Raw genomic sequence first — 64,484 nt, 5'->3', positions numbered from 1 at the left:
GAGGGCAAGTAAGGCTGGGTGGTTGTGTCTTCAATGCAGAATTTTATCTCACAGAGAAGTGGGCCCATTAAGTGACTCAGTTCTCGATGAGAGTTTTCCTTAGTCATAAAAAAATTTGTTTAAGAATTTATAACAAAAAATACATTGCTTAAGAGCTTGAAGCAATAAGGTTTTAACTCTAAACCTATTGTGTGCAAGCCAATTACTTCAATAATCGGTTCTACACTATATTACATAATGTAAAATATGTTTTTTTTTATATTACTACTTAATAAACCCATACGAGCTTATTTTACAAGTTCAAACGAGTTCTTTAGCATGAGTCATGTCATGAGCAGCTTGCCTTATTTTCATCCCTTAGCTAGCTAAAATTATGGAAACCAAAACAAGGTTAACTCTCTCTCTCTCTCTCTCTCTCTCTCTCTCTCTCTCTATATATATATATATATATATATATATATATATATATATATATATATATTTGTTACATAGAAATACCTGGGCCTGGATCGCAAGTAGATCTTAGATCGACCTTTTAGAGGGTAAAACTCAGTGGCTAGGACCCTCCGTCCAGGCTCTATTCTGGGCTTTGGCTTATGCAAGGGGTAGTGCCTGTGGGAATCGAAACCACTTTCCGTATGACAGTCAGGACCCGCTCCAACTATGCGTTACCCTTTGGGGCTCTAGCTCCCATTAACTTCAGAAAAAATTTCAAAGCCAAACAACATTATACCAAACTTCCTATACATATATATATATATATATATATATATATATATATATATATATATATATATATATATATATGGCAAGAACCGATAGCCTTAAATTTATTATAAATGAAGGATAATGTGATCCATTTGACAAAATATTTTTAACTTATGTAAAAAAAAAAGTACCACCGTGGGGTTGCCCACGTGGCCAGAGGGATTGTTATGAGAGTGCTGAAAGGAAGTAACCGGATCAAATCCTACTGATGCACGGGTATCTGTAGTTTTTAAAGGTGGGTCAGTTAAGGCAGGGTGGGTCGTTGAGGGTTCTTTGTCATAAAAAAAAAAAAACTCAGGCAAAAAGGATGTTTTTTTTTTTGGATTTATAATCTTAAGAACTATACCTGGCACAAAGACCTGATCACGCTGTCTTGCTCTATCATACTGGTGTCAATGAAAAACCTGAATGCAAAGAAAAACATAGAAAATGATTAAGGAAACATATCTTCTCTAAGCTTTTTCAACTAAAGAGGGAAGATGGGTCTTGCTCGCCAATTGCTGAAGGAGCCTACGCTCATTGAAGGGCTGCAATCCGACTAAGGAGCGAATCTCACCCTATTCCAGCCACCATTGCCAACCATCACCATTGTCGATTCTCAATGGCTTCTTCAGGTACACCACCTTCTCTGTTTTGTTGTGCGCAGGTCCCTGGTTTCCCAACATTGGGTTATAGGCCCACGCCATGCCTCCGCTGCGTGGGCATTGATGTTTTTTGGGCGACTGTCGCCATGGGGTGACAGTGTTTTCTGGCAGAGCAGAGTTGCCGTAGGGCGACGTTGCTGGCAGTCAACATCATGTCATCGTGGGGCGACATGGTGTCACCGGTAGATGGTGACTGTCGTCGTGGGGTGACAGAGTAAAAAAATAAATAAAACTGATCGGGTTTTTACTTGTGACCGTCGAGCTAATGGAATTTTCGTCATCACCGGAGGCAGTCGTGGACTATCGCCGAAAGAGGGGTTGTTTTCATTGGATCGTCGATATTCCGTTCGGTGACATGCAACATAAGGGTTTTGAAACCCCTTTTCGGCTTTCCTCTCTACCGTCGAGCGATGGGGGTTGCCTTGAAGGTGTCATCGGAAAAATCACGGCCTTCGATGGCCGATTCATCGGTGTCCAGGGCCATCTGGCGACGTACGACATTTGGGGCACTCCGTCATTTCATTTCAGTCGTGGGGCTATGTCGGGCGGTAGGCTTTGCCAGTGGAGTTTTGCCGGCGGGGCTTCGATGTGGGTTTTCTCACCGTCGTCTGCAGAACGTCGTGGGTGCGTCATCGAGAAGAGGCGGCTTTCGTCGGCTGCTTCACCATCGTCGTGGTCCGTCCGACGTCACGTGGCATCCAGGGTGGCAAAACCTCCTTTCGTCGGGCTAGGTGGGTGAATACGTCGCTGGAGGTCGTCGGAGCTGGTAACTTTTTCTCTGTCGTGAGCCGGCAGGCGACATGGGTCACCGACAGGCGACATCGGTCGTCGGCAAGCCAAGAGGGTAAACCCTCTTTCGATTTTACAGTTTTTGCAAACAGAAACCCTCAAGTTTTATGTTTTTTTGTTTTTAATGCAGAAACTGGATCGGGTTCGGGTATAGGTCTGATTCGAAAAGACCGGTCCAACCCGGATCTAGTTCATACTGGGTTGGATCCGGATCAAGTTAATACCGGGTCAGACCCAGATTCGATTTGAATCGGGTCAGACCCAGATTCAGTTAATGTTGGGTCAGACCCGGATCCTCTTCATACCGGGTCGGACTCAGATCCTGTTCATACCGGGTCAGACTCGGATCAGGTTAATACTGGGTCTAACCTAGATCCGGTTAGAATTAGGTCAGACCCAGATCCAGTTCATACCGGGTCAGACCCAGATTCAATTAGGGTCTAGGCACTATTTGGCCTAAACTGGATCAGAGACTGATTCGACCCTTTCTAGGATCAGTTTGGAGTCGTTTTGACCGATTTCTTTTAGTTTCTCATCGGTTTCGAGATGCTAAGACACTGTTTTCATAAATATAAGAAGATAAAGAGATTTTGGCATATAGTTATAGGATTTTTATAAACTTTTGTTCATACTTGACATCAGTTCATAAGGTTCAGACCCTTAGATGACCGGTTTGGGGCTATTTCAGACCGGTTTCTGCTTGAGAACCCAGGGTTTTACCCATTTAAGCTTGGCTTTTGTTATTGTTCATGCATTTTATTTGTAATTATACATGCATAAATGAATGTATAACATTGGCATCAAGGATAGCTAGATGACTTAGTGAATTTATGTCACCAAAGTGACTAAATACACGTGTGTTGTCAAAAAAAAATTATACTATCATATGAATTTAGCCAATATTACTGTTGTATTTAGATTTATGAAATGATAAATGACTCAAAAGTAGTTTTATCGTGTTTGGAATTTAGGTAGGGTAAAATGAGGCAAATGTGTTGAGATATATTGCACATGTGTATCCAAAGATACCATGTGTTGATGGTCTAGCTTCACATGAGCCTCAATTTTACCAATTATGGTCGGTAGGCGTAGTGATTACGCGTGTCAGAGCTCTTATCAAAGTAGGACTCCGATGACCACCTACACTCACCCAGAAATAAGCATATTCAGGGCCTTTTATTTATTGTTTTTTTCATTAGGTTTGTCTCATATATGTTTTTCTTTTGATGTGTGTCTTTATCATGCAGTTTTTAGTTCTGTGATTTTAGATGACTCAAGTTCTATACCTTTTCTTGATGAATCTAACTTTAGTGATTGAAAAGAAATTGTTCTATTTACATTAGGGTATATGGATTTAGATCTGACCCTAAAGATATATAAACCTGTTGTCATGACTGATCAAAGTACTGCTGATCAAAAGATTGCTTTTAAGAAGTAACAACACTCAAATAGGCTTAACATGTTGTTTTTGCAATCTAAAGTGGCTATGAATCTTCACAGTGTTATCCCACAATACAGGACAATGATGGAATTTCTGAGTGCTATTGAAGCACAATTTGTGAGTTCAAATAAGGCCAGAGCCAGTACCTTAATGTCAAAGCTTATAACTATGAAATATTCTGGAGGGGGTAATATTCGCCAGCACATTTTGCTAATGAGGAACATAGCGCCTCAGCTGAATGACATGAAGCTGACCATTTCTAACACTTTCCTAATGCATTTGATTCTGGCATCCTTACCTTTTAAGTATGAACCTTTTAAAATCTCTACATAATGATGAATGGACATTCAATGAACTTATGTCCAAGTGTGTTGAAGAGGAAAAGTGATTGAAAGGAGAAAAGGTGCAAAGTGCACGTATGGCTTCTCATGGCTCCAAGGTAGGACCAATGAAGAATGAATTAAAAAAAATGCTAGGAAGAAGTCAGTAGAAGATAAGATATCTCAAAGCAAACAATTTGACTCTGCTCCCATAAAATGCTTTTTTTGCAAGAAGAAGGGACACAAGAAGACAGATTGCATAAAGTAAAAAAAATGGTTATAAAAGAAAGGTAATTTGTCATTTATTTCTCATGAATGTAATTTATTACAAATTCCTGAAAATAGTTGATGGATTGACTCTAGTGCTATTGTTTATATTTTCAACTGTCTGCAGTCGTTCCTGAACAGAAGGAAACCAACAATGCATGAGAAGAGCATTTATTCGAGGAACAAGATGTGTTCGCATGTGAAGGGTGTTGGGACTTGCAGGATCACTTTAGATACAGGCATAAATTTAGATCTTCATGATGTCTTTTATGTTCCATTATATAGTAGAAACTTAATTTCAATTTCAAGATTCGATAAATTTGGATATTGCTTTAAATTTGAAAATTCTAAGTTATTAATATACATAAATTCTATTAAATTGGTTCTGCATCAGTTTATGATGGTTTGTATAAATTGAACGTGAAGATCCAAACTCAGGAGTCTTTGACTTCTGAATACGCATTGGTTGAAAATAAACGTAGCATGATTAATGATAAATCCTACATGCTTTGGCATCGAAGGTTGGGTCATATCTCTGAAAAGAGAATAAAGAAACTCGTAAATGAAGGGATCTTGAAATCTTTAGATTTTACTGATAATGACCCGTGTGTTGATTGCATAAAGGCTAAGCATGCAAACACATATAAAGATGATGCCAAACATAGTAGTGAGATATTGGAGATAGTCCATACGGATGTATGTAGACCGTTTACCCCTATTACACAAATAAGAAATATTTTGTTACCTTTATTGATGACTATTCACGGTATATGTATCTCTACTTGATTTTCAAAAAATCTGATATTTTCCAGATGTTTAAGGAAATTAAGAAAGTAGTAAAGAAACAAATCGATAAAGTTATTAAGATAGTCAGGTCTGATAGAGGTGGCGAATATTATGGTAGGTTTACTGAGATGGGGCAAAGGAAAGAATCATTAGCGCGACTTCTCAAAGAGGAAGGCATTGTGTCTCAATATACCATGCCCGGTAGTGCCTACCAGAATGGTGTAGCTGAAAGGAGAAATCGTACGCTTAAATAAATGACCAAGACCATGTTGAATTATTCAACACTTCCCATGAAGTTGTGGGGTGAAGCCTTAAAGACTGTTGTGCATATTTTGAATAAGGTTCATATGAAATCTGTGCCTAAAACTCCATATGAGTTATGGGCATGTAGAAAATCATAACTATCTTATATGCACATATGAGGATGTCCTGCAGAGGCTAAGTTGTATAACCCCCACATTAAAGTCTTTGATCCAAGAACAACCAGTGGATATTTTATTGGTTATCCAGAGACATCAAAAGGATACAGGTTTTACTGCCCATCTTATTCACCACAGAATATTAAAATGGATAAGGCAAAATTCCTTGAAGATGGTTCAATAGGATTAAGTGCACTTCAAAACTTTGGTTTTGATGAAATACATGATCCAATTTCATTACCTGTTAAGGAAAACACCGAGAGATATCACATCATTATCCCTAATGATGATGTGGTTGATCACCCGGTTGTTGATGCACAAATCCAAAGTGAACCATTATGGACAATGCAGAAGAATATGAACAGAACGAACATGTTTAATCTGAGCCTGAAGAACGACATGTTTGGAGATCCACAAGAGTTAGAAAATCTGCCATACATCCTGATTATGTGGTGTACCTTCAAGGAGCCTGATGATTTCATAGATATAGATGATGACCCATTGACTTTCATGAAAGCTGTTGAAAGCAAACAATCTTCACACTGGATAAAAGCCATGAAAAAAGAGTTAAACTCTATGGCTAAGAATTAAGTATGGAATCTTGTCGAGTTACCTAAGGGAGTAAAACTCGTAAGTTGTAAATGAGTCTTTAAGACCAAAAAAGACTTCAAAGGTAACATAGAGAGACATAAGGCAAGATTGGTTGTAAAGGGTTCACCCAGATGGAGGGCATTGACTATAATGAGACTTTTTCTTATGTCTTAAATAAGGAGTCAATAAGGATATTTTTGGCCCTCGTAGCTCATTATGACTTAGAGCTACATCAGATGGATGTGAAAACAACGTTCCTCAACGGGGATCTGAATGAAGATGTATACATAAAACAACCTCTTGGTTTTTCTGAAGATGATTGTTTGGTTTGCAAGCTTAACAAATCAATATATAGACTTAAACAGGCCTCCCGACAGTGGTATATTAAATTTTCCCAAGTCATTGTAACTTTTGGTTTTACAGAAAACATTATTGATTAATGTATATAGCTAAATGAAAGTGCGAGTAAGTTCATTATATTGATGTTGTATGTGGATGGCATTTTGCTGGCAACCAACGATATAAAGTTACTTTAAGAGACAAAACAATTTCTTGCATCACATTTTGATATGAAAGATATGAGTGATGCTGCTTATGTACTTGACATTGAGATCCATCGAGACAACCAAAGGTTTTCTAGGCCTCTCTTAAAGATCTTATATAAATAAGGTATTAAAGCGATATGAGATAGAGAATTGTTCTTCTGGTACATCACCTATATCAAAAGGTGACAAATTGAGCCTAAAGTATTGTCTACAGAACGAAGTTAACAAAGCACATATGAGTGTTTATCCATATGCATCAGTTGTTGGTAGCTTGCAATCCGCGCAGACTTGTTCACGTTTAGATATTTCCTTCAAAGTAGGGATGCTTGGTAGATTCTACTCTAATCCAGGCATATCCCATTGGAAGGCTGCTAAGAAAGTCTTGCAGTATTTGCAAGAGACAAAAGACTATATGTTGACGTATCATAAAATTGATCACCTCGAGGTCATTGGCTACTCATATGCGGACTTAGGAGAATGCCTTGATAGTAGAAACTCAACTACTGGTTATGTCTTCTTATTTGCTGAGGGAACGATCTCTTGGAAGAGTGGGAAGTAGACGACCACTGTTGCTCACACCATGGTTTGCAGAATTTATAGCATTGTACGCAACTACTTCGCAGACCATATGGTTGAAGAACTTTATATCACAGTTAAAGGTGAGAAACCACTAAAGGTATACTGTGATAATGGAGTTACAGTGTCCTTTTCGAATAACAATAAAAGTACTACGTCATGTAAGCATATGAAATTAAAGTACTTTGTTGTTAAAGAAAAAACAGAGAATCATCTAATGCATATTGTTAATATTGGTACCAAAAAGATGATTGTTGATCCTCTTACTAAAGGGCTAGCACCGGGATTATATTTCAAACATGTATTGAGCATGAGCTTGTTAAACTGTTTATTTTGACATATACATATGAATAAAGTGATAACATACAATTTATTGATTCTCATTATAGTTATTGTTAATCTCATAAAGATTAGAGATTTAACTAAGGATCTATGAAATAGATTTTTTTAAAAGCCAATCTATTCATCAAGAAATTCCCATAAAGTTTACTGGTTTATTGTCGAAACAAGTGGGAGAATGTTGGGATAATCCACACATATTGTGACCGTTACCCACAATATGGTAACTTTCCCCTTTTGTGTTCCTTTCGATAAACATACAAAAGATTAGTGAGGGAACAATTATGCTAACTGACCCCCTTACTATAGGCTATATAAATGGGTGTCAATGAGAAACCCAGATGCAGGCAGAGAAAAATATAGAGAAGGGTTAAGGAAACATACCTTCTCTGATCTTTTTCAACTAAAGAGGGAAGATGGATCCTACTCACCGATTGCTGAAGGTGCCTGAGCTTATTGGAGGGCTGCAGTCTGGCTAAGGAGTGAATCTCACCCTATTCCAGCCACCAACGCCAACCATCACCATTGTCGGTTCTCAATGGCTTCTTCAGGTACACCAGCTTCTCTATTTTGTTGTGTGCAGGTCTCTGGTTTCCCAACATTATGGCCTTGAGTTTTGCTTATTTTATCCGACCGTATCTGCCATTTTCTGCAAGGCGTTGAGTTTTTTTTTCTCATGTTTTTGTCGGCAAATATTAGGATGAAATTACTAAAAAATACAACAAATATTTTAAAACGATCATAGTGTAAACTGATTGGTAAACATGATTCTGCTATTGCCAAAAAAGTAAGAGACTTGGGCTTTGCAACAAATGCATTCCCGTAGGCCATATCAAGTTTGTTTTCCTTTTTGAATGATGATTTACCCTCAATGAGAACCGGGTCACCAAAACTCTCTCTCTCTCTCTCTCTCTCTCTCTCTCTCTCTCTATATATATATATATATATATATATATATATATATATATATATATATATATATATATATATATTGCGCACACATGCATGCATGAAATTGCACTTTCTCTCTTCAAGTTCATACTTTCCCTTTTCTATGCTCCTATATAATGTTAGGCCCTATTTGGAAACTAATAGCTGGTATAGGAAGTGCCATTTGAGGAAGTGGGAACTGGAGAATTTGGCAGCTACCACTTGCTGTGGATTTCATTCTTTAGTGTAAATATAAAGATGACAGGACCTCACTTCTCATTCTAAATGCATAAACACCAGTCCCAGCTAGTAGTTTCCAAACTACCGACACAAGGTACTTTGACCAAGTTTTTGCCAAATTCATTAATTTTTGTCTCGGCTCCTAGTTTTCAATCAGGGCCTTAAAGAAGATGTGGTTGGCATTTCTGTTATTTTATGCTTTTACAGGGACACTTTTGCCTTTTTTATTTTAGCATTGTGCTGTGTTATTGTAACAACCTGAACTGGAGCCTCACAAGCCCGAGTTCGTGGGCATTAATTCCCAGAAAAAAGTTACCAAAATAACTTTGAAACCAAGCCAAATTTCTTTTTTATTTAACAAGGTCCACATTACTATCAGGTCAACCTTAATACTAACCATCAATATCCAACAAAACAAAAGATTCAAATTATACATTCTGAATAAAAATAAAAAGTAAAACAAAGTACTTCACGATACTTCAAATCACTAGTTTCAGTCGAGTCTGAGTCCACAAGTCACGTCTTCTTTACTGCAGCGTTTCTCGATCCAACATTTGTAACCAAGCGGGGGTGAGTCTAAAACTCAGTAAAATTTTATTTACAAATATAAGACGCGTTCGTTACAACTGTAGTGAGCTCTAAACTCCTAGTCTGAGTTTAATTTTTTAACTAGCACACATGTTGTTTACACATTTTATCCCATTTTTATCATTTTTCTTACTTTTTCTGAATCATTCCTCACTTTTAGAGTAAACATTTCTCAATGTCATCCTCTAAGCTAATCTACTATTCTGAAATTAGCTTTCTAAGGCATAACAACCCATGTAGACAACTATAGAGTTTAAGATGTTGGTCAGATAAATGAACCACCACAAACAACATAATGCAAATCAGTCAAGACAATGAACTTTCAATCGCTGCAGCTTTGTTCACTGGTTGCAAGTTGGAGAGTCCAATATGTCCATCGGTAATTAGTCAAAGAGCTTGGTGGGCTATAGTTGCCTTAAGGTATCCCAGGAACTATACCAACCTTCAAGATTTGTGATTCCTACTACTTTCTACATGTGCCTAATAGGTTATGTCTTAACCCCTCATAATTACCTAGAAATTCCTCAAGATCCCAAGTACTAGTGAGATGCACACACCTCTAACAAAGCTCTAGACCATGTCCTTCCTGATAGAGTTTCTAACTCTCTCTTTGTTGTTACCATAGGTGAATTATTCTCTTTTTGTCTTTCCCGATGTTAGTGTATTATACAATTTTAAATATATATTCACTAACTAGTTTTCACATGGACACAATAAAAATTATAGGAATACCAATTTATCACAGAGACACATCATGATAATTCATGTCACGACATGATGAACCCTCCCAAGGTAAAAGCATGTCATTCTCAAACCAAACCCATGTTCTTAGAAATTTGAAACTCTACCTCATAACCTCAATGCCCAATATTTTTTTTAAAATTTTTCGTAACATATTACATGTATCCAACCACTATCCACATTTTCACAACAAACACATTCATGATACAAGTCATATCATCTGCTAACATTATAACATGGTCAAGTATTAAGATAAACATGTAATGTGTACCATAATCTATATGCATCTTATCAACAATATAGATTCTTAAGCATGCAATTCAATCGATCTATACATATACATGAAATAATCAACATACTTTTAAAGCATATAAAATCACATAACAAGATGCAATTATGAACAAACTTGTATCTTATTTATCTAAAGAGTTATTTGCAAATGTTTCTTTACCTCGAATGCAAGAATAGATACCTCACCCAGCAGTCGAATCTCTCATAGTCGTCAGATCTATCCATTACCCAAAGACTCATTTACCAAACTGACATTTTTTTTAATTTGTAAAATTATCAAACTACCTTTCTCATAGATGGTCTACTAAAATCTGTTTTATGTGTTGTGTGTTTGGCTATGAAAATAGGACAAACAGATCCCTCTATACGTCTCAATTCTAATACACTAAACCCCACTCAATTCTGAGTTTGGAGTGAAGAGTTATGCCCATTTTACCGAAGTAGGTAGAACAAGGGTAAACTAGTCATTTTATATCTCAAGCATGTTTGGATCTAGATAACAAGATTCGTGAGAGATTCATCCAACCCTCATGATTTTATTCTCAATTCTGGATCAGACTCAACCCAGATCTGTATCCTAAAGATCAAACCCAAAATAGGTATATATATAATTTATTTGCTATCCTTCACCAACTAAACTAGGTTGACTTACTGGTTAGGGGTAGTTTCTTTCTTATGAGAGGTTAAGGGTTCAAATCCTAACTCCATCATCTCATATATACACATTTTATTTTTTTCTTTTACCATTCACATATTCCTAGAACCATTGAACCTAACCCAGACTCACATATTCCTAAAACCACTCAACCTAACCGAGACATAGCCAGGTTTCAATTCAATCAAAACTAAACCAAAATGGCTTCAGTCCATGTTCTTCTCTCAAATGTAGGCAAACTGGATCCAGATCCAACTTGGTCTGTTTGTGACTAAACTTGACCTAAAATAGAGATCCAGTCTATGTTTCATATACTAGATCTAGATCCGGTATGACTGATCCGAATTCGGTTCATTCTGGGTTTGGTACCAAATGGAGTCAAACCTGATCTAGTTTGGGTTTGGTCTAATTGAATCCAAACCTAACCTAATTCGTGACAAAAAATTGAGACAATCAGTGTCTTAGTTTTTCCCATATATATATTTTATTATTTCTAACTACACTCAGTCTGAAACTCACCCAAACCAAGTTGGTCTGGGTGCGGACCCACCGTATCCAGTTTGGGTTGCACCCAAACCGAGGTCTTGGCCAACTCGGTCTGATTAAAACCAGAACCGAGTTGGTCCAATGTTTTCATAAACCGAGACAAAGAGCTGCTCTCTGTCTCGCCCCATTCATTGACCAGACTCAATCTGGGTTACACTCAAACCGAGTCGATCAATTCTGCAAACTGAGACAGAGAGCTCAACTTTTTATTTTTTATTTGAACCAGACTCAGTTTGGGTTTCACCCAGATCAAGACGATTTGTACTGCAGGCCGGGATAGAGAGTTTGGCTCTTTGTCACACCTCTCCATTTGATCAAACTCGATCTAGATGAACCCAGACCGAGTCGATCTGTTATGTAGACCGTGTCTCGTCCTATCCCTATGACATACTCGGTCTAGGTGAACCCAGACCGGTCAACCTGTTTTGTAGCTCTCTGTCTCGCCTGGTATATGACCAGACTAAGTCTGGGTTTTCCAGACCGAGTTAGTCTATAGTGAGCTGAGACAGAGAGCAAAAACTCTCTGGCTTACTCCTACCTTGACCTGACTCGGTCTAAGCAATCCCAAACCAGAACCGACTAGAAATGATCCCTTGCAGAGGAGGCAGTTTCACCTAAATCATTTGCTCGAGAGAAGATAAGGTTTGTTGACAAAATCAGTAACCCGACTGACATTAAGAAGCCGAAGAACGAACCCTCTAATATTAAGCCATTCTTTATTTCATTAATTAATGACCTTATGCAACTTAGTTTGTTGAGCCCTCTAATGTTAAGTTATGTTCTATGAATGTTTTGTAATATGTTCATTTTCTAATCAATGAAATGAATATATGTATGAGCAGGTTTATTTTTGAATAACTGTAATGGATATATATGAATGAACATGTTCATTTTTGAATGAATGAAATGAATATATGTATAACCACGATTAGTTTGAATAAATTGAATAAAGTTGTATCACACCCTCTTATTAAAATATAGATTTGCATATTTTTTTTTCAAACCTCATGAAGTCCATATAAAATATAGAAAAAAATGACCAATATTTGCGATGATGAGAATGTCCGCATAAAATATATGCGAGGATGAGTAAGTCTGCATAACATATATGCAAGGATGAGTAAGTTCACATATGTTTTATGCGTACTTCCTCATCCTCACAAATATTAATCATTTTTCCTATATTTTATGAAGACTTTCTCATCCTCGCATAAAATATGTGGACTTGTTTGTATTCATTCTATTCTTTCACAAAATATAGAGGCTTATACATTGCATTCATTTTATTTTTTCATAAAATGAATTTGCTCATACATTACAGTCATTCTATTCTTTCACAAAATAAAGTTGCTCATATATTACAATTATTTCATTCTTTTACAAAATGAAGTTGCTCACGCATTTGATGTTCATACATTGCATTTATTTCATTCTTTCACAAAATGAAGTTGCTCATACAATGCATTCATATCATTCTTTTACAAAATGAATAAATAGTAATACATTGCATTCATTTTTTTCTTTCACAAAATGAGTCACTCATACATTGCATTTATTTCATTCTTTCACAATAATATTACTTCTCACTGCCTCATTGATGGAGAGAAAACAAAGTATGTATAGAGGTACCTCCATCTCTTGGACTTCAAAAATGATGCATATTACTACGTCTTTATTAAAAAAAAATATAATATATCATCGTTGATTCTACACTCTATGTTATTCTACTGAATTTTTCTATCTCACCCATACCATGTGATCGAACACTGACTATGAGATACGTTGACTTTGTGTTGATGGAAAGAAAATACAATATACCATCAATTCTATATCATCATTGTCCAACACATCTATCCAGTTATCACAGTTTGTTAAAGCCACATACCCCCATCGATTCTACATCATCGTTCATGTTCTGTATGATGATAATGGGTTGCGAACTCTCATTTTCTATCTCACCCATACCATAAGATGCGTTTACCGAAAAAACTCATCATCGATGAAATGTTGATGATCTTCTCACCGCTGATGCTTGGCCCTGCAAAAATGACCATAATTTTTTACTGGTTAGAGACCACAAAAATCATAGATTTTGTGAAATCCTAGTTTTGCTTTTATACTATGCTTGTACAGGAAACCACTTATTTTATAAGAATATCACATCTAATTGTGCAGAGAGATGCAAATATGTCATATCCCAAAATTATTTATGCTTGCAATACAAAATAAACATTTTTTTCATGAAAATAATATTTTATAGGTACTAGATATATACAAAATTAATAAGGTATTTACGAAGTTACGATCATAAGGAGGTTCACAAAACTTGTTTTTGTGCGTTTCATGAAGAGCACAAAAAATATTTGCAAATGTACATTTAAGTGAGGGTTAAAGAAATAAAAAAAAAGTTCACAAATATTATTAAGTAAGAGAGTTTAAAAGGATGTTCACAAATATTATTATGTGAGTGCTTCGTGAAGATCATAAAACATACATTTAAGTGAGGGTTAAAGAAAGGAGAAAAGAAGTTTGCAAATATTATTGAGTGAGAGGGTTCATGTCCGCAAAAAAAAAATGTACGGCCCTCCTTTAGGTGAGATTTAATGATACCCAATGAGCGGAGCGTGCCAACTTCGTGAGTTTTGCACGTACAAAAGGTAAAAAGATCTTTGGCTAGTTGCAGTTTCAGTTTTTAGGAAAATAAGTCATTGCTACCGTACAATACAATCATTTTTCGATATATAATAGGACCATCTCCATCTTGTGTAAGCGCTTGAGCTGAAATATTTTTTTTTCTAAATATATTGTTTCATGTTATAAAAGATTCTATCAAATTCAAAAGAACGAGTTATTTTTTGTCCAATATTTTAGAAGATTGGAGTTTTATTTTTTGTTTGGTTTTAACTTTATTTTCTTCATGACACTCTTTAAACGGAGTTTGCTCCTCACAGAAATTCATGTCTCTTCCCTTTTGCGGGCCTCCCAGTACACTAGGATTGCAGTTTAAAGCCCTAAGGGCTCCGCTCATGTGGTAGGGGTGACTTGTAAATGACCAAGTTGATGAGACATCACAGGTTCGAAACTCACAGGTTGCATCATTTGCCTTCAATGTTGAAGCTGGGTGTACTCCTTGGAGGGACCTCAAGAGTTTAATCATTCAACCGGAGGCTAACCAGCACTGCAGTCGGTGATGAAAATGAAGGGGGGGAGGGTTCCTTGGACTATCTTGAAAAAAAAGAGAGAAGCATTTTGCAACCATCAACACAGGATCTGCTTTAACCAATTCACAGCAATCCGAATTGGACCCACATTATTGGATAAGTGAAATCTAACTTAATATGGTACATATCTAGAACATATTTGATTGAGTCTATACTGATTTGGATCCATAAGTAGCTATTGAGCCGCAGATCCAGGTTGGAATGAGGTCTAACTCGAGCCATTACCTTTTCTATATAAAATAGTGGAGAATTCCCTTTTCAAGGGATATCGCACCATGGAAGTCCAAACAATTAGGGGTATCAACGGGTCCTGTTTACCCGCACCCGATCTGTACCAAACCCTATAGGGTCTGGGTATGGTGATAAATAATTAAGAAGACCCTATTATGACCCAGGTCCGGACCTGAAAGTCTGATTAATACATGAATCAGGGTATAGTTTGTGAAATTTTATATCAGACCTGGGTCGGACCCGAGTTTCGATTAAGACCTGCAATTTTTCAATGTAAAAATGATAAAAAAAATTATTTTACCCTTTTGGTTCTTATTGGGTCTGGTATGGTTTCTCTTATGATGGATCTGATTATACCCAGGTGCAGATCCAATACCATACCCAAAAATCGGGCCAGGTCTAGTTCCACCTGGGTCCGAACCAAACCCGACCCGTTGATACCCCTACAGACAATATCTGAATTTAGAACCCGTTATGTGGTTTAAATGAAGTCCACGCCTTAGCATTGAAAAGTCAGATCCAGTGATGGGTCAAACCTGACTGACCCACATTCGACCCGTTTGCAACCTTATCTTCAGTTCACGTGTTAAGTGTGCTTTTGCATATTTTCCTTCACGTGGAAGACCATGTGCATAGGACCTTTTTGTTTTTAACATCTTTTTTCTAATTTTTTGTTATCGGTTGCAGCCAATCAAAGATATATCGTCCTACGTTTTTTTGGTATGCCACAAAAAAGTTATTATTTTTTTTAAAGTTATTTTTGCCAAAGACTAAACTTGTATACCAATTGTTGGCCGGTAAGAGTGATATATTAACAATTTAGTGTCTTATTAAAAAACTGTTTAGTGTGCCTAGGATTCCAATCAAATTATTTGGAAGAGAAAAATTATTTTTTAGTAATTATTTTGATAATTATGATTAGTGCAATCTAGGCAAAGTGATATATATATTTAATATAAGAAAATTAGTTCCTCCTTATTGTCCATATGGTGGGCACAATGCTGATTTTTGATGTTTCGGGTCATGTTTGGCAAATCTAACCCCACGGATATGTTTAGCATGATCCATTTGCTAGGAATCAACTTTTGGATCATACTTTTTCCACAAAAAATAAGATTTTTTGATTTTTAAAATTTATCAAAATCCTCAGGCACAAAAATACAGTTCATATTAAACAGAAAACTTGATTAACTAAAAATCAAGAATTCTTGTTAAATTTATTTGATCAAAAATATGATTCTTAATGAATAAGTAATGATAAACACATCTATTAAGTTTGGATTAAGCAAAAAACACATGTAAGTGCATTACTTATATATAATTTTCTGAAAAAAATAGTGATTTTTGTATAAAATGCACCGTGAATAAAAGATATGAGGTGCGAGTAGACAAAAAGCAAGTGTTGTATTTTGGGTGACCGAATTAAGCAACAAAAAAGATCATCATAAAATAATCATACCACCCCTAAGAACAATCACAATATTCCTTTAATATTCACCAGCTTGATTTTGTTGAATATGAGAGCATTTTTGTCGATTTTATTTTTTCTATAAAACATGACATAGCGAAACTGAGATTCACCTACTGTTTTAGGCAAACGAAACTGAGATTTGCCTATATAGTTTTAGTGAAACTTAACATTTTAGCAAAACTCAACCGCCAACAAAACCGAGTTTTGCCTATAATTTTTAGTGAAACTCAATCACAATAAAATATCGATTGAAATGCATTTAAATTCTAAAATATTCAATAACTGAAGAGAATATATGAAAAAATATAATAAATCATTGTATTAGGTAATTAGAGTTCAGATTGCCAAAAGAGAAATAAAGAGGTGTAAAGGAAGAACAAATGTCTGAATCCTAACTTCAATTGTTTAACTCTCAATCGATATCTCATGCAAAGAAGACTCAATGTTGATAAGGATCATGTCACAAAGTCATGCTTGCTCTCTTCTCAAAGTTGCATGGCATAAAAAAAAAATAAGCATTAATGATAAAAAAAGAACTAAATAAGCAGATTTACAGTCTTTACTTCTTGAATATTCATTAAATGTCTCAACCTGAATTGTGTAGGCCGAGTTTAGCCGATTCAAGCCGAGCTGACGATGAGTTAAAAAAAAAAGTTTCTCAGTTGGTAACTCATTTGGTACCTATTTCAAAAAGTATCATTCTAGTTAACCAATTAAGCTATTTGTCTCAATGAGTTTTACCAACCTTAGTACTGGTAATGAATGGTAGTAGGCAGGGGTGGCAATCGGGTCGTGTTGGTGGGTCAGCATACCTTCAATACGAGCCCGACCCGTTTATTAAACTGGTCGGCTGTGGCAAACATGAACCCAACCCATTTATTAAACGGGTAACCCAATACGACACGGTTAACCCATTTAATAAATGGGTCGGGTCGGGTAAACGGGTTGGCGGGTCGGGTTCGGGTAAATGGGTTGATGGGCGGCTTGACGGGTCGGGTACGAGTAAACGGGTTGGGGTCGCAGGTCAGGTTCAGGTAAACGAGTTGACCCGCCTGCCTAACCCGTTTGTTAAACGGGTCAGCCAGGTTGGCATACCCCTAACACGAACCCGACCCGTTTAATAAACGGGTTAGGCGGGTCGACCTGTTTACGACACGAACTCGTTTAAGCTAAATCTGAACCCGGCTAAGAAGTGGGTTGGCAGGTCGTGTCAGATTTTGCCACCCCTAGTAGTAGAGATGGCAATGGACTGGGCCGGGGGTCGGGGACAAGGTCTCTACCCCCACCCCGTTTCAAAATCCGAACCTTCATCCTCGCTTCCATCCCTGCACGGGGATGGATTTTAACCTCCACCCCCACCTTCATCTCTGTTTCATGTCCTCCATCCCTGGTCCAAACGAGGGCGAGGTGGGGCAGGGCTCCATTTCCCCTTAGTCTATAGTCATCCCTTAAAGGATTGGGGGCGGGGCGGGGCGGGGCGGGGCTAGGCGGGGATGGAGCAGGGCGGGGAAAAGTGTAAGTTCATCCTTGCACGGGGATAGATTTTAACCTTCATCCTCGCCTCCATCCCTCTTTCATGCCCTTCATCCCCGGTCCAAATGGAGCGAAGCCACGTTGTCCTCCGGTCCACTGCCATATGATGGTGTAGGGATAACGGGGATGGAGTTAAAGAAATAAAAACAGTTGTAAAAAAAAGTTTCACAACTCAGATTTGTTAGTCAATGTGTCAACTAAACTGAGTTTTACTATTTCAATGTCTCAGATCGAATTTCATTGAAATGACTGGTTTTGTTATTCATCAATTTTGTTGAAAAGGTGAATTTCTTTAAAACTGTATAGGCGAATCTCAGATTTGTTGGAGACGAATTTTGCTGAAATAGTGAGTTTCACCTGAAATAGTTTAGGGGAATCTCACTTTTCTGAAACAAAAATCAAACAGGTGAGTATTTGAGAAATATTGCAATATCTTGCTGTTATTATGTAAAATAACGTTATTTAAATTTTAAAAGGGTGATACGATCAGTTACAGAAATATTATCTTTTATTGTTAAAAAGTCAAAAGCGGAAGATTGACGAGTATGTTATGAAGCGACAGTGACTAAAATATCGATTTATAAAAAGCGGAGGATAATTTCAGCAAAAGTGTCTTACCCTCTTTCTAACGAGTGATACCAAAAGGAAGAAAAAGAGAAAGAGAACACCTGGATTTCCCCTTTTGCGGTTTCGCCATAAAAAAAGGAAACATAAATACATCCCGTGTGACATCCAAACTCGACGACGCCAACTCCCCCATTTTCTCTTTCTCCTTTCTTTTTGGGAACCGATTCCTTCTTCTCTCGGGAGAACCCCAATTTCTGGTTTTCCCCATTTCCGGCAACTCTATTGTCCACCACCACCATCCGATTCCCAATCCGGTTCGTTTTCGGGCGATATCGGGAAAGAATCGCGCTCTCCGACACCGTTTCCGTTTCCCGGTAAGCAACGATTTCCCCTTTCGTGCATTCTTGGTTTTGTTTGTTTTTTTCTTGGGACATCCGAATCAGGATTTCTATTTTTCTATTTTTTTGTTTCGTTTTTTTTTTGCTGATGATTTTTTACGGAAAGATCGGGCGTTGGAGGCTGTCGGTAGCGATTCACGTGAGATATTGTGGGTTTTCTTCTTTTTTGGGATTTTGGAAGTTCTGGAAATTCCGGGGCTTTCTGTTGTTGATCGTTTTGGTCTCTCTTTGGACGCGTTTTGGTTCGTCACTGTATTGCGTTTGAGGTCACGCTTTATGTTCAATTGTGTATGTTTTCTGATTTGAACGGGTTTTGACTTAAATTGTGATGTTCGTTTTTCATTCGAGTGGGGCTGTGTTCCATGTGGTTACTTGATCAGTGCTAAATTGTGGAAATGGAGGGTCTAGAAAGGGGAAAGAACTCAAAATTCTGCCGTGGGGTTATTGTAGATGCTTCATTTCGAATAGTTAACTGGAATTTTGTTGGATTTAGTTTTGGGATTTTAGAGGGTCCTGCATTTAGTTACAAAACTGATGGAGTACATAGGATGTCATTACTGCGTGTTACGGCTGTTTACTAGGTCGCTGCCTGGGGTTTGAATTACAGTAATGAATGCTTAAATATTTATGTTAATGAGTTTCACAGTTCTTTGCTTTTGATCCATTGTGTTAGGGATGATTGTGAGTATCGATGGATGTGTTTATCTGAGGTGTAGTGGTCTGAGTTACGGGTTTAGAGTGCATAATCGTACGAATTGGTGGCTGATACTGGTTATCTCTTCTTGACAGATTTCCAGTTCCTAACGGCATTGGCTTCCAACTTTTGGTTAATTGGTTGTCGCAATTATTGGCTCGTTTCATAGAACGAGCATGAGTGTAAACTCTATTCATGGTTGAGGAATATGAGCGAATTTTTAAGTGGTTACTAGTTATCTTATACTTCCTGTATGATGGCCACCTGTTGCTCTTTGCAATTGTCTTATGAATTTGGCATCTATAAACACCATGGACAGTCTATTAAATTTAAGGTATGTGGCATGCTTCTTATGGTGTTTTATGTGTTTGATGTTGATATGTTTAGTTTGTTGTGTACTTGGTTGAGCTGACTATGTTACTGAAAATCCTCCAGAGATTGGTTAGAAATAGGCGGATGCACTCGTTAAGTTCTCCCCTTTCTTCACAAGCCTCGGTATGATAACTTCTCTATGAAGATTTGAGCTCTTTTTGATTTCATGTCTTGCTTTTGATTTTCCATGTAATGAAATCCTTTGGAACTTAAGGTCTTAGTCCCATTCTATATTCGATGTATGCAATCTTCTTCAAATAAGAACTTCTTGATTTCCTGAATACTTGCGACACCTGACATAGTTCTTCCAATGTAACCAGAAGAAAAGGAAATAAAAGCCATCTTTCTGTATTGAAACTCGACAGAGCTTTGTGTGTGTTGTCCTTTTGGATTAGTAACTTTGTGGATGAAGAATTCCCAAAAAGGAAACATTGGTGGGTGAAAGAATTAGTTCCAAAGCTGGAGAAGCACTGAAAAAATAATAGCAGAAGAAAAACACAACATACTATCAAGGCAGAATGTGTTCCGTGTATGAAACCTTTTTTGTCAGCTTCTGTGAACGCCCATTGAGGTTGAGGTTGGACTGCAGACTGCAGTATAAAGTTTTTTGCATGTGTAATCATAAGATCTACACATTTTTGCATTGTAACTATTTCTTTTATTTCCTAAAATTTGTTTATATTTGAATTGACCGTATGTACTCACATTCATTGAGATCGGAGTTGCAACCTCAATACTTACTACGTGTGTAATCTGGTAGGGTTTACAAGTTGTAGCTTTGTGACAGTTTTTTTTTTTTTTAATTTTTTTATATTCCTCACAAAAATTTGTTCCTTATTTTTTTAACTTTTATGGAAAATGTGATTTTACTCTCTCTCTCTCTCTGCATGTAAGTTTGAGTTTTTGCTAGCGTCATAGAAAGGATGAAAGTTTCCTTCCAATGATTAAGCATTGTTAGTGCATGTGTATATGATGTATGTATGCATGAATATGTATGTTAAGGATGGGCATGCACATTGTGTATGTGGGGGGTTTATATAGTTCACTTTCTATTACTATCTGCCAAATTCAGCCAGCCAGCACATGGAAGATAAAAAAATAATGCTACTTAAAAGTTAAAACTGTGAAAATCATTTTTTTTTTGAGTTCCTTCTCTGACAATGTTTATTGTTGGACAAATAAAGTAGTGCTATTTAAACTGTAAAAACCTTTTTTTTCCTTTTGGAAGTCCTGCTTTGACAATGATTATTGTTGGACTTGTCTGGACTAATACACCTGCCTTGGGACCTCAATGTTGGGATCTGGCACAATTTGTGAAGAATCTGTGCTGTCTTGATGCTAAGTGAAACTCCATAGGCTTCTATATCTGACTTGAATTTTCCTTGTGACATTGTCACATATGGAGGAATCTTTAGTTTGTCATGATGTAGGTAATACTAATAAAGTATGGCTCATTTCTGGACCTATTTAAAATTTGAAGATATTGGTAGCATGATTTACTAATTTTTCATGTTGAACATTTTAACATAAACTGGGCTGTTCTTCATTATGCCCATGATCTGTTATCATTAACATTGAATACAACATTAGTTTTTCTACATTCTCCTTTTAGTGGCAAGTAATTCAACTTGGTTCCTAACTAAAAAAGTTTGAAACTAACAATTTGTGGAGATAACATTTTTCAGTTGTCTGTGAAGTTTAAATCATTGGGCATACTCATCAGCATCGCTGATATTTTGCAAATATCTTGATGTTAATGTTATTTTTTTGTAAAAATGGATAAGGCATGTGAAATATCGTGATATTTTCAAAATATTGCCATAATACAAATATATCCTGATATACTAAAAATATTCTTATTTTCTTGCTTCTATATTATATATATTCTTATTATTTGTTACATATATATTTTAAAAGTCTTTTAAGCATTTCTTTATATTTTTGTAAAACCTATTGCTTTCTTTCCTTTTGTATTTTTTATGTATTTCTTATTATTCAAAATACCAAGATTTTCTTGGGGAAAAAACACTTCTTTCAAAATCTTCCAAGAAAAACCCTTGCTAAGAAATAGCCAAGACTGATACTGATGACCATGCCTTTGAGTCATCCAATAGTTTGCTATGCATGTTAAGACTCCACAACTATGCTAAATAGAAAGTTACTGCCAGTTGACTCCATCTGTTATGCTGTGGCTACTGTCTAAAGGCTTGTTTTCGATCAATCTTGGTCGGACCTGCCAAAATTGATGCTAGTGAGGTTTTGTTTAGAAGTATCTGATTTGACATAGTGGCCAGTCTATATGCCATGGGACCATACTTGGGTTTCATTCAATTTTGTAGTTTTTGTGAATTTAGATCACTACAGGACATAATTGTTATTTTCTGTTGTTCTTAGACTTGAGTTTGGTGTTAAAAGTGGGTTTTGAAACGAACATGTTGTTACTTCACAGAGAACAGATGTGTGGAGCCTGCATCTTTTGGACCAGATTCACAAGCCTATACATGTCTCTCCTAAGTATAGTGTACTCACCTGCCGATCATTTTTCATGCAAGGACGGGGAGATGAGATTTATAAAGCTGCTGTTTTGGCTTTCTCTAGGTAATGATCTCTTTCTATGCCACTTATGTTTTTCTTTCTTTCTTTATTTTTTAAGACTAAAAGAAAGGCTGACTAACATGGATCCTGACCAAGTTGAATTTGATGGGCACTGTGCTGTTGGTTGATCATGTTGATATGGACTTGGTATGAGGTGACAATAATTTTTCAACGCTGCGTCTCTGTTCTTTCAGATGTTGTGATTCATAAGAACTTACAAAAGACATTCAGAGGTTGTTTTGTGCTTAATTTCAAATTTTGAGTTATTGATGCACACACATACACAGAATTTCGTCAAATTGATGTTTGTGTAGTGTTTTAAATTCTCAAAGCACTTGAGTACATGCTAGCTCTTCACTTGGTGATTAACTTCTTGCTGAGCTCAAATTGCTGTGCCGTAGGCTTGAACTTTGAAGTTCTGGGAGTCTTTGTAAAATTTCTCTTATTTATGTGGTCTTTGTGATGTCTTACAGGTCATGTAATGCTTTGAGTGGAAGTCCTCTTTTACTTCAGTTGGCTCCAGCAGTTGGAGTCATTGCTTTTGCTCTGTGGGGCTTAGGACCAGTTATGCGTTCTGTTCGTTGCCTCTTCTTCCATGTAAGATATTATGGTCTGCATTTTTGGGTTGTAAGAAAAATATATTCCTTCAACTTAGTTGGCTCATGTACGACAACAATCTCCTGCAGCGCAATGATAATAATTGGAGGAAGAGTAGGACAAATTACATTCTAACCTCATACCTTCAGCCTTTGATGTTATGGACCGGAGCAACACTTGTCTGCAGGTATGCCTATAGGTTTTGTTCTTCAAATGCATTTCCAAAAAAAGTGTAATTCTTTCTGGCTATCTTATTTTCTTCTTACTCTTAATTAACTATTAGAGTGCCATGCCTTGCAGGGTGCTTGATCCAGTAACTCTTCCTACTGAAGCTAGTCAAGCTGTGAAGCAGCGTCTTGTGAATTTTGTTCGGTCATTGTCGACTGTGCTATCATTTGCATATTGCTTCTCAAGGTGCGGTTTTGGTGAATGCAGTTGCAATAATTGATATTTATTGGTTCATTGGTTGTTTAGTGGTGCCTGACCACCAGGTCATGCTTGGTTTTGGATTAGTCAGCGAGCAGAAGTTTTGAGCCCAAAGTTCCTCTAAATTTTGATTTACCTTTGTTTTGAAAAGGTTTGAGCATATCAGTGGCTTATTTATGATTGTTCAATATATTCACTTGACTGTCTGTTGCAGTTTATTTTGATAAGGAGGCTTTCATCAACAAGATGAAGGCCCTCAATTTCATTACTAGGAAAACTTCAGATGCAAAATCCCTCAATTTCATACGAAAAGATGGGGATTCATCATTCTTCCACTAGCCATTTTGCTAAATTCGACGTTCTATTTGCTAGCTGCACTACCAACAAGAATGCCCTATGTCTTTCTAGTCACACATACACACACATAAATGAATATGCTTTCTTTGCCTTCTTTGTCAGTTTTCCCTTTTCTTGCCACTGTGATAATTATTTTTTGTAATTGTATTGCCAAAATGATAACTTAGGCTTTGTCAATTGGATGCTTGTCTTTTCTGGATGCAGCTTGATTCAACAAACACAGAAGTTTTTTATGGAGATAAATGACTCGGAGGATGCTCGAAATGTATGCCCATATTTATTTGACAGTTAGCTAAAATTCTCCCATATTTATTTCCATCGTATTTCATTTTTTTGTGGCACCATCTTTTCATCTTAATCTGGAAATTTCCTGGCCCTATTGCACATGTTCATTTTTTGTTTATATTCTAGTGCAAACTAAATAAAAAGGTAGGTATGTACATGTTTGGCCATATGGCCTTCACATGTTCCAATGTGGGAGTTGGCACCTATAACTTGGTCCTAACAAAGACAGATGCACAACAAACTGTCTGAAGACGTACAATCACTGTGAGGGCTTTTTGGTGTGTTTCTATGTGTGCACAAGCATGTCAGGGACTGGGTTCTATGTGGGGGGAAGGTAGGGGATTATAGTAGTGCCTGAAGGGCTGGGTTCAGTGTCAGGGGGGAGGAAGACAGTGTGTCTTATTTTGGGATAAGTGTCCATTTGGCCTGGTAGTTGCTCTAGTTGTACCGGTTGGGTTACATTTAAACTGGTTGGTTTCATTAACAGCTTATATCCTGACCCTTGTACTGTTACTTGCCCTATATGATTCAGATGGGATTTCAATTTGCTGGAAAAGCCGTTTACACTGCAGTTTGGGTTGCAGCAGTTTCCTTATTCATGGAGTTGTTGGGATTTTCAACCCAGAAATGGTTGACTGCTGGAGGCCTTGGAACAGTATTGCTTACTCTTGCTGGTCGGGAGGTGTGACTAATTTTTCTTGTCCTTGCTTTACTGGAACACCATATCAGTTTTTTGTTGTTTCAGTAGGCTCCTTTCTGTGTGACCAAAAAAATGCTTTGTTGCTTTCTTTTACAGATATTCACAAATTTTTTGTCGAGTGTGATGATTCATGCAACACGGCCATTTGTGGTGAATGAATGGATTCAAACTAAGATTGAAGGCTATGAAGTCTCTGGTACAGTTGAGGTTGGTGGATTTTAGTTAGAGATTGAATTCATTTTGCTGGAATTGCTTTCTTACCTTTCAAAGTACCTCATGAGAAGCTTTGGAACAGCACTGAAAGACCATTTGAATGGGACCCATATTAAAGGTCTAATGTTACTCTATAGTGTTTTTGTTCTAATAGGGGAACCAGAAAGGGGCATCTTTTTCTCTTTTTTTTCTATAGATGGGTGCGTGAGTGCCACCCTGGATGTATGTGGATATCAGAAGTGTTTTATGTGCCTTGGAATGTTATGTTCATCGCATTACCCATGAATGGTATCCATTAGTTACCTGTCACATATTGTTCACATTTTCATTATTCTTTCCTCCTTGCCTTTCAGCATGTGGGTTGGTGGTCACCAACAATTATAAGGGGCGATGATCGGGAGGCAGTTCACATTCCAAACCATAAGTTCACTGTAAGTGTGGTAAGAAATCTCACCCAGAAGACTCATTGGCGGATCAAGACTCACCTTGCAATCAGCCACTTGGATGTGAACAAAATTAACGTGAGTCAGAATTGTCAATTTCACAATTTTATTCATTTAAAGTGGTGACTGTCTTTATGCCTTTATCAGTCATCTTTCTTCTGATGAGGAAGCATGGATTTCTGTTCTCTTTTCCAGAATATTGTTGCAGATATGCGGAAAGTTTTGGCAAAAAATCCTCAAGTTGAGCAGCAAAGACTACACAGAAGAGTATTCCTAGACAATATTGATCCAGAAAACCAGGCTCTTTTGGTATGTGTTAGTCTACTCCACTATTTTCTTTGCCTCCTGAAGATGTAGATCAATGTTGAATTTGGACATAGACCAACTCATGGCAAGCTGTTTAATGAAGTCAATGGTGTACATTTACAAGAGAAGAAAAAAATATGTATGCCAGGAGTCAATGGTGTAGATTTACAAGAGAAGAAAAAAATATCTCTGTAATGAAAACCAGTTATATATTTTCACATCTCAGCACTTCTGATCCTCAGTGATCATTGAACAGCTTCTGCTTATTGATTATATTTTAAAGGAATCATTTGGTTGTATTATCAGTTCTCACAAATCTGATTTTATTTTCTTCTTTTGTGCTTATCTGAATGTCATTCTTTTACACTGAATTTATAGCAAAGTCCAAGCTAAGGGAGTCGTTTTTTTGTTGTAGATCCTTGTATCTTGCTTTGTGAAGACATCACACTTTGAGGAGTACTTGTGTGTCAAGGTAGGATATCTGACTGTTCTTAAATGAAGTATGAAGGGCTATTCATTTATTTACTTTTATGAATGACTTAACATAGTACTGCTGACTTTTTTTTTTTTTTTGGATAAGCGTCTTAATAGTACTTCTGATACATAAACAGGAAGCCATACTTCTTGATCTCCTTAGAGTTATAAGCCATCATCGTGCAAGGCTTGCTACTCCCATTCGAACTGTTCAGAAAATATATGGTGATGCTGACATTGAAAATGTCCCATTTGCTGAGACCATCATTACCAGGGCTGGTGTAAACAATCGTCCATTCCTATTAATTGAACCAAGTTCTAGAATTAATGTTGATGATAAGGCAAAAACACGTTCTGCTCCTGCAAACGAAGAGAATGATGTTAAACCACCGAGCCCAGAGGGCAAGACATCATCTGCTGATGGTGTGGCACAAAGTGGCTCTGAGAACAAGCAAGGAAACAAGAAGTCAATGGACCATGGTAAAGTTGATGGAAATCCTGGAACAAATGCCCCCTCGACATCAAGCACTCCACAGACTGTTAAAGCAACAGCCGTGGGCTCAGAATCAACCAAGGATGGTACGCGCCTTGGTGCTGCTGTTGAGAATCCATCAGCACCGGTGTCTGATAATGGTGGTGAGAAGGTTGATGGTTCCACCACCTCAGGTTCACATGTCAAACTTGAAGGTGAGAGGACAGCAGTTTCTCCAACTCCTACAGCAAGGTCTGCCTTGGAGGAAAACATTGTACTGGGTGTTGCTCTGGACGGGTCCAAAAGGACTTTACCGATCGAAGAAGGGATCAACGAGAACGAGTTAGCAGCTTTTCGCAATGGGAATGGTTCTCCTGTTGGAAAAGATGAGGGGCAGATTCCAGCAGTTCCAGGTGCAGCAGCTGGTGACCCGAGAGAGCAGGACAGATAATGTAAGTTTACGGGGAGTTGCTCTTTGTAAAATTTGATTGTTTGCCTCTTTGAGCAATGCAGTGGGCCGTATTTTTTTTGGCTGGCTGTCTGTAGCATATAAAAATATGAAATATATCTGTTAATGATCACCTTACCTAGCAAATACGTTTTGGTCATTAAAAAAATAGTTAAAAGAATGTTGCAATTAAAAAATTAAAACCGCTATATACTCGCCTGCTTTGCTTTCCTTAAGGTGCGTTTGACACAAGGATGCCAGAAAGGGCAACCGAAAACGGGAATTCAGGTTCATGTGAAATAGGAAACGGAAAACGAATCAAGAAACGAACTGGAAAGTGACTGAAAAATCCGTGGGAAATGTTTAAGAAAAAAATATCTTTAATAACATAATAAATCAATGAAACCAAACATGAGAAACATATATCCCACAAAAGGAAAAGCTTGGAAAATGTGTGGGAAACACATGGGAGACGTGTTTCCCATAGGGTAGGAAATGTGTTTCTCATAAACCTTTTGACATTTTCCAAATGTTTCTCTGAAATGGTTTCCTGCGAAACCTGTTTCACATCCTCTTATAGCGTTTTTGGTAACCCTGGTTTGGCACTGTTGATATCTACAGATCTATAATCTCGGACAAATAGTGGGACCCTTGGGATCTGTGTCCAACTATTTATCCCTGCTTTTTGAGGAGAAAACACACAAAACGGAATATTAAATATGGAAGAAATAATCCTAAAATACAGTAGGTTAATCTTTAATGTTTGTTGAGAAATGGTTAAAACTTAAAAGAGAAACATTGCTACCCCTGTTTTGCAATACTCCTTTCTATTCTCTCTTGAATTGTAGGTATCTATGGACCAGGTATCTCAGCTTCAATTTGGTCGGCAAGCATGAGGGTAGATGTGCAAAAAATGTTAAAAAAAAAGAACTTAAAAAGTTTTTCATTATGATCCTAGCATGCGCTTTCTTTTCCAGCTTTAGGGCGATGTTGCTTTGGCTGGCAGCAGAAATTTCAAAGGCCCAGCGTGTATATAAGGTAAATGTGTGGTATTATCGTAGGTATTGAATTATTGAGCCAAGTCATTGATGCAAGCCATATCAACTCAATCTGTCCATGTAAATGTGTTTATCATAGTTTGGTTTTGCTAGAGATCACACCTTGGATCATGAAAGAAGTCATATAAGAATATATACAATTAGTTGCTAAGCATGATAAACATAAGAAGCTTGGATGTTTTTATCATTCCTTAGACGAAATTACATAAATAAGTTTCGGCACTAAATTATATATATATAGCGAGAGAGAGATGGTAGCTGCTAACTACTTTTCTAGCTAACCGACGGCATGGTCAATTTACTAGGAAACAACACTTGCATCATGTTTTTTTTTTTATGAAAAAAATGATTTTTTAAGTCTTGAATATTTAAGAAAATCTTAGACCATTGATTTTTTAAACCCTATAAAAACCTACCTGTGTATCAGAATTGGATGATTCAAAAGTCGATTCCTATACAGTGAGAGAGAGAGAGACGGTAGCTGCTAACTACTTTTCTAGCTAACTGACGGCATGGTCAATTTACTAGGAAACAACACTTGCATCATGTTTTTTTTTATGAAAAAAATGAATTTTTAAGTCTTGAATATTTAAGAAAATCTTAGACCATCGATTTTTTAAACCTTATAAAAACCTACCTGTGTATCAGACTTGGATGATTCAAAAGTCGATTCCTATAAAATCAATAATGTAGAATGCATCTGGATGGTCAGATTTATGGAAAACATGAAAAAACCTTTAGAAGACCGGTTAGCAACTCCTTCTCTTTCTATATATAAAAATTGATGAGTAGAAATCGCTATTTTCTTAAAAAAAATTTGATTTTTTGTAAATCAAATGTTACAAATGTGATCTACATGATTTATTTAGTAAAAAACTTGTTTTGAACCATGTGATTATAACAAGTAATTAGGTTTTGAAAGTGGTCCAAAAATAAATGGATCACAATGTACCAAAATTTCATAACTCAAAAGATCACATTTTTACAAAAAAAAAAACATGATCCAAGGCTTAATCAACTTGCACATATGATTTCGAGCTCATTAGTTTCTTACTTTCATTAGTAGCAAATATTTTTCTCATATATATATATATACATATACATATACACATACATGTATATACATACATGGTGGTACTGTACCATAACTTTGAGTGGTACACTCTTGATTTACATAGATTTAAGCTCCAAAAATAAAATCTAATATTTGAATGATGTTTAGTATGTTTTATTTGCTATTTTCATGTATTAAATTTGACTCAAATAAGATATTTTATACCATTTCTAAAACTACCCATATTTTCATGAATTGTGAGCCATTAATTTTTCACCATTAAAAAATGAATCTTATGGTATATTAGACTTGATAAAACCTACTAACATATTAAATAAATCATGCTTACCGTTATATTTACCATTTAGTAGGTAGATCAATACAAACAAGAGTACCATCATATATACTCTCCTATATATATATCACAAAAATTACTACAAGGAGAGAGAAAAAATGTTGTGAGTTCTTTTCATAAACAAAATGAACACAAACAATTTTATATATGATTGAGCATGCATGCGAATTTACAGAAATTTGCGATGATCACTTCAAATGCGAACTTCACAACAAATTGCAACATGAAGATCGCCACATATTTGCAGATCTCCTTGAGTATTTGCAAAGTTACACATATTTCAATTAAGTGAGGTTCACAAATTTGGTTACGCGAATTTTGTGAAGTTCACACAAAAAAAATATGTGAATCTACATTTTAGTGAGAGTTTGTGATACCAAGAAAGCATATCCTTCAGCATTTGTGAATTTGGTCATGGGATAGATTTCAAAAATTATTGAGCATTTCAGAAAATGTGTCATTTTATTTGCAGTACAGTCATTTTCTGTAAAATTCGGTGTTATTGAAGGCACATAATTATTGAGTTCATGCTTTATTGACTCAATCTGACCACATAGATATTTTTGTCGGAGATTGCTCAAGCTTAGACCACCTTGAGCGTGTGGCAGGATAAGATTGGGCCCAAAGCTCAAACTTGTATTGAACGAAACAAGTCAAGCTTGAACATGGAAAGCTTGGTGCCAGTTCTAGATGGAACCCAAGAAGTTATGTAGGATTATGGTGCTCTAGATCCCACTCTCTTTAACTGTACTAATTGCTGCACCATGCTCTTTAACTGCCAACCGTAAGTCACCCACGTTCACTCATGTCAATTAATCTATATTTTTCCGTTTGGTGACCTCAAGGGTTTTACTAATCAAAGGCCAGCCAATGTGTGGCTGGCCAGTGATGAGAGGGTTTTTCTCTTATATTATAAAAAAACGGTTTATTTTTATAAAAACAAAGTGAAAAAAATATATACATATATACAGGATACCTGAGCCGTGCATCCCTCACTACAAGTCTGAAAAGAAAAACATTGCCGGTGGACAAAGGTAGAGTACCCCAAGGTTTTACATCTATAAAGGGTGGTTGGCAAAGTGATGGTTGGGGTCCTTCAAGGAGCGTCGGATAAATCCTTCAGTCTTCGTTATCTATTAAAAAAAGAGAGAAGCATAGGTGGGAATCGGCCTGAATTGGCCGATGCGTATCGTATCGACCAGAAATCGATATGGTACATGGCTGATTCGGTACCTTTTTAATGTGAAAAAATGGTTAAAATATTTTAGTATTTTTATGACGCATCATTTTCTGGTTAAAAGTTGGCCGATTCAGTTCAATTCAGCTTCAATTTGGAATCTGACGATTCACTTGAATCGTCGGGGTACGGTATTGACTAACATTGGGTTTGCTTACTATTGTCTCTACTAGTGAATAGCTTGGACAACCTTACACAGCACAAAGCAAATCTGCAGTTTCTCAATATAAGCCTTTGCTATTTGCTAGTAGGGCTGCACAATGAGCCGAGCTTGCTCGAGCTCGTCTTGGGCTCGGATTGTTTAAGCCCGGCTCGGATTAGTCCGAGTAAATAAACAAGCCAAGTTTGATCAAACATTAAAGCTCGGTTAATAGTCATACAATGGCTAAGTTTTAGGATATGTATAATTTTTTTTGGATAAAAGGCACAAACAAATGTTTCATCCAAGTGGGGGTAGTGTATTTGACGTTTGTGCGATAGGTGGGTGTTCCGAATCTCTCCGCCCTTTGGTTGAAAAAGTTTATTTCTAAAAATCAACTTGGCTCAAGCTGAGCCGAGCCAGACTAGAGCTTGACTTGAGCCAAGTTTGTTCACATGCTGTTCAAGCTCATCTATGAACGAGCCGAGCTTTTTGAGCCTAAACTGAGCTCGAGTACGACTCGTGTGCACCCCTACTTGATAGCACCCAAAGGTCTATTCTCTAAGCATTAAATACCATATTGCATGTCGCTAAACCATACTATCGTGCAGATGTTTCACACCAATTACCATTTATAACCGACTCTGATGAGAATAATGATAAAACCATGCACCACGTTACCACCCACATTGTTCGTCTTCTTTTTCTTTGCGGTAGCAGCATAAACCTAACACAAACGGGAGCTACTCATTTTTTGCTCATTCTGTTCTGCAGATGAAAATGGAAGCGGAGAAGATGCAGAGAAACAGCACTGGTTACAGAGGAGTGCGGAGGCGGCCGTGGGGAAGGTTCTCCGCCGAAATAAGAGATTCTGCAAGAGAAGGCACTGGCTTGGCATATTTGATACAGCCGAAGAAGCTGCTAGAGTCAGCTGTTCTCATCATGAGCTTCCCAAGCATGATGAAGCCTTTGATGTCAATGGATTCGTCTTGGAATTGATCAGCTCAGTTGAGGACAACCAACATGGCTTTGTGATCAACAACTTCAAGGCGTGGGCTCACTATCATATGGCCACCCATGCTCCTCCATGTGCCGCAAACCTTTCCGTCTCTGTTGAGATGGAGTGATTTGTCTCTGGATGCGCGTGTTTCTATTCATGGATGAAAGGATGGTGTTTATGACATTCATCCGAAGCACTTACTAAATATGAGCATTTACAGGATAGCATAACATTCTCTCACATTTCTGCCTGCACGTGTGCATGTGTGTGCACCAGAGAGAGAGAGAGAGAGCACTACAAACAACATGCTGATTTACAACACAAGCTACTAGATAATGTTTATTAGCTGCAAGAGGTGATCACAGAAGTATAATTTTCTGGTCCACAGAATTCAAATACATGTTACATACTGCACATACAATCTGGAATGGGGTATGTGTATATCGACTGAGTCGGTTTCCGCAACCTGATCTCCCCTTGTCTGTTCATGTGCCCATCAACAACAGCCTCCTGGAACTCGTTCCATCCCAAGTTCTTATTTAGAAACAGTTGTCCCAACAACGCCATGTTCGGTCTTATGGTCTTCAAGTTTGCATAAGAACGATGTCCCACCTAGTATAGAAACAACCAAGTTCTAGTGATTCACATAAACCAAGCATCTACCCTTCATCAATTTTTGTTGTTTTTAAAAACATTTACTTTTCATCGTTGATTTTCCGTGTTCTGCCTAGTTTTCCTCGCTGTGTTCAACTTTCCTTGATATTGTTTTGCAAGACAAATTTGACAGTATCATCCAATAACTAAACAACTATTGCATGCAACCAACCTCTATTAGAGCAACAATGGAGCTTCTCCCGTGTCATAGGTGGGAGAAGCTCACCATGCAAGGTAGTTTATCAGCTGCCCTAGCGTGGTAAACGCTGGCCCCAGATTACAGCCTCATGATACTTGAGGATGATTTTGACCCCACCATGTCACCACCATAACCCATATGTGATACTAGGTGTGCAAAGTAGTTTATCAGCTGCCCTAGCGTGGTAAACGCTGGCCCCAGATTACAGCCTCATGATACTTGAGGATGATTTTGATCCCACCATGTCACCACCATAACCCATATGTGATACTAGGTGTGCACATATACAGCACCCAAGAAGGCACATTTTGTAAACCACATATTTGTAAATCTTAAACAGCAACCATAAATAACCAAAACAGATGTAAAGATGTCATTACCAGTGCATTATGCATGTTGCCCGGAGAAGCTGAAACGAATATGTTGCTGTGCATGCTCACGTAATAATCAACTGCAGCAAGTAGAGAAGCTTTCCCTTCGACTTTTGCCAGCTCTTCTTCTGATGCTATGCTCTTCTTGTCTTCCATCAAAGGAAAAAGCCTGCGCAGTGCTGAGATTCTTGCTTCCCCACCATACACCTATGAAAGAATCCTTTTCAGATCTGTTCTTCAAAGGGAAGGGCACAATATCATGAAAAGGAATGGGCTTAACACCTTGTGGGAAGCGAGATAGAGACGTGTGCTGTTGTCAAAGCCTAAAGCTGCAAGCAGTAAGCCTATCTCTTCTGGTGTCAAAGGGCAGCGTCCCTTGCTCCTTAATTCCTCATCCGTGAACTGCGAATTCAAGACTCTTCCTTGCCAAATCACTTGACGATATTTTGCAAGGGCCACTTTTTCAGCCTTTCCACCTCCAAAATCACAAGCAGAATGAGCTGCCATATCCTGTGTAGAAGATAGAGTTTAAAAGGCATCCAATAATGATTCAAGTTCCTATAATATAGACCACAGAAATTACTAGATTAAGAATATGAAAATAGTAAGTCTATACTAGCACTACTGAGAGTGATAGACTTCAAAATTTTACGATTTGAAACTCAACAGAGCATACATGATCATAAGCAGGAAGTCAACAATACAAATACAGGAACAGTGTATCAGATAAAGCAACGACCTTTCTGTACGTTGTACTAAACACATCATGTCCCTCACCTATAACACTGGCACTGCTAACCTATAAATAAAAGTTGATGAATAGAGCTGCCAGGAAGTTAGCATTTTTAAGAAGCTACAATTCACGTCCCATGATAAAGGTTAAAGTAGATGATCTCTCTCTCACTCTCTCTCTCTCTCACACACACAGGATGCTACTCAAGGCTACCAGAATAGTAAGTGATAGGGGGAAACAAAATGAGAAGCGAGATATTTTAAAATTTATAAGAAGCGGAAAGCGATGAATCAATTTAAAAGCAAAATAGGAATACAAGAGAAAGTGATATGGGATCAAATGGAAAGCAAAATACAAATCAAAGGAGAAAGAAATAAAAACTAAAATAAAAATTATTATTCTTAAATTTTGTGATTTCATAGTGTAAGAATTAAATTCTTCTCAAAATCTAAAAATGATGGTTGTCAATTTAAAGAAAGCACATGAGAAGTGAACGGGAAGTGTGAAAGAAAGCACATGAAAAACATAAAAAGAAGCATGAAAGAAGCATATAGGAATCATGTGGGGAAGCAGGAAAGAAATGCGATAAGCATATGAGAAGAATGGGAGAATCAAGCTTCCTATCAAGTTTCGAAAGTGAGGAGTTTCCCGCTTTTGAAGCGAGTTTCCCGCTTTTGAAGCGAGTTTCGGGGAAGCGTGCTTTCCACCTAATCTATGAAGCTTCCGGTAACTGGTGCTACTCCAAAAAACACTGGTAACTCAAAAGTCTAAAAATTACTGAACAAGATACTAGCAGCTCAAAAGATGGAAGATTGCTAAAAAAAAAAGATAAAAATAAAAATTTCTTTCTTGCATTTGAGAGAAGCATACTTTAGCACCAGCCACTCCCATCTGTGATGATCTAGAACAAATTTCAACAAATTGTTCAAGAAATAGGATTATATTTCAGTAGCAGCAGTTTTTGTTCTTAATTAATAGCCAAATGAATATCAGTGAGGATACTAATGACTTAGATTGTTTTGGTAATAGATTAAGGATAGGCATTGTAGCTACTTAGAAGGAATCCAAAAGAACCAGAAGTGGAATAAGACTGCAATAAGATGTAAGCTACTGTATGGTGTTGAATGTTGTGTAATAAGTGATGATGAGAATGTAGTTAGGATGGATGGACATGTTTAAGATGGATCTTTGGATTAACAAGAAAGATGTCAAAGATGGTTATTGCTAATAGATGGAAAACCCCAGATGGAAGAAAATTAATGTATTCAAGCTATGCAACCGGCAGTGGACGGTGGGTTTCGCTATAAGGAGTGATGGCTGGAATAATGTAATGGGATGGATTTCCAAGCCAAAAAAGGAAGTCACTAGAGAATGGCAAGTATGGTTGGATATCCTGAATCACATGCCGTATTCAGACATGGTGATCATTGAGTCCTCACAATATGATGTGGTGGGGAGGATTAGCAGAATGTTAGGTCAGGTTCGACTTAATAAACTGGAGGCTGATCTGGTGGAAAGGCTGCTTCGATTTCGAGGAATGTGTCATCATATTGGAAAAATGCAGAATTGTGCAGCTATGAATCTTGCAAGACTGGGGGTTCTGAAATTAAACAGAATATGGAAGGACAAACCCCCAGAATGGGGCCTGCCTAACCCTATCTTGCCAAACAAAAAAATAAGAAAGACATCAGAGGAAGCTTATGCATAGCACCAGCATCAGGGAAATTAGTGTGGCCTTCTCAAATGATTTGCCTATATGGAGAGTGTTAAACACTTAAAATAGGCATACTTGTAATTATATATAGAAGTAGATATAGTCATGTAATAGGTAATGCCCATCAGGGGCATTTTTATCTTTTTACATTTATAATTAGGATTGTCCATTAGGGACAGTTTAGTCATCTTTTTTATATTTTTTATTTTTGTCTTTTTGATATGCCACAGGGGCTCTATGGTCAATAAACCATAGAGTAGTTGGGAGAAATCCCAACTGCTAGAAATTATAGTCATTGAGAGCTCCCAATGGCCTTGGGCCTTGTGCTAGTTTGTGTATATATAGAGACTACTTGTCCCCATTTTTGTTTATCTTTTGCTTAAGCATTCTATTAATAAAAGTTTATATTTTAAAATGTGTGTTCTCTTGTATTAGCCCTTAAGGGGACATGGGTCTTCAAGATTGTTTTAGTGTCTTATCCCCTCTATGGGATGAGCTAGCACTTCTTGAGCCCAAGTGAGTAGCCATAGAAGATGTAAAACTTAGGCATGAGCAAATGGAAAAAGAACACATTTTTTCATTTTTTTTCATGGTTTACAACCAAAATATGAACAAGTGAGATCGTCTCTCCTCCATAGAACTTCTTCGTTACCACTAGAAGAAGCTCTTACTGAAATTTGCCAAGAAGAGACTTGTCTTGACATGACTAAGTGTGGGAGATAAAGTGTTAGTGGTAAATTTTCCAACAATGTTAAAACCTACGACCCACGTAACTTCGAAAGACAATACAACAATAGAGGTTCAAGAAAAATTGTATGTCATTTTTGTAACGACCGGAACATATTAAACTGGCTGGACCCAAACTAAAAAACACGGTAGCTCCCATTAAAGAATCCTTATTTAAGAAAGAAGAAGAGGCAAGCAAATATGGAGGTGATCTCGGACTCCATAAATCAATTAATGATGGCACTCCAATAATTTCTCAAGACTTCATCAACTTCGGGTGCCGCCATAGCTTCATTCTCTCCTCCAGGTATGTGCTCTTAGATTCTTGATTCAGAAGCTTCCTTCCATATGACTCTGCATGAGAATTCTCTATTCGATACATGCACTAACTCAAAATTATTTTATGTTTCTACTGCCGATGGAACATTTTTGAAAATTAAAAGTTTTGGAATCTTATGTTCTAAAAATTCTCAAAACTTTTTTGACCAAAAAACAAGAGTTAGTTCCTAAATTAAACTTAAACCCTTTTTCGGTTTTGCAAATTTTCGACCATGGATGTGAAAATCTCCTTCTCATCTAAGGGTTGCTCTTTGCAAGAGGATCTCCGGTCCGAAAAGCAGATTGAGCAAAGTCATAGGAGGGGAGATCTCTATTTCATGGATTCTTTATCTCTTTTTTAAAAATCTTTTTGTAATTATATCTAAGATAAAGATATTAAAACTTGGCATAGAAGACATCAAGCTATTCAAAGATGTATCTTTTCCCTTTTTAGAAAAAAATTTGTAATGAAAAAATATCATTTTTAAATATTGTATCCTTGGAAAAATGAAATCTATGTTATTTCCAAATAGAACTTTTATTTCCAAGAAACCATTTGAGTTAGTGCATTCGGATGTATGAGACCCTTCTCTGGTCATATCAAAAGAAGGTTATTCATATTATGTTACATTTGTTAATGATTTTACTAGATACATGTGAGTCTACTTCCTCAATTTTAAATAGAATGATTTTTCCTTTTTTAAAGATTTTCACATGATAACTTCGCCTGTGTAGTTATACACTGCCGGTCCCAAGCCCGGATAAAGGAGGAGGGTTGCGGTAGGCCTATGACAGCCAGCATAAAAACTTTGTCATATCCTATGAAAATGAACCAATATGAGAATTTCGTTGGGGCGTTCCCTACTAAGCGACGCGCTGTACTCTCTAGGCCCGGAGGCAGTGATAAATGTGCAAGGGTTGCTAGGTCGTCGCCCAGAAGCGACGCGTCACACCGGCGCCCGGGTGTGGTGTCAAATAGGCAAGGGTTCCCTCACTTTGTTGGACGGGTGGGGGTAAAGAAGTTAGTCCAAGACCATAAAATTAGGTTAGCCACTTGGAACATAGGGTCTTTAACTGGTAAGTTGGTAGAGTTAGTAGATGTTATGTGTAGGAGAAAGATTGATATTTTATGTCTTCAAGAGACCAAATGGGTAGGTGAGAAAGCTAAAGTGATAGAACCTTGGGGATATAAGATTTGGTATACAGGAATAAATAGGAATAGGAATGGAGTAGGGATTGTTATGAGTCGTCAGTTTATAGATAATGTAGTTGAGGTCCGTAGGAAGGGTGATAGAATTTTACTTATTAAATTAGTATTAGGTACGGATATTATTAATATTATTAGTGTTTATGCACCTCAAGTAGGTTTAGATGATTCCATTAAGCATCAATTTTGGGAAGATTTAGATGGAGTAGTACAAGAGACATCTTATGGAGAAAAGCTTTTCATCGGCGGTGACCTTAATGGACATGTAGGCATTAGTAGGGATGGATTTGAGAATATCCATGGAGGCTATGGTATAGGAGAAAGAAATGAAAGTGGAGAAAGGATTTTAGATTTTTTTTGTCCTATGATATGATCTTAGCAAACACTTGGTTTAGGAAGAGGGAGTCTCACCTAGTAACATTTAAAAGTAGGGTTAATACGAGTCAGATAGATTTTTTCCTACTTAGAAAGAGAGATAGGGGTTGTTGCATCGATTGTAAGGTTATACCAGGAGAAAGTGTAGCTACACAACATAGAGTCTTAATTTTAGATCTTAGAATTAGACAATGCCGCAAAAGGGATAGACATAGGATAGATCCTAGAATTAAGTGGTGGGCACTGAAAGGAGCTAAACAAGGAATGTTTGTAGAGCAGGTAGTTAAGGAAGTTGATTGGTGTCTCGAGGAGGATTCAGAATCAATGTGGAATAAGATAGCGGGTGGTATGAGAAAAGTAGCTAAGGAGGTATTGGGTGAGTCTAAAGGCGGTGCACCACTAGGTAAGGATACATCATGGTGGAACGAGGATGTCAAATTAGCTATTAAGGTTAAAAGAGAGTGTTATAGAAATCTAAGTAAGAGTCGTGATAATGAGAATTTGGAGAAATATATGATAGCAAAGAAGAAAGCTAAAAAAGTTGTTCGAAACGCGAGGGCTAAGGTATATAAGGAGGTTTATGACAAGTTGGATACCAAAGAAGGCGAGAAGGATATTTATAGGCTTGCAAAGATGAGAGATAGGAAATCGAAGGATTTGGGTATGGTTAGATGTATCAAAGATGAAACGCAAAGGGTTTTAGTCAAAGATGAGGAGATTAAGGAGAGATGGAAAGATTATTTTGATAAGCTATTTAATGATAGTCATGCTCAAGATCTTGGAGACTTCTCCATTCCTTTTCATGAGATAAATCGTGACTTCATGCGCAAGATTCAAAAGAAAGAAATTGCAGAGGCTTTGAAGAAAATGAAATCAAGAAGGGCAGTTGGCCCAGATGGTATACCTATCGAGGCTTGGAAATGCTTGGGAGAGAAAGGTTTAGAATGGTTGACAAATCTTTTTAACTTGATTTGGCGAACAAATAAGATGCCTAATGAGTGGAGGAAGAGTACTTTGGTGCCTTTATATAAGAATAAGGGTGATATACAAGATTGCACAAACTATCGTGGTATAAAACTCATGAGTCATACTATGAAACTTTGGGAGAGGGTGATTGAGTCTAGGTTGAGGAAGGTTGTCATGATATCGGAGAATCAATTTGGTTTTATGCCTGGAAGATCAACTATGGAAGCTATACATCTTCTTAGACAACTTATTGAAAGATATAGAGAGAGGAACAAAGATTTGCATATGTTTTTTATTGATTTAGAGAAGGCATACGATAGAGTACCTATGGACGTTCTCTGGTGGACAATGATGAAGAAAGGTGTTTCTCTCAAGTACATTAGTATAATTAAAGATATGTATGAAGGAGTAGTAACCAATGTCCGCACTTGTGGAGGGGTGACATCCAATTTTCCGATAACGGTTGGGTTACATCAAGGATCTGCTTTAAGCCCTTTCCTATTTGCGATAGTGATGGATGAGATTACGAGATCAATTCAAGAAAATGTACCGTGGTGTATGTTGTTTGTTGATGATATTGTTTTGATTGATGAGTCTAGAGCTGGGGTTAATGCTAAGTTAGAATTATGGAGACAGACATTGGAAGCTAGAGGTTTTAAGTTGAGTAAGAGTAAGACTGAATATATGGAATGTCGGTTTAGTAAGCAACGAAGTAGTGATGGGAGTGTAGTGAAGCTTGGTGAGCAAGATATACCGGTGAATGATTATTTCAAATATTTGGGATCCATCATTCAAAAGTATGGAGAAATTGATGAAGATGTAAATCATAGGATAAAGGTTGGGTGGATGAAATGGAAAAGTGCTACTGGAGTGCTGTGCGATCGTAGAATGCCATTGCGGTTGAAGGGAAAGTTTTATAGGACGACTATTAGACCCGCTTTACTATATGGTACGGAATGTTGGGCTGCCAAGAGACATCATATTCAAAAAATGAGTGTAGCTGAGATGCGGATGCTTAGATGGATGTGTGGAAATACAATAAAAGATAAGATTCGGAACGAAGAGATACGTAAGAAGGTAGGTGTTGCACCCATTGAAAATAAGATGCGAGAGAATCGTTTACGGTGGTTTGGACATATTCGGCGAAGGCCTAATGATGCTCCAGTTAGAAGGTTGGAGAAATGGAAAAATATATTAGTTAAAAGAGGTCGGGGTAGGCCTAGGAAGACTTGGATGGAGATGATAGGAAAGGATATGAATGCTTTGAACCTCACCGAGGACATGGCGTTGGATAGAAATGATTGGAGGAAAAGGATTCATGTGGAAGACCCAAAATGAATTTCTTTTTTGGTTCATATCGCTGACCCCAATTGTTTTGGGATGAAGGCGTAGTTGTTGTCGTTGTTGTTGAAAGATTTTCACATGATAGTCAAAAATCAATTTCAAAGCAACATTTTTATACTTAGATCTGATTCAGGTGGAAAATATTTGCCCAATGAATTTCAAAATTCTTTAAAACAAAATAAAATTTACCATCAAAGATCTTACCCTAGAACTCCTCAATAAAATGGATTAGCGGAGAGAAAACATAGACATATTATGGAAACCACTATGACCCTATTGTAAGTTTTCCTTTGTCCCTGTATTGAGAGAGAGAGAGAGAGAGAGAGAGAGAGAGATTGCGGCTGTCACGATTTCAGTAAAAGAAATCGTGACCTAAATGTGTATTTAAGTTTACATTACACTATGGGTCCGGGTCTGGTGTATCCAGACCCGATAACTAAAAAGAAAGTTATATGGTCTTTACATGGATCGGTTACATGGATCGGGTCGGATCCTGCACCTTTTTCACCCCCCCTCAAGTTGATCATGGTTTTGGACCATGAACAACTTGCTTTTAAGCATCCAAAAGCGATCCTTGGTTAACCCTTTGGTAAATATGTCTGCAACCTGTCTTTCAGTACTGACAAACTCAGGCTCAATCTCTTTTTCTTCAACCTTCTGTCTCACAAAGTGTTGGTCGATCTCAATGTGCTTGGCACGACTGTGATGTACTGGATTGAATGACATATTGATAGCACTTTGATTGTCACAGAGCAAGGTAGTGTGGGAGATCTTTTCTCCTACTTCAGTTAGAAGATGCCTGATCCATGTGACTTCGGCAGTGGCAGCAACCATGGATCTATATTCAGCCTCAGTGCTTGATCTAACGATAGCTTTTTGTTTTCTACTGCTCCAAGAGACTAAATTTCTTCCAATGAAGGCACAATATCCTGATGTAGATCTTCTTTCGTCAGGATCTCCTGCCCAGTCTGCATCACAATATACAGTAATTTCGTGCTCGTTTTGGCCATATGACTGTTGTAAATATATCAATCCATCCCCAATAGTCCCTTTCAGATATCTAAGGATCCTCTTGACCGCTTCCATATGTCCAGTACGTGGCGCATGCATAAATTGAGACACTTGATTGACTGAATAAACAATATCATGTCTAGTGAATGTGAGGTATTGTAACATTCCTATTATGCTGCGATACCTGGTGGGGTCATCACACAGATCTCCATCATGAGCGCTAAGTTTTTGATGAAGTATACTCGGAGTTCCTAGAGGTTTGCAGTCTTTCATGCCTGCTTTGTTGAGAACATCTACAATGTACTTGTGTTGAGTGAGACATCCATGAGCCTGGTTATCAACTTCTACACCAAGGAAATAGCGTAGAACTCCAAGATCTTTCATTTTGAACCTTTGACCTAATAAGTCTTTTATTTCTTGGATGTGGTCCGCAGAGTTTCCTGTGATGATAATATCATCGACATAAATTAATAATAGAGTGGTCACAGACTGGCTTTTAAAGATAAATAATGAGTGGTCCAGCATGGAACGTGAAAATCCATGTTTTTGAATCTCTGATGAGAAGCTATCAAACCAAGAGCGAGATGCTTGCTTCAGGCCGTAGATGGCTCTTTTTAGCCTGCATACATGAGTTTTACAATTTTGTTCTTGATATCCCGGGGGTTGTTCCATGTATACTTCCTCCTTCAAATCCCCATGTAAGAATGCATTTTTTACATTAAGCTGACTCAACTTCCATCCATGTTCAACAGTCAGGGAAATGATAATTCGAATCGTTCCTATTCTTACAACCGGACTAAAAGTCTCATCATAGTCTTGCCCTGCTTCTTGAGTGAATCCTTTTGCTACAAGTCTTGCCTTATATCGTTCAATGGTTCCATCTGGCTTGTACTTGATTTTGTAGACCCATTTGGGTCCGACAACATTTTTGTCAGGTGGTCTGGGAACAACTTCCCATGTTCCACATTCATGCAAGGCTTGCATTTCACCATTTCATAGAAGTTGCTGCCTGATAATACATGATGGGCTCTTCGTCCTTATTGATGACAGTTAAAAACAGTTGAAGATCCAAGGAGAAGTTGTTATAACTAACCCACCTGTCAATAGGATGTCGTATGCGGTTTGATTTTTTGACTGCAAGGGTATGAAAAGGAGTAGGATTGGCGACTGAGACATGATCTGAATGGCTTGATGTTGTCGGTCTCTGTCTGGAATAGACAATGCCTTTGTATCTGCCCGGTACTTCCTCTGCATTCTGTGACCCTGACGTCCCAGTGTTCTCAAATACCTCTTCTTCTTGTTGCACGCAATCTGAGGAACATGTTTCATTGGAGCCAGCAAAAAGTTCTGAGCTCAGCCAAGGATAGTAAATTTCAGTTGACATATTCGTTGTGTCAGCTCCGTGGTCAAAATTTTGTTCATCAAAGACAACATTTCTTGAGGTTCTGATGCGTTTGTTGGTGGGATCATAACACCTATATCCTTTGTAGTCATTTGCATATCCCACAAATCTGCACTTTTGAGCCTTATCTTGAAACTTGTTTCTCAAGGACTGATCGATATGCACATAGCAGACACATCCAAAAACACGTAGATCATAATAACTAGGATGAGTTCCAAAAAGACAGTGATAAGGAGACTTATTTTCCAGAATAATCATAGGCAGTCTATTTATCACATGCACGGCAGAATGGAAAGCTTATGTCCATAGGTTGATGGGAAGATTGTTGTCATGAAGCATACTCATGGCACTTTCAATGATATGCCTGTGTTTTCGTTCAACAATTCCATTTTGTTGAGGGGTGTGAGGACATGACACCCTTCTTCCTATTCCGTTATTTTGAAGAAAAGAAATAAAATCACGGAATGAGAATTCCCCACCTCCATCACATTGAAAAAATTGAATGGACTCAGAAAATTGATTTTTGACAAGGAAAATTTTTTTTTGAAACAAAGAGAAGACTTCCGACTTATTTTTTATGAAATATATCCAAGTGTATCGAGTATAGCTATCAACAAATATTAGATAGTATTTACTCCCAGATCCAGAGGCAACTGGGGCGGGTCCCCATACATCAGAACAGATTATCTCAAAAGGTTTTGAATCTCTCTTATTAATTGAATGAAAAGGCAATACATGACTCTTGCAGGAAAGACAACTGAAACATTTGTGACTGTTCTCATCCCTATTTAGACTTTCTTTTGGAATGAGATTATTAGATACAAGTTTCTCAATAAAATGACTTTCACAATGTCCTAATCGACTATGCCATAAGAATGACTTATTACATTCAGAAATACTAAAAACATTAGCAGAAGAGGATGAACACGACTCTAATGAAGGCTTTGAATTCAGGTGGACAGGGCGAACAACATGACAAGGAGCTTCTTCAAAGACATACATATTGCCTCGTCTCTTTCCTTCAACGAATGTTTCCCTCGTGCGTAGGTCCTTGACCTGCACAGAGAAGGGAGTGAATTCAACTGAAGCATTATTATCATCAATAAGTTTGGAAACAAAGACTATTTTTCTTAATGTCAGGAGCATGAAGAACGTCAGAAAGAGTAAGAGTGGAATATGACATGGGAATGACAGTTTTTCCAAGCAGAGAAACAGGATGGTGGGATCCATCTTCAGTGACAATCTTATTTTTTCCAAAATAAGGAATGGGATTAGAAATCTTACTTGCATCACCTGTCACATGAGTCGCTGCCCCTGAGTCGACAAACCAAGTGCCTTCATCACTCTGCTTCAATTTCAACTCTGACAAGGCAGATATCAGCAGATCTTTAATCTCTCCACTACTTGAGAACTTCTTTTTGTTTTCTGTCTGTGGACCCTTTCATTTATTCTCTGGATTATGCCAACAATTCGCCTTGATATGCCCCTTTTTGTTACAAAGGAAGCAGGTAGGAGTGGATCTTGATCCCTACGTATGAGCTAACATATTTGGAGTGGGAAGCAGACCACGCCCTCCGTGTCCACTTCGCCCTTGTCGTCCTCGTCCTCGTCTTCTACCAATAGTCACCCCTGTGGCAAAAACTTCCTGAGAGTTTGTGTGAATGTGAGATTCCTCAGAGAACCCTTTCAGAGTCATCTCATACTGAATCAATTTTGCTCGCAACTCATCAAAGGTAGGAAGGGCAGGGAGACACAATAGTAAAGTGACGATCATATTGTAGTCGGATCCCAATCCACTCAGAGTCTGTTGTACCATATCGCTGTCACTCACCGCGCATCCTATAACTGCAAGTTGGTCTGTGATAGTCTTCATTTTGTTCAGATATTCCATGATGGTCATGGAATCTTTTCTCAACATCTGAAATTCCCTCTTGAGAAAAACCATTCTCGCTTGCGAAACTTGTGAGTATGTTTGAACTAATTTTTCCCAAAGTTGTAGAGTAGTACAATTGTCGGGAATTGCAACAAGAACCTCTTGGGACAAGGTGGAAGTGATGTATGCAACCACTGACTGATCTTTCCTTTCCTAGTTGAGGTACCCTACATTCTTAACATACACAATTGAACTTACTCCTTTGTCGCCTTTTTCTTCTCTCGTAACAAATTCGAGTGGAGCGAGAGTGGTTCCATCAAGGTGACCTAAGAGACCTTGACTCCTTATAAAAGGAATGATTTGTCTCTTCCAAATCAAGAAGTTTGAGGTAGTTAACTTTTCAGAAACGAGTTGAGTGAGAAAACTTGAAGAAAGATTGGATGAAGAAGAATAAAGATCCATGAAAAAGGAGTTTTAACAAGAAAAGGAACCCCTTTGTTTTTTTTTTTGAAGTATTCACAGAGTGCTCAGTCTGCAACCAGAGAGGTTTGCTGATCGTCTTCCTCCTTTTTTTTTTTTGCGCTGAGTAACTCAAAGATTGACGACCGGAAGCTGACAGAAGAAGGACTGAGTTTTCAATGTGGATCCCACTCGTAACAGTCAGAACAAATATGATACGAGAAAGGACAAATGAGAACAAAAGGAATGAAAGTCGAATCAAAATGACCATCAAAAGGTTTTATGTCAGATTTTAGAGTCCCAGATTTTATGTCGCACGTCTGCCCAAAATGAAGAAGGGTTACACAGAAAAAAACAGATTTGGATAAAGAAACAGTTTGAATAAAGAAACAGGAGATTCAGAAAAAAAACAGATTTGAATAAAGAAACAAGAGATTCACGTGGAATGCACGATCTTTATAATTTGATCTTAGTGTTTCACGTGGAACAGGAGATTCACGTGAAACAAGCTTTTCCCTTCCTTTTTTTTTTATGAACAGCGTTTTCGTGAACCAAGATTCACGTGAATTCTTCGTGAACAGTTTAGGGATTCACGTGAGACGTGAATCCACTAAAAGAAGAAGAGAAAAGGCTGGGAAAACAGAAAGGGAGAAACAAGATGGAGATTGGGAATGGAGGTAGAGAAAGAAGAAATCTGAAAGAAAAAAAGAAAAGAACGAAACCTCAAACCTTTGATCTGTCGCACCTTTGGAATCCTCTTCAACCCTTAGCTGGATCTAGGCTCTGATACCATGTAAGTTTTCCTTTGTCCCTGTATTGAGAGAGAGAGAGAGAGAGAGAGAGAGAGAGAGAGAGATCGATTGCAGCTGTCACGATTTTAGTAAAAGAAATCGTGACCTAAATGTGTATTTAAGTTTACATTACACTATGGGTCCGGGTCTGGTGTATCCAGACCCGATAACTAAAAAGAAAGTTATATGGTCTTTACATGGATCGGGTCGGATCCTGCAACTTTTTCACCTATTTATTTCTAAAAATATTAAAAAAAGTTTTTGGGTTGAGGTTGTTCTAACATCAACTTATTTGATAGATAGAATTCATCCATCTTTACAAAATATTTCTCCATACGAGAAATTATTTAAAATGACACCCGATTTCAAGCAATTGCGGATTTTTTGTTGTAAATGTTTTGTTCTTTTACACAAAAGAGATAAGTTATCCCCAAAAATCATTGAATGTTCATACATGGGGAAAATAAAAAAGGGTATAGATGTTTTGATTTAGAAAATAACAAACTTTATGTTTCTAAGGATGTAACCTTCTTAAAAAATGAAAATGATTTTGATAAAGATAATAGAAAAGAGAAAGTAGATTATACTTTTTTATTTGATCTCTCACCAAGAGAAGTTATATGACAATTCTTTGAATAATGATGATGAAGCCTTAGTGATGATCAAAGACATCCTAATGATGAGAGTGTAGGACCAATGATGAAATAGTTGAAAAACCTACTAAAGATATACAAGATCAAGTGCATTTGAAAAATATTCATATTTCTCCCATAGAAGAGACCTCTCTTGGAAGATTAAGCCGGGTTTTTATTTCACCAAATAGGTTTGTGTCTTATAACTCTTTGTCACCAAACTATAAAGCTTGTATAATAGCACTACATTTTTATCATGAGCCATCATATTATAATGAAGCAAAAAACTTTTCACATTGGATTGAAGCTATGAATGTAGAATTGGATGCCCTTAATAAAGTCAAAACCTGGGAAGTAGTCACCTTGCCTTTAGAGAAAAAAACCATAGGTTGTAGATGAATATTTAATATCAAAACCAAGAATGATGAAACCCTAAAGAGATATAAAGTCAGATTAATAGCCAAAAAATATTCTCAAAAATACAGAATTGATTATGAAGAATCTTTTACACACGTAACTAGGATGACTAGTGTTAAGAGCCTCATAGCAATTACCTCTATCAAAAAATGGTTCATCTATGAATTAAATGCCAAAAATGCATTTCTCAATGGAGAATTAAATTAGAAAATTTATATGGATCCTCCATCGGGATTTGATATTGAAAAAGGTAAAAAACTCTTAGACTTAGGAAAGTCATGTATGGTTTTAAACAGACTCCTAAGGCCTGGTATGATAGATTTAGTAATGTTACGACTCATTTGGGTTTTCATTCTTACTATATTGTCATTGCTCTTTTTGTTAAAAGTACATGTACTAATGTTGTTGTTATACTTCTACTGTACATAGATGACATGATAATAACCAAGAATGACAAACAGAGAGTTAGTGATATTAAAAATGTTTTAAAAAAAATTGATATGTCTGATTTGAGTTTTTAAAGATATTTTTTAGGGATTGACGCTGCTTACTCTCTCAGAAGGTATATGAAGCTTACTACCAATATTTATGCTAAGTCTGGGATTTCATATGACAAGAAAGTGGAGACTCCTGAAGTGGTCAATGCAAAATTAAGGCTTCAAGATGAGACATTTCTCGAAGATCTCACACCTTATAGATCACTAACTGGGTTACTCATTTATCTATTACTAGACTAGATATAGCTCATGTCATTCACTCAGCTAGTCAGTTCCACCATGCTCCAACTGAAAAAACTTTAAAGAAGATGAAAAGCTCGAATTTTGACTCTCTTGTCCACCGAGAGGTCAAGCACTTTATTTATAATCATAACAAAGTTTTACAATGTTTACAATACACTGTTCTAGAATAACTATAAATTATCGTTTTTGATAATTCTGATAAAAAACGATAATATCAGTTTATCAATTATCGTTTTTGATAATATGATAATATCAGATTATCAGATGTACGGTTGGCTCATGAGACTTCCGATTGAGCCGAATTCCTTGTAGGATCATTTGAGTTATCCAGAACATGTTAATCGTTTTTGGTTTATGAGAAACCATTACATGTGGAAGACATAGCCGTGTGAGCATTATCCTTATCATGCCCCTGCGAGATCAACGTGGGGGTCAACGACGTTGAGCTTGTCACGAATAAAAACAAACCTCGAAAACGAAAGAGGTTTAGTGAGACCGTCAGCCAGCTGATCAGAGGAGTTGATAAACTGAACTTGAAGATGACCCTTAAGCACATGATCCCGAACAAAATGAAAACAATTTCAACATGTTTTGTGCGGGCATGAAAAACTAGATTCGCTGCGAGATATAAGGCCCCAATATTATCACACCAAAGAATAGGTGGAGAAAGAGTAACGCCAAACTCAATGAGAAGAGACTTGAGTTAAAGAAGATCAGACGCAACACAAGCGAGAGACTTGTATTCAACTTTAGTGTTGGATCGAGCTACAGTCTGCTGCTTGCAAGAAGACCAAGAAACCAGATTAGAGCCCAAAAAGACAACAAAACTACTTGTAGACTTGCAGTCATCAAGGCTACTAAGCTAGTCAGCATCAGAGAAGGCGTTAAGCTAGAGAGAGGAAGACCGTGAGAGGAACAATCCATGGTGAATGGTATCCTTGAGATAGCGAAGGATGCATTTGACGACAAACTAGTGGGTAACCGTGGGCTGGTGCATGAACTGACAAACCATGTTGACCGCAAAAGAAATGTCAGTTTGTGTGATTGGTGAGATATTGAAGACCGCCCACGATGCTTCAATATAAAGTGGAGTCCTGAAAAAGAGGGTATCATCTTTAGATAGTCGAGTAGAGGAGCTTAAAAGAGTACAGATCGGCTTCACATTAGCCATAGATGCACAGGGAAGTAGAGTAAGTGCATAGGTGCGCTGGCAGAGAAGAAGACCTGACGAGGCATAATGTATTAGAATATGGGTTGGATATGGATCCATTTAATATTGGATCCATATCCATTCCCAGGCTTTGTATTTTAATATAATGAGTTACTTATACAAGGGCATTTTTGTCCACATGTGAACTATTCTAACCCTATTAAACTAATGATGTATTAGCGCAGACCCGTGAAGGAAAGTGGCTGCCGATTCTCAACAACATCAGAGCTCTCTCTCTCTCTCTCTCTCTCTCTCCCTCTCCCTCTCTCTCTCTCGTCTTTGATTTCTGCAGGTATTCTATTATGGTATCAGAGCGGTGGCAGGTCTGGGCATAAAGCACGATCCTTCAGCTTCTTCAGTCAGCCGAGTCTTTCCCATTCAGCATCGGCTCCATCTCTTCTTCCAGTTAGCCGAGTTTTCTTCTCATTCAGGGGCTGAAATCATTCAGCCGAGTCTTCTTTCGTCTAATCCAGCGTAACGTGAAAAGCACGATTCTTCAGATCGAGTCCCCTGTGCCGAGTCCCCTTCACCACTTCAGCAAATCACGTGAAAAGCACGATTCTTCAGATCGAGTCCCCTGTGCCGAGTCCCCTTCACCACTTCAGCAAATCACCTTCTCCAGGTCGAGTTCCCTGTGCCGAGTCCCCTTCATCCTCTGCAGCAGATCACCTTCTCCAGGTCGAGTTCCCTGTGCCGAGTCCTATCTTTCTAGTTTCTAGTTTGACAGAAAAAGATTACCTATCTTTCTAGCTTCTGCTGTGAATATCTATTGGTCGAAGTTTGTTTTTCAGTTTTCCTCTAATATTTCTTCTTTCTATTCTTTAGTTGTGAAAATTTATTCTTTAGTTTCCTGTTGATTCATCATATTTAACATCTTATATTCTGATTTCAGTAAAATCGAGTTCCCTGGTTTTCCAACCAGGAATCTGTTTTGATATCCTCATTCCTTTTCTGTCAAACTTTCCATACCCTAGAGCTCTTATTTCCCTTGTCGTGACATTGTGCCGATTTCTGCCAACTGTAATAAAACAGCTCAGTTTCAGTCACTAGTATTATTTCTCTCTCTAAAAAAAAAAAAAAAAGGTTGTCAACAAGCCTACAAATGGATACTTCAACCAATTCGGGTCTTTCTTCCAATTTCTTGGGGCAGCTAGTTTCGGAAAAGCTAACTACAAACAACTATCTGACTTGGAAAAGACAAATTGCTCCTTTTATTCGAAGTCAAGACCTTTCAGGTCACTTGGATGGCTCCATTCCTATGCCCCCAGAATCCATCATAATCGAAGCCAAAGAGGATGGAGGATTGCCGAATATTGTTCGCAATCCTGCCTTTGTTTCTTGGATGAAGCGCGATCAGGCACTTGTCGCATACATCACTTCCACGTTATCACAAGAAGTACTGATTTCCATTCCTGATGATTGCACATCCAAAGTTTTGTGGGAGGCTTTAGCTCAAACCTACTCTCAGATATCGGAGGCCAAAGTGTTGTTTCTCAAACGCGAATTTCAAATGCTAAAAAAGGGGGCAATGAGCATCATTGAATTCTTAAATCAAGTCAAAAGCATCACAGATCAGTTAGCCATGGTTGAATATCCAGTGTCAGATAAAGAAAAAGTGCAGCAGACACTGAATGCTTTGGGACAAGAATATCATGTTCTTGTAACGTCTTTATTGTGTCTACCTACGCTACTCAGCTTTGAAGAATTACGTGCTAAACTCTTTCAGTACGAGATGACTCTGAAAAGCATGTCTGATGCTTCAGCAGGACAATCATCTACGCATGAAGTTCTTGCCACAGGAATAATAGCTGATCGTTCACGAGGAGGACGTGGCAGAAGCAGGGGAACTCCAATCCAGGGTGGACGTGGGTTACTACCTACACCAAATCCTAGTGTCAGTACTTCAAAGAATGTTCCCACATGCTACCAGTGTAACAAACGTGGTCACATCAAAGCCAACTGCTGGTTCAATCCACAAAATCGGAATAGAACACAAAATAATAGAAATGTTGTTACATCAGGAACTGCAGGTACATTTCGAGTCAGTGATGATGCCAAGGATCTTCTCTTATCTGCGATGGCCAACTTGAATCTAAAACAGAGTGATGATGGAATATGGTATGTTGACTCTGGGGCAGCAGCACATGTCACTGGCAATGCAGGTAAGTTCTCTGCGTTGACTCCTTATCTTGGTAAATCTAATATCGTAACTAGAGATGGGACTCACCACCCTATTTCAAACATTGGCAATGTCTTCATTCCTTTGTCTGAGTCATCTATTTCTTTATCTGATGTTGTTCATGCGCCAAATATAAAGAAAAATATTATCTTTGTTTCTAAGCTTGTTGACTCTACCAATTCATCTGTGGAATTTACTCCTACTTCTGTCATTGTCAAGGATCTTCAAACGAAGGAGATGTTCGCTAAAGGAGAGCGACGTGGAAACATGTATGTCTTCAATGAAGATTCAACCTCCAATGTCCTGAAGCCCAAGTCTGATCATATCTCCAAAAGCATCTTAAGTATATCCAAATGTAATAAGCCAGATCTCTGGCATTCTCGTCTTGGTCATTGTAGTCAAGTCTTTATTGAAAAGTTAGTGTCCAATGGTTTTCTTTCAGAGTATGTTTCATCTTCATTGAAGGATAAAATGTGTCCCAGTTGTCAGGTCTGCAAAAGTCATGCACTTCCTTTCCATCAAATAAATAAAAGAGCCTCCATGCCCTTTGAAATAATATGTTCTGATGTTTGGGGCCCAGCCCCCAATCCTTCCTCTTCTGGAAGCAAATATTATGTATCTTTTATTGACAGTTTCTCTCGTTTTACCTGGATATTCTTTATGAAACACAAATCAGAGGTTTTTTCCATCTTTCGTCATTTTCATGCCTATGTTAAAACTCAATTCTCCCAAAACATTCAAATTCTCCAATGTGATGGAGGTGGTGAGTATTCCTCCAAAGAATTTTTAGACTTTCTCCAAGATAATGGGATACATCGTAGAGTTTCTTGCCCGTACACTCCACAACAAAATGGAATTGCTGAACGTAAACATAGACATATTGTGGAAAGTGCAATGAGTATGATGCATGATTGTAACTTGCCCATTAGTCTTTGGACAGAAGCTTTTCACACTGCCACTCATGTGATAAATCGTCTTCCTATGTCTATCCTTGAAAATCAGTCTCCCTATTACGTTCTCTTTGGTGCACATCCTGATTATGATGAGTTACGAGTTTTTGGATGCACATGTTATGTGCACATTGATAAATCCATGAGAACTAAATTTCAGGACAAAGCCTCCATATGTCAATTTGTTGGTTATGGCTACAGGTGTTATGACCCTGCCAATAAGAAGGTCAGGATTTCCAGAAATGTTGTTTTTGATGAAAATAGTTTTCTGAAAAGTAAAGCAAATCACAATCGAGAACACGGTAATGCAGCTGGTAATTGGTATGATCCATGGCTTAGTGCTGAACTTATTTCACATATTGCCGAAGATACTATTTTGATCCCTGAAGACGTACATGGTGAGACAATTTCAGATGATGCATCACAAACAGCATGTCTGAGATACAAAGGTAATGTGTATACCAGGAGACCCAAAGAGCAAACAAATGTACCTGCTGAAGAAAACGTTGCATTGCCTGATAACAAAGAAGCACCAAGAAGATCAGGTAGGATAAGACATCCTATTGAAAAATGGGTTAGTTATGACAACTTTTCTATGGACTTTCAAATTTTTCTATCCAAGATTGAGAAACATGATGAACCACTTGGTTTTCATCAAGCTGTCCAATCCAACAAATGGATTGAAGCGATGAATGAGGAGATCGAGGCACTTCATGAGTGTCAAACATGGGAGATAGTTGGGCGTCCTCCAGATAAGAATGTTGTTGGTTCCAAATGGGTATATAAAATTAAATATAAACCGGATGGTAGCATTGAACGATACAAGGCACGTCTCGTAGCCAAGGGTTTCACTCAAGAATATGGTCAGGATTACGATGAGACATTCAGCCCAGTGGTGAAAATGAGAACTATTCGCATCATACTTGGCTTGGCAATTGAACATGGCTGGACCCTTAGTCAACTTGATGTTAAAAATGCATTTCTTCATGAAAATTTAAAGGAAGAGGTCTACATAGAGCAGCCTCAAGGTTATACAGAGGGAGACCCAAAAGAGTATGTATGCAAGTTAACCAGAGCCTTGTATGGTTTGAAGCAAGCTTCCAGGTCATGGTTCGAAAGCTTCTCCTTAGAAATTCAGAAACATGGTTTCTTTCGTTCCCAACTAGATCATTCTCTGTTCATATACAGAAATGATACCACCCTGGTTTTCTTACTCATATATGTTGATGACATTGTGATCACTGGTAATGCACCAGACCACATCCAACGAATTAAAGTTTTATTGAGTATGCAGTTCAAAATGAAAGACCTTGGGGAACTGAGATATTTTCTTGGTGTAGAGGTGGACAGACAAGATAACAAAATGTCATTAACTCAACACAAATACACTCTTGATCTTCTGGCTAAAGCAGGAATGACAGATTGTAAACCTCTACCTACACCCAGTGTTGTCAACCAAAAGCTCAGTATTTGTGATGGTGAGTTATATCCTGATGCAGTCAAGTATCGCAGTTTAGTGGGTATGTTGCAATATCTTACCTTTACTAGACCAGACATTGTATATTCTGTTAATCAAGTATCTCAGTTCATGCATGAACCAAAGACTGGTCACATGGATGCTGTCAAACGCATCCTTCGCTATCTAAAAGGAACAGTAGGCGATGGACTTACGTATATTCAATCTTCATGGAAGTTCCCAAAACATAACATACTGTCCTATACAAATGCAGACTGGGCAGGGGATCCAGATGAGAGGAGGTCTGTTTCAGGATACTGTGTTTTCATTGGAAGAAATCTTGTCTCATGGAGTAGCAGAAAACAGAAAGCTGTGGCAAGGTCTAGCACAGAGGCAGAGTATAGATCTGTGGCAGCCACCACTGCAGAAGTGACCTGGATTAGGCATCTACTTACAGAAATGGGGGAGGATATTTCAAATTCGACACTTATGTGTGATAACAAAAGTGCTATACAAATTGCATTCAATCCCATTCATCACAGTCGAACTAAGCATATTGAGATTGATCAACATTTCATCAGACAAAAGATAGCAGACAAAGAGATTGAACCAGTTTATGTGCCTTCAGAAGATCAAATTGCTGATATGTTTACCAAAGGTCTTACAAGTCAACGTTTCTGGTATCTGAAGAACAAGTTGCACATGGTTCACTCCCATGCACAACTTGAGGGAGGGTATTAGAATATGGGTTGGATATGGATCCATTTAATATTGGATCCATATCCATTCCCAGGCTTTGTATTTTAATATAATGAGTTACTTATACAAGGGCATTTTTGTCCACGTGTGAACTATTGTAACCCTATTAAACTAATGATGTATTAGCGCAGACCCGTGAAGGAAAGTGGCTGCCGATTCTCAACAACATCAGAGCTCTCTCTCTCTCTCTCCCTCTCTCTCTCTCGTCTTTGATTTCTGCAGGTATTCTATTATAATGGACTTCAATGCCTAAAAAATAATTTAAGCGTCCAAGATCTTTAACGTAAAAAGCAAAATAATTTAAGCGTCCAAGATCTTTAACGTAAAAAGCAAGACTGAGGTGCTGAATCAACTGCTTAATAGCAACGGTGGAACTGCCGGTAATTATGATATCATCAACATAAACCAGTAAATAAATAACCAGACCACTATCTTGAAAGATAAATAACGAAGCATCAAAAAGAGAGATACGAAACCCGCGAAACTGAAGATAAGAGCTGAGACGCTGGTACCAGGCACACGGAGCCTACTTGAGACCGTACAAAGCCTGATCCAGCTTGCATACATGTTGAGGATAAGAGAAGTCTTCAAAGCCTGAAGGTTGTGCCATATAAACATCTTCAGAAAGAAGACCATTTAAAAAAGCATTATTAAAGTCCAATTAGTGTATCGGCCAATCTGACGAGACTGCAAGAGCAAGAACAACGCGAATGGTGGTGGGTTTCACAACGAGACTAAAAGTCTCAAAAAGTCGATGCCTTCCTCTTGATGGAAACCCTTAGCAAGAAGACGGGCTTTGTAATGAGCCACAGAACCATCAGCATGTCGTTTAATCCAAAAAACCCATTTTTAGCCAATGACATTATAGTGAGGAACAAGAGGAACAAAGTGCCAAGTGTGATTAAGTTTGAGTGCATTAAATTCATCTTGCATGCGCCATTTGGGGTCAAGATTAGCTTGTTTAAATGAAGTAGGTTCGGGTGTGAGGAAGACAGAGCTAAAGCAAGCAAGAGATAGGGGATAGCGGGTAGTGGTGAATGTACGAGGTTTAAGAGAGTTGGTCATAGAACGAGTGATCATGGGGTGGGTATGGTTAGACGGGCGACTCACAATGGAGTCAGGAAGAGGGGAAGTAGAGGACTCTGGTGAAGAAGAATCAGGAGCGGGAATATGGCTCACAGGAGAAGAAGGAGCAGGCGAAGTAGGAGGGATAGGTATATCAGGAGGGACCTTTGGGTGAAAAAGAGATGGTGGAAGAGGATTAGGAGGGGGTAGGACGACAGTAAGAGAAAGACCCTACTCGAAAATACTAGGACATAAGGAATGAGCAGACGAAAAAACGAGTCCAAAGACAGATTCATCAAAGTAAACATGATGAGAAATACAGGTGCAGAGTTTAGAGGGATAAAAAAAAAGGTAGCCCTTATGACGAGAGGCATAGCTAAGAAAAATACATAGGGCAATCTTTGGCTGAAATTTTGAGGTATGATAGGGCATTAACAGGGGATAGCAGTGGGCACCAAAGACATGAAGATGATAGTCAGGTGGTTTATGAAAGAGAAGTTCATACGGGGTCTTACGATTAAGTACTAGGGTTGAAAGATGATTAATGATGTAAACAAAAGTGCGAAAAGCATCGACCTAAAAGGTATATGACAAAGAGGAAGTATGTAATAGACTAAGCCTGATTTCAACGACATATCGATGTTTGAGCTCAACGAGCCCGTTCTGTTCTGGGGTATGCACGCACGAAAATCGATGAAGTGTGACATGGTCATGTAAAAAACTCTCAAAATCACGACTAGTAAATTCGCCTCCATTATCAATTTGAAAAGCGCAAACGGAGAGTTGAAATTGCTTTTCAGTGACATGCTTGAAAGACTTAAAACATTCAAACACTTGAGACTTAGTATGCAATGGAAAAAGCCACGAGAAACGAGAAAAATCATCCACTATGAGGAGATAAAAGCGAAATACTTCACGTAAAGAGACTGGAGCAGCCCCCCAGACATCGGCGTATAAAAGTTCAAGTGGAGATGTTGTAGAAGAACTCCAAAAGGAAGTTTGTGAGCTTTGCTAATAAGACAACTCTCACACACTTTTATTGTTATTTTTATTAATATAAATAGAATGAAGAGAGTTTAAGTAAGAAGCGATCTTCTTATTTGCATGTCCGAGACGTTGGTGCCATATATCAAAAGAAGTCACTTTGCCTACATATGATCATCATATTTGATTAGATAGAGTCCCGTGCTAGATTTTGGTCCCCTGAGACTAATCTTGCCTGTCTGTCGATCCTTGACAAGAAATTCAAAATGAGTGAATTCAAAAATACAATCATTATCTTCAGTAAACTGACCCACAGATAAAAGGTTTTTAGTAATAGAAGGAACATGAAAAACATTCTTTAAATCAAATGAAGAGCCATGAGCTTTCAGAATAAGATTACCAGCGTGCGAGATGGGAAGCATCTTACCATTGCCAACCATGATTTGCTCACCTCCATGATATCATGATTTATGGGAGAGTTGTTGGTCATCCATGGTTAGATGATTCACAGCACCGGTGTCCGGATACTAATAGTCATCAGTAGATTGCATAAGAGACATGGCTGAGAATGCTTTAGGGATATCCCAACAAGTTTTGACAATATGTCCTCGTTTTTTCATAATATTGACATGTGAAAACCCCACGACCACCTTGAGTTTGAGATATAGAGTTACTATTAGACGTGTTTGGAGACAAATTTCTTCCTTGTCCCCTGCCACGACCTCGATAAAAACCGCGACCACGATCTCAACCCCTGAAGGCAGTTTAATGGGGTTCGAGTGTTTCAGAAGGCTTGACATGGATTAAAAGCACATGTTTTTCTTGGTTAAGAAGCATATCATATAGATTTATGAAGGTATACAAGGCCACATTAGTGGTGACGGAAGTTACAAAGCTTTCGTACTCGAAAGGAAGACCATTCAAAGTTATTTGAACTATTTCTTCGTTTTCTATGGGATGATTGGCGGCGGCAAGGGAGTTGGCTAGGAACTTTATGCGGTCTAGATAAGACAGCAAATCCATACTTTCCTTCTTAATAAAATTCGGGTCTTTCTTCCGAAGCACGAGTCTCAAAGGGGATTGAGATCCATATGCTTTTTCCAGAACAATCCAGGCTTCATGGGCCGTTTTTGTTCTCATGATTTGACCGAGAACAACTTCAGGAAGAGTAGCTTTGTTCCAGCTGAGAGCCAACTGATCAGAGCGAATCCAAATAGGATAATTCAGATTCTTTATCTTACCTCCATTTGTCGTGGCAATGAAGGGATTGGGTTGAGGAGAGGAATCGTCGACAAACTTGAGGAGATCCTGGCTTATCATAACTGATTCAAGCTGAGATCTCCACAATAAGTAGTTGTCCCGATTTAGTTTTATCGAGACAAGGTTGGTGATGACATTCCACTCGATCATAAAAGAGGAAAAGGATGATGAGGAAGCCATTGACAACTCGTTGGAGCTTGATAGCTCTGATACCATGAAAGAACTTAAAAGAAGATGAAAAGCTCAATTTTTGACTATCTTGTCCACCGAGAGGTCAAACACTTTATTTATAATCATAACAGAGTTTTATAATGTTTACAGTACACTGTTCTAAAATAACTATAAATTATCGTTTTTGATAATTCTTATAAAAAACGATAATATCGGTTTATCAATTATCGTTTTTGATAATCTGATAATATCAGATTTTTAGATGTACGATTGGCTCATGAGACTCCTGATTGAGCTGGATTCCTCGTAGCTGCATTTGAGTTATCCAGAACATGTTTATCGTTTTTGGTTTCTGAGAAACCATTACATGTGGGAGACATAGCCGTGTGAGCGTTATCCTTATCACCAACTATTGTGCATATGAGTGTTGCATTAAGGATTGTCGGATATATAAAAAACTTCATAACTAAAGGGTTTTTCTTATCTTCATCTTTAGATTTACTTACTTATACCGATGCAAATTGGGGAGAAAATCTCAATGATAAAGTCTCAACCACTGGTTTTTGTATATTTTTAGGAGATTCATTGATTTCTTAAAGATGAAAGAAGCAACAAAAGGTCACATTGTCATCTACTGAAGCTAAGTATAGAGCTATAACTACGACAATCATAGAGCATGTATGGCTAAGGAATCTTCTTAGAGATATGGGAGTAGTCATCTCAAACCCTTCAAAAATATATTGCGATAATAAAAATATAATTTACATTGTTAGCAACCACACCTTCTATGAGCGCACCAGATACATTGAGATGGACTGCCATTATGTTCGTAATGAATTCTTGAGAAGAACTATGAGTTTCCGTATGTCACTTCAGAATATTAGTTTGCATACTTTTTTACTAAAGTTCTTCCTATACCTTGTTTTTTGTTTCTTTTTAATAAACTTTTAGTGATCACAACGTAAGTTTGAGGGGGTGTTAAAATAGGCATACTTGTAATCATATATATATATATATATATATATATATATATATAAATAATGAAGTAGCTACAATCAAGTAATAGGTAATGCACATCGAGGGCATTTTTGTTTTTTTATATTTGTAATTAGGATTGTCCATTAGGGATAGTTTAGTCATCTTTTTTAATTTTTTAATTTTTTAATTTTTGTTTTTTTGATATGGTCGTTGGGAAAACGGCTATAATTATAAAGTCGTTGGGAGCTCCGAATGGCCTTGGGACTTATGCTATTTTGTGTATATATAGGGACTTGTCCCCATATTTGTTTATGCCTTGCTTAAGCATTCTATCAATAAAAGTTTAGATTTTGACATTTGTGTTCTCTTGTATTAGCCCTTGTTGGCTCTTTGTATTGTCTCATAGTGGACTTGTAACCAGAAGTACAAGAACAAGAGCCACAAAGGGCATACAATATCACAACTACAAAGTACACAAGCACAAGTTCACTACGGGACAAGACAAAGAAACAACAAGGGTTAACAATACCAGTATAGGTGACAATACATTTTGAATGAACTTGTCAAGAATACGGATCCAATACAAGATTGGAGGGAGACAATAAGACATGAAAGACAGTCCCATCAGTCAGATCATACCAAACATTCCAGAAATATGACACAAAACCATGTAGACAGAGCAAGGCTTGACAATGATAAGGATTATGTTTCCTGAATCAGGCCATTGTTCAACATATAACCTCCAGAAGAAGCTCAATTCTTTTGCCTTTGCCATGATTATCACCATGATCCTAAACCTTGAACTAGCTTAACCTCAGAATTTATGCCATCCAAGGGCTGGGTATTCTAATCCCTAAGCTGCATTATGCCCTTATATTCTAATCAGATTTTCTCTGTAAGATGTGTTCTGCATCATTTGCAAAGATGGATGCCTGTTTGAATGGGATAATTGTAACTATATGCATCAGTGACCAAACCTTTAAGGATTTGGCTCAAATCAGCCTCTAATGTCAGTAATGACAGAAACCTCCATGGCCACCTTTCAGGGGAAGTTTCCTGATACTTGTACCAGATTTTCATCTTGCTGAAACGCTTGACAGATTGTGAGAGTTTATGTATGGATCTGGATTCTTTATGCTAAAGATGCTTTACAAATTCAAATGTAATATTGGAATTTGGAACATATGTTGATAGAAAGACCGGTGGAATCTGAGCACAGTCCCCTCATGAACACAGACATAATGAAAGGAACTCCATGTTATTTGGTTCATTCTGGAGTTTGCATGTGTTCCTTCATTCTCATTTTAGAGGATCTTCAATAAGTAGATTAGGGATGGCTGTATACCCCCCTTGTTTCTCCCTAGTTCTTTTAAATCTGAGCCTTTGAACTTCCAGACAATAACTTTTCAACAATGTCAAATTTGCATAAAAGTAAAATAAGAACATAAGAGTCAAGTAATAAGAAAATGATTGGGAAAAAATGCCCAAAGAATACCTTGTCGAAACGAAGGTGTAGAACAACAAATTTTCCAGAACCTTCATTCACCACTTTATCAGTTGTCTCCCTTATGTACTTGCCCTCTTCATTTTGGCGAGTGTGATACTTAAGGCGTTGAACAAGGGTCTCCCCCAAAGCATTGATATGAGGGACAAAGGTCAGAGCTTGAAAGTTGACCTTACAGCGTAAGCGCTGAATGTGCATGGGCATGTTATCAAAAGCCAGCCGATGGGAGAAAGGAGAAATAGCAGCAATACCATGACTGACAAAGAAAAATTGATAAAAAGAATTTGAGACATCTAGTAAAGTTAATAAACTGAAAATTCCACCAACTAAAGTAGGCATGACATCAAATAAAGAATTCAATCTCTCCACCACTACGATACTACAACCACAAGTCTTTTAGTTGAATATCTAGAGATAACACATTTATCAGCTAAAAAAAAGAAAGATAACCGGCTTCAAAGTGTTAGGACTGACCAACAAACGTAAAGAAAGATCACAGAACATGAAAAGTATTATCCAATTGCAAATGATCCTTTTCACTTAAAAGATATTAAAGGATTCATATCATCAAAATATAAGTTTAAAAAAGGGATGGTAGGGACCTCATCAGCCATATGGCTCATGGATCTTTTGGTTCCTTTTGTGTTCACTCATTTCGAAGTACAGACAAGGAACAGGGGAATCTAGTATGTGTTCAGCATATCTAGCAATATAAGCAGAGGAATACATTAACAAAACCCACACCTGCAAATGCATGTGTGTACATTTATGCCCTCTCTAGAACAAAATGTCTTATTATCATCATCATTACCATCCTTGCACATGCAGACATGCAGAGACATAACCATTTCATTTACATACCCACATCCATATCAAAATATGTCATACGCAGTTTCATCACCATATGGTGTCTTCCAAGTTATCTAATCTTTTGAAGAAAAAGACACACCATATAGAAATGACTTTCCTTTTATATTAAAACTGAATTAAAAATAGTGCAAAAGATTATGATGCACTATTTCTGAATTGAAGCTCCAAATAACAACAAATTCAGCTTCGCACTTTACCTCTGCAGTATGGGTAAGACATTGTCCAGATACCAATTTGCTGAAGCATGAAGTGGAGCTGACTTAACCCGTGTGTCTCGAATTCCTGTAGCATAATACTCTCTGGTGCTCCATGAAAATTCTCTAGGCAATTCTTTTACTATTTGGATGTCATCCTTGAGGACATCAATGAAGTGATCCACATCAAATATGTCAGCGAATGAGCTGCAAAAATTACAGAAACCTTGATTTTGTGCTTAGGATACAATATGTACACGTTACAATGAAAAGACTGGAGAAACAGCAAGAGAAGTAAAGAGTGATTACCTTGAATCTTTCCAAACGGAATTAACTTCAAGATAGGGGATGACAAGAGTTGCATTTAAAATTTTGGCAACAGCAACTGCATCACAAATCTTTTGAACAAAAGAAGCAAATATAAGCTAAAAGCTTCATTTCAGTTTCACGCTAATATCAACATTCACAACGCACTTAAACACATAAATTAAGGGTTATTCATCTTTCATTTGGCAATATTCGAAATGCAAACTTACTCCCATTCTCTGTTGGTTCAAACCTCCATCAAGGAAAACCTGGATAAATCCTTCTGATTTTGTGGCCCATGCTATACAAAATAAAATATATATAAACAAATCAGATATAACTTGAGCATAGGTGCACATCTACCTAAACCAAGATTTCTTCAAATCCATTCATTATTATCGAAACATATACATTAAGGTTTTAAAATACAGGTCATGCCTTGGGTGGTTGAAGGTTCATCACAACGTTTCCATCCCTGGTCAGGCAGGGGGGACCATAGATCAGAGTGCTCTCCATTCACCTGGATAGCGTGTAAATCAATGCACAAAGCAGAAATCGGCCCAAAGAAGATAATGTCATATAAAATTTGATTAAGCAATAGAACAAACGCAGAAGACATGCCAAAGCACTTGTAGACATCTCGTATAGAAGAATCAAGCACTTAGGCATGCGGTACTCCATCAATGGTTCTGAAGCACACTTATAAGCTTCTGCGAGTCCACAAGGAAAGAAGAGATCAACTACTTACCGATGGACGGTTTAAAGCACCCTTTATTAAAGGCATATGCCTTGGCCTAGGCGCTTTCCATTCCTGCAAATGGAACTGCCGTCAGAGATGCAAGAACATATAGCTCACCGAACTCTGTCAAATTATTGCTTTAAAATTTAGAATTACAGGATGAGGCATACGTCCTCAATAAGACCCTGTGCTACTTATACCTTCTGATATAATTCAATCAATATTCAACTCAATTTACTATAAAATTCACATAGCCGTCACTCCTGCTCTTTCCCTAATAACATCAGGTAAAATTATCATGGGACTTTTACTCTTGAAACTGCGTAGAAGGATACAAAACATCAAAACCGTGTCTCTGTGATCCTTGCAACCACATGAGGTCAATAAAATCAACTTTACATGCACCATTAGAACATGTCAGAATCACATTAAACCACACCTTTAATACCAAATGAAACCATTCATTTCATGCAATAAACTATGAATTTCAGTTAAACTACCAAGTTCAGAAGGAAAACGTGAAATACCCATGATGAAAATAAGCAAACTACCATGAATCATATGTCAAAGAACTCTTCACCCTATACATAAAATCCACCAAATAACGGACACCAAGACCATGTTTGAAGCAAAAGACAATAGCCACAAAAAAAGATCAACAATATGTATTACATCACTTTATTCTTCTTCGTGACAAAAAAGATTACAGAGAATAAAAAGAGATAAACAAAGAAAGAAAGAAATGAAGAAAAAAAAACGTTTCAGAAAACACCCACAAGCGGAACCGATGCAAAGATCAAACAACAAGAGGAGAACATGCTTACAGAGAAGACTGAAGGCAATGCGTGACCTAGTGGGGAGAACAGTTGCGGGCAGAAAACCGGGAGCAAGATCACAAGAAGACCAGCAAAGGCTCCACCCTGGCCCTGATACCTTCCATAAGACATGTTGATCCCCCTTGTGAAAACCTCCACAACCCTAGACCTCACCCTAGAGTTCATGGACTACCCATCACTCCCATTAAGGTTTCAGGAGGTGGGTGGTGTCCAGATTTTGTATCCAGACAAGGGGTTAGCTGGCTCTCAGTCACAGAACACAGGCCTTTTTGGAATTTTATGGACGGAGCATGGAGAGGGCCCCCAACAAGGGCTGATCAAAGAAGAATTGAAGTTTGCAATTATTGGCAGGAAAGAGAGAGATTGCAGGTGGTGGGCACTAATAGCATCCACCGACAGATTGTGAATGTGATCAATTAAAGATCTTGTCTTTGGTGTAATTCTTTAACAGAGGACTTAACTTTTTTGGGCTTGGGTATGGCCCACATTTGGGAAATTATTTACAATGGCTTTGGTTAAGGACCGTGTTTTGCAACTTTCACTTTTGGATAGATTTTTACTTTTATAAAAAGATGTGGAAGACGGCATGATGATAAAAAGGGAATTTCTGACTTGGGGACTCGTGGTATTCGATGCAAAACCAACGGTCGGGTATGTTGAGTAGTTAGTACCATACTTGCTTTGGCTCCTTTGTCTGATTCATATTTATTAGCAATTGTTTGAGGAAATGCATTATTTGGATCTGTCTACTGAATTATTAGAAAATATTGCCTACCATACTAAAAAAAGGTTCTCTCTCTCTCTCTCTCTCAATATTTAGAATGTGTGGTTTCATTCTGCGCCTTTGCCCTCCATTTTACAACCCCATGCTCCTTTGTCCTTCTTTGAAAAATCAAGTGCCTTCGAAATTTCTCACTTCTCTCCATAAGTTTTTTTTTTCATTATTACCTTACTAACATAACAACAGAA

At 37.7% G+C, this 64,484-nt stretch overlaps 2 protein-coding genes across 2 annotated transcripts; one reads left to right on the top strand and one right to left on the bottom strand.

The window, feature by feature from the left end:
* The first annotated feature begins 18,629 nt into the window (after positions 1–18,629).
* LOC149838723 (mechanosensitive ion channel protein 3, chloroplastic-like) lies at positions 18,630–27,426 on the top strand. Its single transcript, XM_090006767.1, has 14 exons — positions 18,630–18,873; positions 19,687–19,925; positions 20,027–20,086; positions 22,413–22,561; positions 23,032–23,155; positions 23,245–23,342; positions 23,456–23,569; positions 24,143–24,203; positions 24,756–24,905; positions 25,020–25,130; positions 25,490–25,657; positions 25,775–25,888; positions 26,301–26,357; positions 26,497–27,426. The coding sequence occupies exons 2-14, from the start codon at positions 19,845–19,847 to the stop codon at positions 27,280–27,282; spliced, it is 2,073 nt and encodes a 690-aa protein (XP_089862893.1). The 5' UTR covers positions 18,630–18,873; positions 19,687–19,844; the 3' UTR covers positions 27,283–27,426.
* A 5,005-nt stretch (positions 27,427–32,431) lies between these two features.
* Positions 32,432–63,867, bottom strand: LOC149838722 (O-fucosyltransferase 31-like). The gene is made up of 10 exons (XM_090006766.1): positions 63,504–63,867; positions 62,689–62,751; positions 62,379–62,460; positions 62,171–62,241; positions 61,944–62,032; positions 61,638–61,841; positions 60,562–60,826; positions 33,629–33,856; positions 33,356–33,553; positions 32,432–32,734 (listed from the first exon to the last, which is right to left on the bottom strand). Exons 1-10 carry the CDS (start codon positions 63,678–63,680, stop codon positions 32,525–32,527), a joined length of 1,587 nt encoding a protein of 528 aa, XP_089862892.1. The 5' UTR covers positions 63,681–63,867; the 3' UTR covers positions 32,432–32,524.
* Positions 63,868–64,484: the final 617 nt, after the last annotated feature.

The sequence above is a fragment of the Nuphar pumila genome, chromosome 5, assembly GCF_984573655.1.
Source record: "Nuphar pumila chromosome 5, dmNupPumi1.hap1.1, whole genome shotgun sequence".
Classification (NCBI taxonomy): domain Eukaryota; kingdom Viridiplantae; phylum Streptophyta; class Magnoliopsida; order Nymphaeales; family Nymphaeaceae; genus Nuphar; species Nuphar pumila.
Note: the sequence above shows the minus strand (reverse complement) of the source record. Positions and strands in the feature narration are given on the sequence as shown.

Coding starts and splice junctions, on each gene's coding strand:
- LOC149838722 (XM_090006766.1), bottom strand. CDS start 63,680: ATGAACTCTAGGGTGAGGTCTAGGGTTGTGGAGGTTTTCACAAGGGGG. Junction 62,242..62,378: donor TGAACCTTCAACCACCCAAG/GCATGACCTGTA, acceptor TATTTTGTATAG/CATGGGCCACAAAATCAGAA. Junction 33,857..60,561: donor TACACCTTCGTTTCGACAAG/GTATTCTTTGGG, acceptor TCTTCTACACAG/GATATGGCAGCTCATTCTGC.
- LOC149838723 (XM_090006767.1), top strand. CDS start 19,845: ATGATGGCCACCTGTTGCTCTTTGCAATTGTCTTATGAATTTGGCATC. Junction 20,087..22,412: donor CCCTTTCTTCACAAGCCTCG/GTATGATAACTT, acceptor GTTACTTCACAG/AGAACAGATGTGTGGAGCCT. Junction 24,204..24,755: donor ACTCGGAGGATGCTCGAAAT/GTATGCCCATAT, acceptor TATATGATTCAG/ATGGGATTTCAATTTGCTGG.